At 43.3% G+C, this 72,089-nt stretch overlaps 1 protein-coding gene across 2 annotated transcripts; it reads left to right on the top strand.

The window, feature by feature from the left end:
- The first annotated feature begins 12,297 nt into the window (after positions 1 to 12,297).
- LOC132383171 (guanylate-binding protein 1-like) lies at positions 12,298 to 56,196 on the top strand. Of its 2 annotated transcripts, XM_059954042.1 has the most exons (10): positions 12,298 to 12,405; positions 27,899 to 28,128; positions 28,626 to 28,753; positions 29,315 to 29,424; positions 36,544 to 36,710; positions 37,216 to 37,461; positions 50,389 to 50,669; positions 51,254 to 51,466; positions 52,811 to 52,907; positions 55,395 to 56,196. In XM_059954042.1, the coding sequence occupies exons 2-10, from the start codon at positions 27,918 to 27,920 to the stop codon at positions 55,568 to 55,570; spliced, it is 1,629 nt and encodes a 542-aa protein (XP_059810025.1). In that variant the 5' UTR covers positions 12,298 to 12,405; positions 27,899 to 27,917; the 3' UTR covers positions 55,571 to 56,196. The 2 variants fall into 2 exon arrangements, with proteins under 2 accessions (XP_059810025.1, XP_059810026.1); XM_059954043.1 differs by lacking the exon at positions 27,899 to 28,128 and having other exon boundaries at positions 12,324 to 12,405.
- Positions 56,197 to 72,089: the final 15,893 nt, after the last annotated feature.

Raw genomic sequence — 72,089 nt, 5'->3', positions numbered from 1 at the left:
GTAAGAAATTTAAAAGCGTGATCTGAAATGATAGGAGAAGACAGGAGTGGGAGGGATGGAGCGAAGAGCTGGAAAGTTGATTGGCAAAAGGGATACAATGTTGAAGAAGGGAGAGAATCATGGAACAGCAAGTCTAGGGAGAAAGAAAGGGGAGGGGAGCCCAGAGGAAGATGGAGAGCCAGAAAGAAGTTATAGTGAGAGGGACACAGGGAGAAAAGAGAGAGAGAGAACAAAGGGGGAGAGGGGAGGGAGAGAGAGAGAGAGATAAATGAAAAAGGGATGGGTTAAGAAGGGGAGGAGGGGGCATTAACGGAAGTTAGAGAAATCAATGTTCATGCCATCAGGAGGAATACAACCAGAAGGAATACAAGGTGTTGTTCTTCCAACCTGAGTGTGGCTTCATCTTGACAGTAGAGGAGACCGTGGATAGACGTATCAGAATTGAAATTCTGAACTTTATTTGCAATAACAGGCAAGTGTACCTGATAAGTTGGCAGAAGATCAAGGAGCGGCCCTGCCCTCCCATCTTCTTACCATCAATACCAAGATCGTGGAACTTAACAACGACATCTGTCATACCCAGGCTGAAATTTTTGAAATTTTAAAGTCTCCAGTTATTTTCTCTGAACTTGAGTCTCTGAGGTCCTGGAAATGAAATCAATTCTCATGTGAGAGGCTGTTAAACCTGTCTGGTAAACTTTCAGTGCAGTCCACCTCTGGCAAGAATATATGGAAGGACATTAAAACTTTCACTGTAGCCCCATCAGTCCCTTTCCCTGTAGATCTCTCAGGCCCCTTTTCTTCATCTTATCATTGTAAGCACCCAGTCCAACCCCTCTCTCTGAAAGCATCACTAACTCTTGAACTACTTCTTTGCAACATAATGTCTGCAGGCGCTAAGACTCCTACATCTCTGTAAACTCCTCAAGCCCTGTCACCCCTCTCTGTAAATCTCTCTAGTGCCCTACCCCAATAGTCCTCAGGCTTTCTCTGTTCGTGTCTCGGTTGTGACTTCCATTTCTGTCTGTGCTCCTCCCAACCCGACAGTCTTCGTTAAGCACTAAAATTTTTTAAAGTCAACTGAACTAATTTTTCGCATGTCGTCATTTGACAGTGTAGGCATACAAATTAGCCACAGTGGTATCCTTTGTCCTGTGGGGATGGCATAAGACCATAGGCAAGATATTCAATGCAATATTGCTGACGATTTTTTGATGCAGTAGCCATCTGAAGTAAAAAAAAATTAAAATTAAAAAATACAAGTATGCGTGTGTGTGTGTGTGTGTGTGGTGAGAGAGAGAAACTTTATTAAGAACAATACTATTATGTGAGTAGGCCTTATACAAAATTAGTAAATGTTGAAGAATAATAATGTGTTATCTGAGATGAAAAGGTATCAGTATTGTTGGATCTCTGTAAATTTTAATCCCTGGTTCTTTTCGGAGTTCAGGAATGAGCAAGAAATTTTCATTCAGTAATTCTTCACTTTTATTCATCTTTATGTTTAAAAAAGATACAGATGAAGTTAGAAGGCCCATGAGAGACAAGAGAAATTAAACAGACTCAGTAGCTTCAATGACAAGATGACACCCTTGAATATTCTATCACCTTTATACTTGAGATAACAGAAATTCCTCAGATAACAGAATCCAATCAAAAGGAAATTAAACAATTATACTCTGTCGAATGTGTTAATACTTAGCTAACTAAAAATGAAAATGTAACTGATAAACTGCTTTCTGCCAGTAAGTAGGGACGAACCACCACATACTGTGAAAATACATGGGTTTATTAAAGATACAAATTGTAAAAGATGCAAATTATGGTTTCCTTTCACTGTCATAAATATTTTTAAATGCTACTTATATGCACATTTCTGGTGGGAATAAAGATTGTGTACTCACCAAGAACAGTGCAATGAACTTCCTTTCAAAATACCTTAAGTATCAGGGATTTAATGGAAGTTGTAGAGGATGGTAGTGATGCAATGATAGACTTCATGTATTCTCACCTCTCTACAGTTCAGCCAATTCTGGCAGAATACCCGAGTACTGTAACTGCAGCCTTCATGCCACATTATAATACACGCGGTTTGGAAGAAGGCAGCTATACTGGTGGCACATTCCCTTGTTGGGAAAGCCCCTACGCACTGGGTGAAGTGATCCATGATCATCAGACAGACGCTGCTCTCCCTGCTTTTTGACGAGGGCCCCATGAAGTCCATCTGGATATTTTGCCAGGGCCACCTCGGCAGTAGCTGGTTTGCCAGCCTCATCTTTATGCCCTCCGCAAGGTTATGCTGGGCACAAGTATACAACAGCAACAGAATTTCTCAACATCCCCATCCAGGGCTTTTGTGATAACCTTGCTCTTTTCCTCATCTGGACCCCATCTTACTTCCTCCAGAGGGGAATTCCCTCCCTTAATTAAGGCCTGGATCAGTGCCACTAGTGCTGGGAACTCTGGTAGAGCGGCATGCTATTATGTGTGTACATGTAGAGCTTCAGTTCCCAGTGCACAATGCAGGCGGTTCACCCAGAACCGGAGGTGATGTTAGTGAACTGGGGGCTTGGGCCAAAATGTGGAGCCAGATGCCATGATGGTCTCCTGTTAATAAATCTATTAGTGTTTAAAACCACGCAAGATTTGTCTTTGTTAAAGAACAAACATAACATGGTGTCAGAAGTCGGCGTGAGGTATGAATATGAAGCATAACTGAATATCATAAGGGACTAAGAAAGAAACATTAGATCATTAGAAAGTTTTTTTTATCAGGTCAGGTTATTGGACCCAAAGCTTGCCAAAGTTCTGTTCACATAGTGTGTTTAAATAACTATCATTTTAGATTTGAAAGTCTCTAAGCAATTACTCACTGTGTAAATAAATGTTTCCTGATGTTGTCTGAAATCTCCCTTTAAAAAGTTTCCACCTATGGCCCCGTGACCCTGATGATAGATTAATTTTGAAGAGTAGCTGGATCCACCTTACTTATACACATAATGATTTTGAACACTTCTATCATGTCTCCTCCAATTCTGCAACTACTCAGGCTGAAAAACTTTAATTCTTTCAGTTTTTCTTCATAGTTCATAACCTTCAGACTTGGAATGAGTCCAGTTGTCCTCTCTGGACTACTTCCAGTGTCTTCACATCCCTCACTCAATACGGAGACTAAAATTGTACACCATATTCCAGGAGTGGCCTCAAAAGCAGCTTAAGGAGAACGTCTCGAGACGTGAACTCCACTGAGTGCATTATATAGCCCAACCCAACATTCTATCAGCCTTCCTAATCACTTCTGTGCACTCTCTAGATGTTGGTAGTGAAGAGTCTAACAGCATGCCAAATCCTTCTCATACAGTGATAATTTTCTAACTCAAGACCCCCATTTTATATTTCTAATGAAATTTCTATGTAATATTTTTACATCCTATATGTCATACCTTAAATTTCATCTGCCATTTATCTGCCCACATCTGGATTTTGATTAGATATAACTGAATTGATTCTCCTGCCTGAATGTCATCAGCCCACCCCTCTTATTTGGGTCATCAGCAAACTTTACTAGTTTATTTGTTATTTTCTGCAAATCATTACTGTAAATTAAAAACAGCAGTGACCCCAAAATTGATCCCTGCAGGATCCTACTTTTAACACCTTTTCGTTGTGAAAATGAATCTCTCACTATATCATTTTCTGTTTTTGAGCCAATTCTGCAAGCATTTGCACACTTCACCCTGAATCCCTATCTCCTGTAATTTGATTATTAACCCCTCAAAAGCCTTCTGAAAGTCAAAGTAAGTATATCAACTGCTCTATTGTCATCATAAACTTTAGTTGCATCTTCACTGAAGCTCAGCGTATTTGTAAAACATGATTTTCCTTTTCTGCTAAATGACTTTCTCCTAACATGCCTTTTCTTACCGCCTGCTTCTCCAACTTATGCTTTGTTATTGTCTCCATTTATTGCATTTGGTGTTAATGGTGTTTCTGAACTGAGAGTTCAAATGCATAATCAAAGGAGTATTAGGAGGTTTATTGAGTAAACAGTTACCAAATATTAGTACTTGGATTGCACTGACCATTACACAGTTGCAAAAGGTTGTATGTATACTCAGCAATAACTTGGTGATAGATACAAGTTACCATAATACTACTTCAAGGAGAGACAAACCTAGGAAATCTGCACAGGAAGGTAAGTTAACCCCAAAAATGCTGGAGCTTAAGCATCAAGAGGCTTCTCAGAGGGAGCATAAATTCATCAAGCTATATGAAAGCTGGAAAGAACAAGTTAGAGCGACACATACCAAACTTAAGGATGAGTGCTCTGAGTAAGACTTAAGTGACATGATGCATGCTGTTGAAAGGCTGGAGACACAAGTGAAAGATGTGTATCAAATTATACGAGCCCAATCGGCACCTTCTACTGAGAATAGAAGAAAGATGGATTCCTGCACAACAGTAACAACAGATTTGATGGGGCTAATGAAAGTACTTATGAGTGAAGTGGGGCAAGAGGAGTTTGATGTTAAGGCAGAAAATGCAAGACTTCATATGTTGCCTGATAGAGAATATGTCCAGTCAATGTTTAGCACTACAATCTCCAAATCCACTGCTCGTAGCCACCATTCAAGCTGTTTATCAGAACAGCAAAGCATTACAGCAAAAAGAGCAGAGTGTGCTGCACAGTTGCTGCAAACAGGCAGAATTGAAGATGGAGGAGGCTATTGCTATACAGAGGCAAGAACTTAAAAGATTGGAAAGTCAGAGAGATCTTCAAGTAATAGCTGCAAAGCTTAAGACTTGCTCTGAAGCTGACTCAGGTGAGGCCATGGAGGAAAGTAGAACAGCAAGCAGTGAGCCGGCTAATTGTCCTCCAATACCTTATAAAAAATTTAAGAGGGGACAAAGATGTAAAGAAAAGCCATCTAGAGACACGAAGTGCACAAAGGCTAACGCGTTCATCACAAATGTGAAAGCATCGGATAAATCAAGCACAGTGATGGCAACATACAGTGCCATGGAGAACAACTCAAAGGATTCAAATGGATCGAAGAAGGGAAACACTTGGTTTTCATCTTCAAATCCAATCACATGCATGTGCTGTGGGGAAAGCCATTCCATCTACAAATGCCAGAACTTTGCCAATAAGCCTATGGAGGACAAGAGAAGGTTCATATTGGACAATAACCTGTGCCTTTGGAGAGGACACAATTCAAAGGACTGTAAGAGCAAAGCTACTTGTGGCATATGTAAGAGACATCATGCAACACCTCTTCATGAAGACCATCCTTTTGCTGCAGCAGACACACCTTCCTATGTTAAGCAAGCGGAAGAAAACACATCCTCCCTTTCTTGCTGCGTAGACAGAGGCGATGGTGGGAGCACATCTGTGATAGCGCCTGTATGGATTTCTTCAATCACCACCCCTAAAACAGAGACATTACTGTATGCCCTACTCAATACACAGAGTAGCAGCACTTTTGACGACCAAGAGCTATGTGAGAAAATGGGGGCAGAATTAGAGCCAGTCAAGCTAAAGCTTACCACTATGATGGGAAGAGATTCTATTGCTTAGATTGGAAGTAGTTAGTGGGCTTAGGGTTAGAGGGTTTTCCTTGCAAGGTTTCATCAATTTGCCACCTGCCTATACCAGATTTCATCCCACTCAAATGTTCCCACATTCCTAGCCCTGAAATGGCTAAAAGGTGGAAACATCAGAATAGAATAGCACAAGTTGATGGATTGCGAGGTCAGACTCCTGATAGGCTACGAATGTGCAAGAGATGTTTGCACCATGACATGTCATCACAGGAGGTGATGATGAGCTGTATGCCATCAAGACTGACCTGGGTTGGAGCATTGGTGGCAGCTCATCACGGGTCACAAAATCAACAGAAGTGACAGGTCTGTGGAATCGTGTATCTGTCAAGGAACATCCACCATTGACCACTGTCATTAGAGCCCTTAAATCAGACTTCAGAGACAGAAACCCAGGGTAAAAGAGCATATCACAAGTTGACCACACGTCCCAGGTTAATGAGTCACAGTCTTCGGAATTGCAATCCCTGGAGAGCACACTTACAGTTGAGAAAGGAGAGGTTTCTAACTTGGGGCAAGTAAGACACTCACTGCCTGAGAAGCTTCAACAGTTAGAGTTTTGTCTCAGAGTGGAGACTCATGAAAAAGGTGAAATAATTACACAGCTTGAGCAGGAAAGGAAAGCTTGCCAGCAGGAGACTATAAATTTGAACAAAAAAGTCAAAATTTTGGAGGATGACAAATCTCTCCTCCAGGAAGAACTTGAAAATGTTAGGAAATGTCAGACAAAGTCAAGAATGAGAAACAGTGCCTGGAGGCAGAATTACAAAAAATGTTGACAAGATTGATCAATTAACACTAAAACACTAAAGACACTTCATATGCAGAATACTTCACTTGTCAATGAATTAGATTGCTTCAGAGAAGAGAAACGTCATTTGATCAAAGAAAGAGAAAGCCCAGGAAGTAAAATTGGTGAAAGGTAACAATTTTTTGGAGAGACATAAATGGTTCTCAAAATGGCATACAGCATTGAATATGGTTGCCTGGATCCATCAACTAGCAAAGAGAGCCAAAACAGCAAAACCCATAAAGGTTGAAGACAGAAGAAAGGCCAGTCTTGTGCTTGTAGAATTGGCACAAAGGGATGCCTTCAAAGAGGAAATGCGAATACTGAGTCATGACAAACTGCCACACAGACATTCATTGTTCCAATTTGACCCGGTATTGCAAGATGGTGTTCTTAGGGTAGGAGGGTAATTAAAGAAGGCTTCTTTACCTCTCAACTTGAAGCATACCAAGAGATGGTATGATCACATGTCTGATCCCAGATTACTGCCATGGAAAAACTCAGCACCAAGGGAGAGGACCTAGCCTTAATGAACTGAGAGGAAATGGTTACTGGGTTATTGGTGGCATCAAAGTTGTGGCAAACTACATCAAACAATGTGTTACATGCAGGAAAGCTCGCAGGCCAACAGAAACTCAAAAGATAGTGGATCTTCCTGCTAACCATGTTGATCCCTCACCACCATTCTCATACAGTGGGATGGATTGTTTTGGATCATTTCACACTAAGCAACGTCATAAAGAGTACAAGAGATATGGTCTCATATTCATCTCTCTGTCCTTGAGGGAAATTCACATAAAAATGTTGGAAGATTTAACAACTGACGCCTCCATAAATGTTTTATACATATCCGGGGAGCTGTAAGACAAATAAAAATCGGATCAAGGGACAAACTTTGTTGGTTGAAAAATAAACTGACAAAAGCCTTGAAGGAAGTGGGCAAAGACAGACTGACAGCTAAGCTGGCCGAAAAACAATGTGACTTACCACAAACGTACCTGATGCCAGTCACATGGGAGGTGTTTGGGAACGGCAGATCAGGACAGTTAGGAATGCCCTAAGCTCAGTCCTCTCACTGAGCATTGGAAGATTAGATGAAGTTCCTTTGAGAACCTACTTCTATGAGGCCATGCCAATTATAAACAGCCACCTACTCACCACTGACAATATCAATGATCCAAAGGTTTAGAGCCACTTACCCCAAACCATTACTTACCATGAAAACCTCTGTCCCACTGTGTTTACCAGGAAAATTTATGGCAGAAAATCTGTATGCCAGGAAAAGGTGGCGCAGAGTGCAATATCTGACAAAGCAATTCTGGAGCAGATGGGAAAAGGAATATCTAGCACACATCACCCCCAGACAGCACTGGCACTCTTCAAGACAAAATGTGAAGACTGGAGATATTGTCATTGTAAAACAGGAAGACGTTCCTCGCAGTGAATGGAGAATTGGAAGAGTGCTTGATGTCGGTGAAGATGAAGATGGACTGGTGTGAAGAGCCACAGTACAATTAGGAAATAAAAGACTAGGAATAGAAGACCAATGACTCATTAATCCACCCATTCTTGAATGTCTTATCCATAAATTAGTTGTCCGTGTAGAAAACTACTAAAATGTGTTTCGATGGAAATAATTTCTGAACTCCTACAGGAGTGGAGAGTTTAAGGTATCAGTTTGATCTCAGAGTTTGTTTCAAATACCAATTACTTGGTTCAGGGAATTACTAGATTTATTCAAAATTTTGTATAGAAGTTATTATAAATCATAATAATTTGGTGGGAGACATGTTTCATTAAGATGTTTATTATACAATGTTTTTGTCACAAATTCATGATTATTTTATCATCTTAAAATATTTTATGTAAGGATTCATTTAAGAACCAGAGTTTAATGGGTCACATGACCACAGTTTAATAAAAGCATGACTGTGGTATTATGGGTGAAAACCAAAATGGAAGCAGAGAAAGACATGTGGCCCTGAAGTAACCTGGTTCTGCTTGTGGTCCAAGAGGTGGACATGGTAATTGTTTTATTTATTTATATATTGTGTACAATGTTGTTGATGTGCCTTTATATGGACAGTGTGATATGTTTTTAGTGTTATTTGATTTCAGCACACTTCTGATGTGCTAACGTGTTTGGCCCTGTTTATTGGTGGACACTAGCCTGAGAGACTTTAAAAGGCTGAGACTGCATGTTTCAAACATTTATGACTTTTATTTTCTTGTAGTTTTCACAGTGTCTACTGAAGAAAGAGAGAGAGAAATGAAAAAATAAATCTTCAAGAACCTCTGTATGTTTCATTGGACCAGCACAGTTACAGCCCTTCTCAAAGGTGTCGGGACAAACCAACACTAATGTATCAAAGACCTCCGCCACTCCCACATCGGCTGCCAAAAACTCCAGCTTCACTGACAAATAACCATCATATGGATAATCACCTGCACTAAGACTCCAGAACACTTGTGCTCTGAGTGGCGTCATTGGTAAATGCATCAGATACCGGTTGTAAAATTAACAGTACAGCAAAATGACCTGCGACCTTGTGTTGAGTATGTCTATAGCATAAATACCCTCCATCCATAGCGATACACTGGAGCTTGGCCCCACCAAGCCTTCAGGTAGAGTGCCATTTTTTGCTGGGAATGTGTTCCATACCCTCCACCCCTCCGAGACACCAGGCCGTTCCCTCACTGGGTCTCCTCTAAGTTTGCAGATGTCTTTCTCTGCTTAGGTACTCAGGGGCTCACTCTTTGAGGGGGTTCCTGTCATTAACACTCCCGCCTGAAGTGCCGCTCTTCACCACAGTTATAACAGACAACATCGGCTGCTCCACTTCTCACAGAACACTGGCCACCTTCAGCCCACTGCCTAGTCCGTCCCCATGGGGGGTCTGCCTCTCTATCAGTTCCATCATATGGGGAGGGGGTGGCATAAACTGCCGCTGAAAACAACCAGGACATCTCAGTTCTCAACTCTGCCATGATCTCTTTTACCACTCCCCGGGTTAGGCTCTCCATGGTCACTTCAACACAAGGGGCTACTGCCGAGCTCTGTACCCTGCTGATGGAGCCCTCCCGCACCTCCGACACGTTCTCCTCATTCACCTGATGCGTGTTCTGAAACCCCGTCATGAGTTCATTTGGGCTTCCAGTCATGCCAAACACATTTTCTAGTGCTTGCATGTAACCAGCTGCAGTAGTAACGGTGTACTGGGACTTTACAGCTCTCACAATGTCGGCAGCACACGCCTTCAAACTCTCAAACAATCTCTGTCTTTTTACATCATCAGAGCTCCGCCACTCATCTAACAACTGAGCGGTCTGCTCCACCCAAGTCTCATAGTCCTCTTTCCCCCTCACTCCTCAGAAATCAGAGAACCCTGTCTTTGAAGTCTCCGACCCCAGCTATGGGAGATTTGAATTGCGATTCAGCCCACTCCACTACACTCCCCTCCTCCTGGAGAGTATGGACAGCCCACAGCACCCTTCTTCTGAAGCCCCCATAGTACCTGGCAGTTCCACTGCAGTTATGTCAGCACGAGTCTGAACTAAAACTAAGTCTGGCCAGCCATTTTGTCAAATCTCGGGCCCAAAATCATTACTTTGCCTGCAGCTTTAACAGTACTTCAAAGTCAAGTTAACAATTCATCAGGAGTATGAATATCTACCCCAGTTGACACACATACTTTTGTTATCGGTAACCTCGTGGATGCACAACACCACTCAACCCTGGCAGCTGCCACACCCACAAATCGGTATTGCATAATGGGACAATAGTTTAGCACAGACTTAAACACACATCCCACGTTCAATGCTCAGGGCAATCACACAGCACCCAATACAATTAATCCCGGATGAGCCCCCACAATTGAAACCCCCAAGTTCAGCCGTGGCATTAGTTTAAGGAAGACAGAGTCTGGCCTTGCAAAACATCTGAAATCTGAGGTGCAAAATCTTTTGTTTGTGTGGATGCTGCGTGATGTGTTACCCTGTTACAAATCAGTACCACAAAATCACACACAGTACACTATATGCAATCAAACATTTTAGCTTTATAATTCTTAATTGGACTAAAGGGTTAGGAAGGTCAAACAAAACGAAAATTGCCCATTTTAATGAAACAGTTGGATTTCATGCTTCCCTTCCACTGGTCTTCCATCAAATTACCCAGGCTTCATCAACTCCTGGCCCCATTCCAATACCACTCCTTTCTAGCGCCTATAACCTCTCCTTTCTGGCATCATCTCTCTTTATCTTTCATTGAACAAAAGATCCAGATCACCTCGGTCGTAGGCATTCACCAGGGGAAAAAAACACTCCCTTCATTGGATGGCACAAATTCCAAAGCCCTCGTTACCTATAGCCATAACTGAAACATTGCTGCTATAGAAAAAAAAAATTACATTCACAGTGAAACCTTTCCCAGGAGGATGCACCTGTCCCACCCCATTTCCTAGTTTAAGCAGTCCTCAGTTCATAGGAGCATAAACTTACCCAGTACATTAGTGCCCCTCCGGTTCAAATACAACCCATCCTATCGGTACCGGTTCCATGCTTTAAATGGCACCCCAATATCCCATAAACCTATGCCCCCTAACATCACGATTTGAGTCACATGTTAAATCTTCCAATTTCCTCCATTTTATCTTGCATTAAACAGGAAGAACTTCTGAGAAGACCACCATGTCAGTTCTGTCCGTAAGCTTCTCACTTCACTCTTTAAATTTGCCTGCCCTTCCCTATATCATTTGCTGCAATGTGGACAATGACATGGGGAAGGATACAATCCAGCTCTGGCCAGGAGCTTATCTACTCATCCAGAGAGGTCTGTTACTTGTGTTCCAGGTAGGCAACACACCATACAAGAATCCTTGTCAGTACACATCTGATTCTTAACCCAGTTGACAATTTATTCCCATCCTGCCAACTCTTCGTTTTCACGAGGGTTTGGTTTGGGATTAGGGGCCTGTGGGGCTCCTCTGTCCTGTCTGCCATCTCAGGGGCTTCATGGTGGTTGTCTAGCATTGCTAGATGTTCAAAATGGTTGAGCACTTCCATCTGGAGATGATGCCCTCGGACAGTGTGCACCTCATACACTGCGCTTCCTTCTCACTGTCACGTACCTCTCTTTCAGGTCTGGAGTCTCAACCCGTGGTTCTCTTGGGGTGCACACTTATTCCCTGTAGGACATCTGCCAATTCTCTACAACATCACAGGTCAGCAACCCTCTTCTCACGTTCAACCAAACCTTCTTCCCGAGCTGTTGGATTAGCTGACATTTCTAGCATATGAATACTTGCAGAGGCGACATTATTATACTTTCGGTGGTGGGGCTAGGAAGAACTATTGAAGATTGGTGGTGTATTTGTTTAAATTCTTAAAAGTAAACTACTGTTTATCCTATTACTTTATTTCCTATGTAACAGATAATGCCGAACGACTAGCGTGTGCTTGGACTTTCTAGACATGCGTCCCCTGATCGATGAGCATCCTTCACCCGAAAACTATATCGCGAAGGGACTCTTGGTCCCAGAATGTTAGGCTTGCAACAACTTTACCAACTTTCTAATTATCGGCTCGCTTTTTCGTCGAAAACAAGCTAAGCGCCTGTATTACAGCTAGCGCGAGCCAAAAGCTCCTGCAATAGCGAAAAAAAAAACGGCCGTCAAAACCAAGGGATAGGCGGTTGGGTTGGGGGGGGGGGTGGATCCTTTGTGACCCTTGTTAGGCGACCAAACCCAAGATATAAAAGTAGCCGCCTCCAAAATGTAAAACTGAACAAACGAAAACACAACAAATGAACGCTACAGCCAAACTTTTTCTTATACTCTCACACTCAACCAATCAGCGCACAGAGTTTGTCTACACGAATAACAGCACAACACGGAAGTGTCGGGAGAGAGAATATCAGCAGTAAATCCCCCTTTCGGTTGACTCTCGACGCTCGGTTCCGACGGAGCGAAGCTGCCGGCAAGAGAGCGAGTTGTCTTAATGTTCTAAATATTCAGGTGAGAGAAGCACGAAAAATTCTCTTATGGATAATCTAAGTCAATGTTTCCTAACCTTCTTTAGCCTAACGCCCCCCTAAAGCTCTTTCATACTTACCAATGTTCCTCTTAGGTATAATATACTTTCCTGGTCCTATAGAGTAAAAACATGTTTACTATATGCCAGCATGAGAAAAAGTATTCTGCTTTAAAGTTTTTATCTTTAAACCGAGCTTACTCAGAAACTCTGAGTGGTACAGCAACTTCGATGTCAATGTGTTCGTTGAGCTTCATGGTTTTTAGAAAGATTTGAAATATCTGGCTCAAGTTGTAACAGCAAAAGCTTTAAATCCCCACGCCTAACAATGTCCAAGTGGTTTCTGTTTTTGTTTTCTGTGAGTATGCTGTTCACTGCACTGAAGTCTCTTTCAACAAGGTAGGAGAGTGGAAATACAATGAAGAGTAGTTTGGCTCTTTTCCAAAGACCAGGAAACTTCGTATCATGATATAACCACAGAACACAAGAGCTGACATTTTGAAAAGCATTTTTGCTTCCTCATCATCCTGCATTCCGATAATTTCTTCCTGCAAGCCCTCTTCCTGATATTCCATCTCGCAAAGAAATGGATTAATTACCCAGTCCAAAATTTTGAGATGGTTCAAATCCTTAAATCAATTCTGAAAATCCGTCTTCAGTGACTGCAAATCACCGTCTGTGTGAGTGAATGCCATACTTTCCATGCAGGGAAACTGATAACATCTTCTCCCAATATTTTGCTTATAAATTGCCTGTTTTTCAGTAAAAGTGGACACTGCATTTTTTGGCCAGTTTCAATGTTTTGTTTCTACATTTCCTGTTTGGAAAAAATAGCTGCCTAAGATTTTGGCCTGCGTGATGTTGACGATGAATTACACAATGGATTACAAACGGACTTAGAATTTATTTTTTTCCCATAAATGCCACTAAACCAGCATGGCGACCTGCCATATGTGGTGCCCCGTCTGTTGCACAAGAAATCGTGTTGCTAATCAGAATACTTTTATCCTGAATACTGTATACATTGATTGTCCGTTGGTATTTGTTTTCAAACTTTTATAAAAGAGAATCTCTTCATAAACTTTCCCATTCCTGATAAACCAGTGTATCCCAACTTCTGTTCTTGTAGCTCCATACATAGTTGATACTCAATGTCTTCACTCATTTCGTCGATACGGCGGGCTACAGTTATTACTCAAAGGAATTGATTTTAAAATACGGGTATCCATTTTGAGAACAGTGGTGAACACTTCTGATACTGCACGCGTTATTAATCTTTAACCAGTTGTATGAGATATTCCACACTTAGCAAATGTTAGAAGAAGCAATGAAACCAGGATCAATATTTTTTTTTTAGGTTTCTTGGCAAATGACTCGATTGTGCAACGCTTTTCAAATATTTTTTTCATCTTCTGTAACCGAGTAATACCATAAGTAGGCTTTTCATGGTGTCTTTTAGGGAAGTGTTCATGCAATCTTGATGGTCTTATGGCTTCATTAGTTCAGTATTACCTTTGAACCTATGTTTGATTTTGAGAAAAGGTGTTCATTTGCTCATTTAAGTTAATTGATAGATTTTCTCCGCGATCTCATTGTAAATTTTGGTATAATCTATTTTGCTGGCGGTTTGATGTTTATCTTTAGAAGCTTTATGTATGACGCAGGGCTCCGAGGTTGAAAACCTTATGGGTTCTTTCTTTCTCACTTTTTTCTTGCTTCAGTACTTTCTTTTCTTTTTTTTTTGTGTCACCGTATTTTTCAATCTTTTTTTTTTCTCTTTTGAGACATTGTATGTGTAACTTATTTCGATGTACTCCTGTTATTTTGGATAATAATAATTTTAAAAAATTGAAAAGAGAGAAAGAAAGAAAAGTACACTATTACAAATTACACACATGGGTATTGCTGATCTGATGGGAACGGACTACAACCATACTTCAGGTATATATATTGTTTGACGCACTTCCTGTAGTTTCTCTTTCTAAGCAGGATTAGAATTCAAGGCTTCACTGCCTTCAGACTTGTAGAGAACTTTATCTATCATTAATGGGGCTAAATTAAAATTTAAAAAAATAAACCCACACTGGGAAAGCCTATCGGATGTTGATGATGGCAGCGAGTCTACATGGACATCGATGGTAGCGGCAAGCATTGAAACGGGAGGCGAACATGACGGCGATCACATCAACGGAAATTACGCTGGCAATGATTCAGATTGAATCTGAATGTTCGTCAGGATGGACCTGATGTTCGGCAAACTAACTTTTTACTATTTCAGTTAGCGCGATTTATCAATCTCGTAATGTCTTGTAATCCCCAGTGATGGTTCTTGACCGCACATATGAAGCCGAGGTCGCTTTGCTGTGGTGGTCCAGAGACAATTCAGCATGTTTTGCTGAGTTGTAATCAACATAAAATTGAAAGAAGCATATTGTTCAAGAGACTGTTTGACTTAAAACCATCTGATTGAAGAGTTTATTATTCAGTTTCTACTTTATATTCGAGAATTTGAGTTTCTTTAAATTCTACAATTAATTATACATCCTGCGGAGGGTCGTAATACACCTAGATGTGTCTAAACTGCCGGAAATAGAAGAAGAGGAAGAGGTCGCTTTGAACGCCTCAATAGGAATCCTCGGGGTTGCCAGGTTCGCAGATTGGCTCTATTTTACCGTTTGGTTCCGGCCAGCGCTGCATCGTTGCGCAACCTATTTTCTAGCGATCTGAAGAGAAAGGTGAGTGGGTGTACTTACCAATGGTTGTATTGAATTGTGGTGAACTATGTGCCTGTCGGGACACGCCCCCTGCTGACTGCTCCTGTGGCTCCTCCCACAGGCCCTGTCTAAAGGAGGTCTGAGGCCTGACGCTCGGCCTCAGTCTCCAGGACATTGTATGATAGATACTCACTCCTGGTTCCTTCTTCCAGTCAATAAAAGCCGATATCTCGCCTTACGTCTCAGTGTGAGTTATTGATGGTGCATCATGAATGAACTTGTTCCGTGCCTTGAGTCAAGGGGAAATGTTGGGCAGCATGGCTGAAAATTTATGCATCCCCAATAACGTTTGTTTGGTTGGTAAGATCAGATGAGATTACTGAGTTTCAGACACGTTCTGACGATGAGTGCTCACCGACTACAAAGCTGTGGATCTTCCTGTTTTCCAGTGCCATGTACTTTTTGGTTAGTGCCCGCTATACTAATGGTCGGCCAGGTGTCGTACTTCAACTTTGGCTGCTGCTTACCACTTCCCCACACCACCCCAAGAATCTTGACAATTTCTATTTCCACGGAAATAGTATACTTAACCGCTTCCGCTGGAAATCACTGATCTCAGTCCATCCGCGCATATATAGTTCACCGGCTATTTAACAGTTAGCCGGGTCTGGAGGACCTGAGTTATAAGGAAAGATTATGTAATACCCTATGTTAGCCAACTCTGCTAACAGCCGCCTGACTCAGCAGCGGGATGACCGCCTTTCATAAGCAATATACATCTTGGGTCGGTATGATTTGAGGTTCAACCAAACAGGAAAGTTGGGATGTTCTGGGGAAGAACATTTATTGTAGCAGAAGGTGTATATATACTGCTCCACGTAAAGTCTTTGCTCGCCAGATCCTATTCCAGCATAACAATACAAAAGAAATATATTTACCAAAATTTCAACAGTAACAGTTGAAAAGGAAAAGAAAATTAAAAGGATCCATTACAGTTAAACATTGAAGCTGATTTCTGGAGAAAGCAGAGTTATCGCTTTACTCACTCACTGAACCCACATTCTTCGTGAAGGACACCAGCCACAGTTCGGTCTTCCCTCGAAGACCACTGGAAAAGAATTGGGTCTCCCAGGAGCATTAGCACTTTCTCCCTGGAGCCATTCATCCGCACAACACACTTCTTACAATCTAGTCTCTCCTTCGAAGGGTATTCTGCGGCATCTTTCCTTTTGTCCTGCTCAAAATACCCCAAACCAGACTACTGTCCTTTGATCTCACCCAGCTCTCCTGAATCTTCCACTGGTCAGAAGGTTACAACACGTACCAAAACACACCTGAGTGGCTGACACAACATGCCCAATGTGGACAGGAAGGCTCATTATCTTTAGCTAAAGCCAAAACACTAGCACTAACAGGACACACTGCATTTGCAGAAATCTGCTAAACTAAAAACTTGAGAACCTGTGTCAAGTATGGCTCCAGCATCGACACCTTCAATCACTTCATCAGAGGTTTGTTCCAGAATCCTTCAGGAATAGCGTTTTGCCTTTAATACACTGATTGGAACATGTTCTGTCCGAAATGTCAAGCCAATCTTTTACTGGGTCCCACCGTAGTTTTGCTTCATTTCTTCTCTGTTTGACTAACGGCTGACTTGCTTTCCGATGATTTTCCTGTCCCTCACAGTCTCGCTTGAAATATCTATCTTCTTCACTGTTGTAAGAGAAAATACTGGTTGTTCTTTTGCCAAAACACCATTTTCCGCAAGTCCAACAGGTGGGTTGAGTTTCTCAATAGACGTGTCATGCTTAGCTGAAATATTATCGAGTCAGATTAGTTTGGTTTCAGCTTATTCTGCTACAGCTCCATCTCTGTGGCATCAGAGGTCACTTTAGAAGCAGAGAAAACACTAAAGACATGACTCAGCTTTTGTAAATGTTCCACTTCTCAGTCATGTTTTCCCCCTCTCTAACTCCTCAAAATAAATCAGTAAAAGATGGAGGAGGGTGCATTTTGTGGGTCACTCGAATATGGAGAGCAATCATGTCACGTGAAAGCACTTCCTTCACAACTTCATCCACCCACTAACAATTTCTCTCAGATAGTTCAATGCCCCCTTTGTGACACAAGCTGTGCAGTCAAAGCCTCATATTTGCCTTCCCTATCGGGTGTAGGCTCAGCTCCAGAGAACATTTTCATCCTATGATAACTTTCCACATTAGACATCTCCTTCCCTCACTTCCCAGAAATGAGAACAACAACTTGTCTTTGAAGTCTTCACCCTCAGTCACATTCACCCCTTCTCTAGAGATATGAACTGTCCATGGCCATGCCTCTACAGGAGCCCCTATTCCATTGGGCAGTGCAATTCTAGTCATGTCACTGGTAGTCTGGACTAACACAACACCTGTACCAGCAGATTGCTCGAAATACCGTTCAATCAATGTAACTTTCCCCAACACATTTGCAGAACTCAGCACTCTATGTAGCAGTCCATTGGGAATTTGAATATCAACTCTGCACAGAACAAAAGCATTGCTTGTGGATATCTTCTTTGAATTGCACCAAACCTTAAGCCCCACAGCATCCATAATAAAGTTCCTAAATTAGGACGCACCTCACTTTCCACAAACTCCAGTTTAAACACTAGCTTAGCACACAAATAAACTACTTAATGAATCCCTATACAGTATTCAAGCATTCATGCAGCATCTGAATCCTGGAAGATACCCCACAAATGTATCCCTCTCACTTGATCTTGTATACAATCTTACAGAAAAGGAAAAAAAAATTACAGCCCATTACAGTTCATTCAGTGCATTGTGCACATAAATAATGGAGCTCATTTCTGGAAAAGTCAGGGGTTTTGATTTAGTCACATGCCAAAACCAAATCACTATTATGAGCAGGACACAGTACTTTCGCAGAAAATTGCTTAAGTAAAAATACCTCACAGAATAGAATTACTGCTAAATACTAGCAGTAGGTTTACAATATCTGCAACACTTTCTCCACTGAGTATGGTGGAATAACCAGAGGACATAGCTTAAGGGTGAAAGGCGAGGGTTCAGGGAAACACAAGGGGAAGCTGCTACATTCGGTGTGTCGTGAGAGTGTGGAATGAGCTACCAACATAAGCGGTGCATGTGAGCTTGATTTCAACATTTAAGAGTAGCTTGGATTGATACATTGATAGTAGGGCTATAGTTCTAGTGTAGGTAGATAGGAGTAGGCATTTTAATTTTTTTCTCTATGAACTCGAAGGGCCTGATTCTGTGCAGTACTTCTCTACGACTCTATTGCTGGAAATGCTTCAAACAGCAATTCAGTATATATTTAGCAGTGAGAAAAGCCAGTGGGGTGGAGGAAATATTGAAGCATCTTTCTTTCTACACATAATTGGTGAATATGTTTTGGACATCTACAGCAGCTTTCAAATTGATGAGACAAACTTTAAATTGGACAACCTGATGACAAAATTTGAGTAGTATTTTGCCCCAAGTAAAAAAATCATGTTTGTGAGATGCATGTTCTTCTCCTGTGAAAAGAAACAAGGTGACCAATACTTAGCTGAGCTTCACACACTCAGGTTTTCTTGTGAGTTTGGAGACTTCAGAGACTCACTAGTCAGAGACAAAACAGTTTGTGGAACCCTGGATAATGGGCTCAGAGAAAGCAATTGCTATTCATGCCATCAGAATGTAGGGTACCCAGATGGAATATAAAGATTCATCCCTCCACCCTGAGGCACAAGAGCAGGTCATGAATGGATTTGTCAGAACAGGGATGAAAATTGGAAGTTAATTGTTTGGCCACCAGAAAGTACCACATCTGGTAGTACTTGAGGAGGTGTCTACTGAAGCCATCACCAAATTTAGGCTGGGTTCCACCAACTGAGAGGAGTCCATATTGGGAGTAGTGGACAAAATAGTAAAACCCAGCAGATTTGCAGATGAAGTGTTGCCTCACCTGGAAGGACTGTTTGCGGACCTGAATGGAAGTGAGGTGCATGTGTAGCACTTAGGCCACTTGCGGGGAAAAACTCAAGAAGGAGATAGCTGGGGAGGTGCAAATAGACATTTTTCATTTTTAGAATCTTTTTATTGGTACATTATCTTAATTTTTGTACATAATCTTTGTTACATAATGTAACAAATGCAATTACATGTATTTGAAATACATGTAAGATGAAATATCCTGAATATGATGCAGAACTATTCCAAATAGAACAATCAATCAGTTAGGTTGCAAGTTAATTTTCAGAGCTGTGGAAATTGTAGAAAATAAAGATTTCCAAAATGGTTTTAATATAGAACATGAGCAGAACATATTTGTCAAAGTAGCTACTTCAGTTTTACACTTATCGTGGTGGTTATGTATAGTAGGGAATATTTTAGATAGTTTTTCCTTTGTTAAATAATAACAGTGAACAATTTTAAACTGAATTAAACAGTGAGCCAATATAGCCAAAGAAATAATTGTTTGATATTAACAGCCAAATAATAGTCTTAAAGTAGGAAATGGAATTCCACCATCTTTTTTAGATTTTTGTAAATGATACTTATTAATTCTTGGTCTTTTATTGTTCCAAATAAAGGAAGAAATAAGAGAGTCAGTTTAATCAAAAAGTTTTTAGTATAAAAGATAGGTATATTTTGGAAAATATACAAAAATCTAGGTAAAATCATCATTTTCTCAGCATGGATATGGCCTATTAAAGAGAGAGTAAGTGGATTCCATCTAGAAAATAATTGTTTCATGGAGTCCACTAAAGGAACTATATTAGCCTTATAAAGATCTTTATATTTTTTAATAATTATAATGACTAAATATTTAAAAGTATTAACAATTCTAAAAGGAATATCATTATATATTTAAAAGGGGGCATTTAATGGGAACTTTTATTCAAGTTAAGTTTATATCCTGAAAATTTACCAAAGTTTTTTTGTGTTTCCAAAAGATTAGGAATTGATTCCTCAGGGTTCAAAATAAACACCAAAAGATCATCTGCATAAAGAGAAGTCTTATGCATGGTTCCATTCGTACAGATACCATGAATATTTTTAGCTTCACGTAGTGTTATAGCCAAAGGCTCCAATACAAGATTAAATAATAAAGGGCTTAATGGACATCCCTGTCTAGTACCACGAGAACGTGAAAAAAGAGGACCTGAAATTATTAGTAATAACTGTGGCAATAGGATTCTTATAAATCATTCGAATCCACCTATTAAAATTACTACCAAAACCAAATTTTTCTAATACTTTTAACAAATATGGCCACTCAACTCTATCAAATGCCTTTTCTGCGTCGAGAGAGATAACACATTGAGATTGCTTAGATCTTGGTGAATGTATAATATTCATCAATCTCTGAACATCAGAGAAAGAGTAACAGCCTTTAATAAAGCCCCTTTGATCCATAGAGATGATTTTAGTTAAAATATTTTTGAAACAGTTAGCCATTACCTTAGAAAGAACTTTTGCATCCACATTTAATAGTGAAATAGGTCTATATGATGAATATTCAGTAGGACCTTGATCTTTCTTAAGGATTAAGGAAAGAAATGCTTCTTAAAAAGAAGGATGTAAACTATCCTTCTCAAAGGATTCATGAAATATTTCCAAAAGATACGGGGAAAGTAATCTTTCAATTTTTTTGTAAAATCCTACTGAATAACCATCAAATCCAGGAGCTTTACCTGATTGCATTAACAAAATAGCTTTCTGAATTTCATGCTCAGTAATTGGAGCATCAAGCATCTGTTGATCTTCAGCAGAAATTTGAGGAAATTTAATCTTATGTAAAAAAATTCTTCATTTTGGAGGAATCTGCAGGAAATTGAGATCTATAAAGATCAGAATAAAAATCTTGAAAAATATTATTGATGTCTTGATGGTTACTTGCTATATCTCCATTACTTTTATGAATCTTTAAAATTTTTCCTTCTAGCTCTAGCTGCTCTTAATTGGAAGGCTAAGAGCTTATTATTTTTATCCCCAAAAATATAAAATTGGCTTTTCAATTTAAGTAAATATCCTTCAATAGGATATGTTAATAATAAATTATATTGTGATTGTAATTCTACTCTTTTAAATGAAACAACATTTGGAAAGATTATCTAAATATCTGTTATCTAATTCTTTAATTTGTCTAGAGATTTTATCTAATTTTATTCTTGTTTGTTTCTTCAGTTTAGCAATATACGAAATAATCTGACCACGTAAATAGGCTTTTAAATTACTAACTTTGAGACTTTTCCTGCATTATTAAAGAGAAAAAAACTCTTTTATCTGAGTTTCAATAAACTCAACAAATTCTGAGCGTTGTAACAAGTGTTCTGGAAAACGCCAAAATGGTCTGGTAGAAGCAACATCATTCAGTTCAAATATTAGATTTAAAGGAGCATGATCACAGATAGCAATTGCAAAATACTTACATTTCTGAACATTAAATAGAAGTCGAGGGTCAACTATAGAATAGTCGATTCTTGAATATACATTATGAACATGTGAGTAAAAAGAGTATTCTCTATCACTAGGAGGCATATGCCTCCATATTTCAATTAGACCATAATCAATTAAAAAGTAATTAATAAATGATGCAGAATGATTAGGCCATTGATCTCTGGTTGATGACTTATCCATTAAAGGATTTAAACAAGTATTAAAATCACCACTCATTAATAACATATATTCATTTAAATCAGGTAACAGAGCAATGACAGCTTTTAAAAAAGAGGGATCATCTACATTTGGTCCATAAATATTAACCAAAACCGTTTTCCTATTATCAATTAATACTTTAGCAATCAAAGATCTACCATTAATATCGGCTATAATGTCCTCCTGATTAAAAGGAATATTAAAATCAAACAAAATAGAAACACCTCTAATTTTACTCTGAGAGTTTTCATGAAACTGAGCATCCTTCCAAGATTTAAAAAATCGATTCTTATCACATAACCTGATATGTGTCTCTTGAGGAAAGATTATATCAGGTTGGAATCGGTTGGTAATTTTAAATGTTTTCTTACACTTAATAGGATGATTCCAACCACAGACATTCCAGCTTAAAACATTTACCTGTTTAAATATCATCATGAGACTTTGTATCTTAAAAGAGTAGTTAGACGCATGTCAGGATAAGATAATAATCTAGAGATGAGCATCAATTATAATAATTTGCATATGCTCCGGGATTCCATAATTGGGATAAAAAAAGAAGAAAAAATCCACCCAAACTAAAAAGCCCAGAAGTAAGTCGATATCAATCAATGCAAGCCCCAAAAAAATCAAAGAAGCAGTAATAAACTCCACCTACGTAAATAATAATAAAAAAAGAAAAAGTATTCTCTGTCTCCCTCTACCAAACATAAAACTCATTACAGTTGACATGAATCTCAATATAATTAAATTGAAAGGATGAGTTTTTTTTTGTAGAACAAAACAACCTTCAGTTTTGAAAGTAATCTTCATAATATTAGATAAGGGAAGAAAAAGATATCCAAAACAATTCTTGAAATATTTGCACAAAAGAAAAACAATTGCCATCTTTAAATTATCCAATCTATCTTTAAAACGTAAAAAAATCCAAGTAATTACTTTAAAAAAATCTTTACAAAAGCATATGGAACAAAAAAACACAGTTTGTTCATTTAAATGCTGCAGAGAAAAAAATCCTTCAATTTTGAAAGTAACCTTAATAATATTAGATAAGGGAAGAAAAACACATCCAAAACAATTCTTGAAATATTTACACAAAAGAAAAACAAATCACCATCTTCAAGTTATCCAGTATATCTTTCAAACATTAAAAAAATCCAAGTAATTACTTTAAAAATCTTTACAAAAGCACATGGAACAAAAAAATATAGCTAGCTCATTTAAATGCTGCAGAAAAAAAATTCTAGTTGGTTCAAAATTATCTACAGTCTTTCAACAGTTCTCCCGTTATGTCTTCTGAGGTTAAAACCATCCAAACCAGTCTTTTTCAGAGATAAGAATACATCTTAAGGTAAAGACTTTCTATAACCATCAAATCTTCCAATTTTGTCACTGTTTATGCCATGAGACAATCAAACTATTGTAGATCATTTAAACTTCAGGCTTCTGACTCATCATCAGACAAAGAGTTAATAAAACACAATGCTTTGGCTGGATCATCAAAATATGAGCTCCAGAATTTTTGACAAAAAGCTTTAATTTGGCTGGGTATTGTAACGATGGAAAGAGCTTTTTTTGATACAATAGTCTCATAGCAGAAGCGAATGCAGCACGCTTCTTAACAAATTCATGTGCAAACTCTTCAAAAAAGCGAACCTCCAAACCTTGAAATTGAAACAACCTTTGTTTTCTTGCAAGCTTAATAATGCGGTCTTTGTCTGTAAAATGGAGAAAATGCACAACAATATGCCGGTTCTTACCTTCATCCAAAAGTTTTAAAACACCGGTTCTGTGAGCCAAATCAGTCTCCGGGAGTTGCAAACAAACCTCTGGAAATGAAGACTGAAACGTTTTAGCAAAGTAATCCAATGTTTTGGCAAATTCTGATTTCTCTTTTAATCCAACAAATTGAATATTATTCCAATGCGATCGAGCTTCCAGATCCACGATTTGTTATTGAGCCTTATCCAAACGAGAAGAAAGGTCAGCCGCATTTCGACCAACTTCTTTAAGATTGAGGCTCAGAGAGTCAATTTTTTCTTCAAATTTCTCTTTTAGTTGAGTTACTTCAGTGCCGATACTGCTGATTCGAGACTCTAATCTCTTCACCCAAGAGGGTTCTTCCGAGAACATCAGCTTTTTTAGACTTTCCATTAGTTGGGTCCAGATGTCTCCTGGTGCTCTTTAAATTAGCCATAATTATAACTATTGCTCTACAGATTCAACTGAATAAAGTAGAAATTTCAAAGTTGAAGTCAGAAAAGGGAGAGATTAAAGGTGGACAAGAAGTGACTGTGTCTTACATGTCCGTGATCAGGAGGCAGAGAGTGCAATCCCTCCAATCCCTTCTCCCTGGGGAGAAAGTAAAGATATGTTTAGTGATAGGAGTCCTTTGAAGAGAGCAGAGGCTGTGATGGGTAATATGTTGGACACTCAGGCTGATGGGCGGTACGCAGCGACAAGAGTAACTTTATCACTATTAAGGTGTTGGGAAGATGGGGTGAGCATGGATAAATGAGAAATGGAGAACTGTGTGAGGGTAGCATCAATAATAAAGGCAGGGAAACTCCAACCTTAAAAGAAGGAAGACATCTCTGATGTCCTGTGATGGAAAGCTGGGAACAAATGAGGCAGAGGCAAAGAAACAGAGAAAAGGGAATGGTATTTTTGCAGGAGGTATTTTTAAGAAGTATGAAACATGGAATACTACTGCACAGAAACAGGCTCTTTAGCTGACAAACTTGTGCTGAACCAGCTAAAAGCAAATCAAAAACACACAAACACTAATCCCTCCTACCTACACCATGTCCATAACCCTTCATCTTCCTTCCATTCATGTGCTTATCTAAATATCTCTTAAAAACTTCTAATGTATCTGTCTCTACCACCTTATGTCATCCACCATATCCAGCAACACAGTAATAAATTAACTCCTAGATATCCTTTGAACCTACCCCCTCTTCCCATCAATGCATGCCCTCTTTTTCAACCCTGTGAAACAGATACTCCCTGTCTATTTTACATTTGCTTCTCATACTTTTATAAACCTCTATCAGACTTCCTTTCAAACTCTGCTGCCTCAGAGAAAGCAACCGAAGATAAACCAGTCTCTCCTGATAGTGCATACCCTCCAAACAGGCAGCATCCTCTTCTGCACCCTCTCCAAATTATCAACATCTTTACTGTAGTGGGGCGAACAAAACTTAATGCAACACTCCAGAAACGGCCTCACCAGAGACTTATAAAGTTGCAACATAACCTCTTGACATTTGAACTCAGTGCCTCGAGTAATAAAAGCAAGCATTCAATAAGCTTTTTTAACCACCGTATTGATCTGTGTAGCTACTTTGAAGGAATTATGAACTTGGATCCCAAGATCACTCTACTCAGCAGCACTTTTAAGGATCTTGCCCTTAACACTAAACAGTCTCCTTGCATTTGCCCTACCAAGGTCCAACACCTCACATTTATCTGAGTGAAACTCCATCTGCCATTTCCCTGCCTGTATCCGCAACTGATCCATGCTGTACTCTATTCTTTGCCAGTCTGCTACACTGCCCGCAACTCCAGCAATCTTGGTATCATCTGCAAATTTACTAACCCACCCAACTACACTTTAATACATCACAAACAGCCCAGGTACCAGCACAGATCCCTGTGGAACACCACTAATTACAGTCCTCCAGCTTGAATAAGTCCCTTCAACCACTACCCTCTGTCTCTAATATGCAAGCCAGTTCTGAATCCAAACAGCCAATTCGCTGTGGACCCATGCATCTTAATCTTCTGGATTAGCCTCATATGAGGGACTTTGTCAAGCATCTTATTAAAATCTATGAAGACATCATCTACTTCCCTACCATCATCAATCTCTCTTATCATCTTGGAAAAAAAATCAGTCCGTTTGGAAAACACAATGGGCTCACTCTGACAATAGAAAATCTGCAGATGCTGGAAATCCAGGCAACGCACATACTTATAAAATGCTGGAGGAACTCAGCAGGCCAGGCAGCATCTATGAAAAAAAGTACAGTCAATGTCTCAAGCCGAGACCTATCGGCATAACTGGAGAAAAAGAGCTGAGGAGATTTAAAAGCTGGGGGAGGGGAGAGAGAAACACATGTGATAGGTAAAACCAGGAAGGGGAAGGAAGAAAAGGTGGGGTGGGAGGAGCACCAGATGGAGGTGATGGGTGGGCAAGGAGTTGAGGTGAGGGAAGGAAAAGGGGATGGGAAATGGTAAAGTGGGGGTGGGGTGCATTACTAGAAGTTTAAGAAATCGATGTTCATGCCATCAGGTTTGAGGCTACCCAAACGGAATAAAAGGTGTTGTTCCTCCAACCTAATTGTACCCTCATCATGACAGTGGAGGAGGCCATGGATGGACATAACGGAATGGGAATGTGAAGTAGAATTAAAATGGGTGGCTACTGGGACATACCACTTTTTCTGGCAGACAGAGCGTAGGTGGTCAGTGAAATGGTCACCACATCTACATCAGGCCACCCATTTTATAAAGCCGGCCTTACACAGACCTGCTCCTTCTATACTCTCCAGACAGTACCACTAACTGCATATGAGCCTCTGAAAAAGTATAGTTGGACATCAGAGGTTTGTAATAGATGTCAGTTGATAGTTTGTCTCCAGCGATGGACAGAGAGATCAAGAAAGTGAAGGGAGGTGTCAGAGATGGACCAAGTTAAATTAAGAGCAGGGTGGAAGTTTGAGGCAATATTGATAAAATTGCTGAGCTCAGCGTGGGTACACAAAGCTGCACCACCACAATCATTTGTGTAGTAGAGGAAGAGTTGGGGAGTAAATCTGGACAAGTTTTTGAACATAAACTGTTCTACATGGACAACAAAAAGGCAGGCATAGATTGGGCCCATGCGAGTGTCCGTAGCTATCCCTTGGATTTAGAGATAGTGGGCATTCGAAGTTCATAGTAAATATATTATCAGAGTACATACATGTCACCACATACAACCCTGTCATTTTTTCCCTGTGGGCATACTTAGCAAACCTATAGGACAATAATTATAAAGCTCAGGAACTGTGAACTGGAAGAGCTAAAAGGAAAACAATTTTCAGGGTGAGGACGAGTTCTGTCAGACAGAGGAGGGAGATGGTGGAGGAGAATTGGTTGGTTCTTTTGTCAAGAAGCAAGGGGCTTTGAAGCCTGCCTGACGGGGGACAGATACAGATGATTATTGACTGAGTCTCCAGCTTGAACATGCCTGGAACTAGCAGCCACTCCAGCCAAATTTGGATCCTACCTACTAGTGTATGAGAGTTTCTGGAGAATGGTGAGGATTTCCCAAACCATGTTGTCAGGTCTGCTTACAGTTGCTCCCTGTAAGGCCAATGTGGTTTGCAGACATTCATACTCTGCTGAGTTCATGGTGACTCATTTGTGCTGGAATGAGAGACCTATGGATGGTGGTTAATCCAAGAGCAGAGTAAGGTCCAGAATTAATTCAGATTCAAAATAAACAACATGATACAAATGAAATCCAAAGGCAAAATCACAAACAGTAGTACGAGAAATGGATCTCCTAGGATTGAGTACTGGGGGCTCAGCACAAAGCTGTTCAGTCAGGACTATGACAATATCACAACAGATCCCTTGAAGTAAGTAACAGAAGGGTTCTTTATGGTGTTATGTAAGACACAATAGACTCCTGAGAGTGAGTTACAGGCTGAGAACTAATCCACTGCTTTGGAGGTTTTTGTAGAAAATAAACAGATCTGTGGAAGTGCTTGAGACACTTGGACCTAATGCAAGGATTTGGGGAGATGAGATGTTGAATAACAACTTCCCAGGAGTGATTTATAAGCTGTAGCCTATTCCAGGTGTTCAGAGAGTATATATGAAATAAAAGATCTACAGTAGTGATTTAGAGGCCAGTTTACAATCTATAACATGTGGCATTGGTATATACAGTAGATTAACAGTTTCCAGTGAGTAAATTAAAGTTTGGGCTGTACTCCAGGGGCTCAGGATTGAGATACAGATGTTTTGCTGATGTTCTCTGTGTCTTGTCTGTCCCAATTACTCTGATTCAATCAGTGTGAGACTCTCTTGCTCTGATTTTGTAGGTATTTTGGGAAATTTTTGATGTCAGTAACCGGAGACACTGTTGCCACCAATCACAAGATGGGAAAACCCTTGGAGCTGGTCTATAACAAGGATGGAAAGTTACAGCTTAACCCAGAGGCTCTGAAGGTCCTCCAGTCCATCGATGATCCAATGGTTGTTGTGGCTGTGGTTGGTGCTGCTCGTACAGGGAAGTCCTATCTCATGAACTGTCTCGCGGGAGACAAGAATGGTAAAGGCAATGGGGAGTAACTATCCATTTCTAACCTTTCACTTCTGTTTACCATCTGTCTTGCAGAAATTATCCTGAGACCTGGGACACACAGAGCACACTTGCATTGTCAAGCTGTCAGTAGTGGGAGATGTACTGGAGTCATCCGTTGGTGTCATGTTGCTGTTTCTATCATTGTTTTGGACTATGGAGCTAGAAACATCTGGGGAATTTAAAATGCATGTTTGATTCACATCTTGGGTACAGGAAGCACGCTGGTCTGTTTAATGCCAACCGGAGTCACTTGCTGTAAAACCAACTCTGTGCTGATCATCAATCATCTTTTTCAAGAATTCTACAACAATCCCACTTTATTCTGCCAATGTTCCCATCAATTCTGCTCAAACCCTATCCCTTACTCACAACGTGCATGTCTTTGGGCTATGGAAGATTATAGATCCACGTATGGTCTTGCAAAGTTTACCTCTCTACCTCTCTCTGTCTCTCTCCCTCTGCAGGATTCTCAGTGCATTCAACCACACAGTCTCTCACCAAAGGAATCTGGATGTGGTGCCAATCCATCCCTGAGAGACCCAATGAGGTCCTCCTGTTGTTGGACACTGACGGTCTAGGAGATCCTGAGAAGGTCAGTCCCTCCCTCACAACTATGCCCCTCCTTATAACAGTGGTTTCATTATTAAATGGGTAACCCACAGACAGAGGAATGATCTGCTGACCAGAGTTCAAATCTCACCACAGGCAGTGTGGAGTTTAAATGCTGTCTACAATCTAGATTTAAAGTAAACTTAATTAATTTGTTAATTATTTAACTATCATTTTCATCGCAGGTTCATGCTGAGCTTTAGGGAGAAATTCTTCCATCTTTTCCGTTGGAACTGTATGTGGTCCAAGTTTCCTATCCCACCACCCCAATTCCCATCACTATCCTCCCAAAAGTAAAGGATATTAACAGGTCATGACAGTGTGCTCTCTCCCAGCTCTGTATTGGTGAGCACTGGCTGAGACTACCCTCGGCCGTACACAGGCCACTGGTGGCATTGACAGGAAGGATGCTGTCGAGTGAAGCCTCACCCACCAACCTCTGTAAACACTGAGCAAGAAATGTCCAGAAGTTGGCCATTGTTTATGTAGTAAACAGACCTCAGAGCAAGAGCTCTCACTAACTGGTTTTCTGTCCTACCTGCAGGGAGACATCGACAATGATCATTCCATCTATGCACTGGCTATCCTTCTGAGCAGCATCTTCATTTACAATGGTCAAAACAACATAGACCAGAAATCTCTGCAAGACCTACAGTATCCTTCACTGGTGTCTCTCAGTCCTTCACTGGTGTCTCAGGGTGATATCTCTATAGTGACCAGTGACTCTCTGTACCTCTCTCTCAGGAATACCTGCACAGTGACCAATGTCTCACAAGCCGACTCTCTTGGACAGAGATTGTACACTAAGTAGTTAACCTCAGTACCCATCTCTCGAGTGGAATATCTGTGCACATACTTACATTTCTCTGTCCTTTCTTTTGGTATATATCTGTACACTGACCAATTGTCTCTCAATCACAGAGTCATTGAATTATGCAGCAGGGCAAGCATCCCATCAGCCATGCTTGTCTATGCCAAATAAAATGTATTCTCAAGCTGATCCAATGTTCCAGCACGTTCCCATATCCCTCTGAATTCTCATCATTGTCATATCTGTCCATGTATTTCGTAAATGTGTCAAATAGATGTGTCAGGATGTGTTCAGCAGTCTTATCACAGTTGGAAAGAAGATGTTCCCAAATCTGGCTGTACGTATCTTCATGCCCCTGAACCTTCTCCCGGAGGGAAGTGGGACAAAAAGTGTGTTAGCTGGGTGGGACTTATCCTTGATTATCCTGGCAGCACTGGTCTGACAGCGTGTGGTGTAAAGTGAGCCCAAGGATGGAAGACTGGTTTGTGTGATGTGCTGGGCTAGATTCACAATCTTCTGCAGCTTCTTCCAGTCTTGGACAGGACAACTTCCATCCTAGATTGTGATGCACCCTAGAAGAATGCTTTCTACGGTGCACCTATAAAAATTAGTGAGGGTTTTAGGACACAGGCCAAATTTCTTCAGCTTTCTCAGGAAGTAAAAGTGTTGGTGGGCCTTCTTGGCAGTGGACTCTGCTTGGTTAGACCAAGTCAGGTCATTTGTGATATTAACCCCAAGGACCATAAAGCTTTTGACCTGTTCCACCTGCACATCACCAATGTAGATGGGGTTGTGCAGTGCGCTACTCCTTCTGAAGTCAACAATCAATTCCTTTGTCTTGCTGATGTTAAGGGATAGGTTATTGTCTTCGCACCATGCCACCAGGTTCTTAATTTCCTCTCTGTACTCAGACTCATCATTACCCAAGATGTGACCTGCAATTGTGGTGTCATCAGCAAACTTATATATGGAGTTCGATGGAAACTTGGCTACACAATTATGGGTGTACAGTGAGTACAGCAGAGGGCTGAGTACACAGCCTTGTGGGGCACTGGTGCTCAGAGTGATTGTAGAGGAGAGCTTGTCCCCTATCTTTACAGCCTGGGTCCTGTCTGTGAGGAAGTTGAAGATCCAGCTGCAGATCTGAGTGCTAAGATCCAGGTTCCGGAGCATAGGAATCAGTTTATTTGGAATGATGGTATTAAAGGCAGCGTTGTAGTTGATGAAAAGGAGCCTTACATATGCATCTTTATTCTCCAGGTGTTCTAAGGAGTAATGTAGTGCCAGAGAGGTGGCATCTGCCATTGATCTGTTGCTCCGGTGGGCGAATTGGAAAGCGTCGAGGTTGACCGGTAGGTTATGGTTGATGTGCGCCATAACCAATCACTCGAAGCGCTTCATAGCAATTGATGTCAGAGCCACAGGTCGGTAGTCATTCAGACATGCCACCTTGCTTTTCTTCGGCACCGGGATTATCATTGCCTTCTTAAAACATGAGTGGATCTTAGACTGAAGCAGGGAGCAGTTGAAGATGTCAGCAAACCCTCCAGCTAGCTTGCTTGCACTGGCCCGAAGAACCCGTCCCGGGATGCCATCTGGGCCCATCACCTTCCTTGAGTTTATCTTCAGGAAGGCTCTTCTAACGTCTTTCTCGGTGATGATGAATCTTAATGCCACCAGGTTCAGTTCATCCAGAGGGGGCGGGATGCTCCTCTTCTGTTCAAACCTTGTGTAGAATACATTAAGTTCATCAGGAAGAGAAGCGCTACAGTTATTGATATTCCCAGCCTTTTCTTTGTGCCCAGTGATCTCATTTAGACCCTGGTGTCTCCGGACCTAAAAGCCACAGCTCTAGCCTTCAAAAGGAACTGGACCTCATAATTCATCCAAGGCTTCCGATTAGGGAATACCCAGATTGTATTGCGAGACATACAGTCCTCTGCATTTCCAGATGAAGTCCATGACAGCTGAGGCATACTCAGAGAGGTTAGCTGCTGAGTCCTTGAATACTAACCTGTCCACCGATTCAAAGTAGTCACGGAGGACCTCATCCATTTCCTCTGTCCAACAGGACATCACTTTTGACACCGTGACATCCCGCTTCAGTTTCTGTTTGTAATCCGGAAGGAGGAGTACGGCCTGATGGTCCAATTTTCCAAAGTGTGGTCGTTGGACGGAACGGTAGGCATCCTTGACTGCTGTGCAGCAGTGGTCAAGTATATTCGGACCTCTAATGGAGCAGGAGACATGTTGGTATAACTCTGGCAGCTCTTTTCTGAGGTTGGCCTGGTTAAAGTCCCCAGCTGTAATGAGCAAAGCCTCCGGATCCCTGGTCTCAAGTTCACTGATGTTAGCATACAGTGTATACACAGCACACTCCACGTCCGCCTGGGGGGGAATGTAGACCGCTGTCAGTATGACCAAGGTGAACTACCATGGCAGATAATAAGGACAACACTTCACCAACAGATGCTCCAGGTCCGGACTGCAGGAGCTTGTCAGTGCCACTGTGTCCAAGCACCATGCAGTGTTGATCAGTAGGCAGACTCCACCTCCATTCGTCTTACCCGAAGACACCATGCGATCCATCCAATGGATTGAAAATCCCTCTGGTCAGTTGGCACAGTCGAGGGTGGCAGGGGAGAGCCAGGTCTCTGTGAAACAGAATACACAGCAGTTCTGCTTCCTGCCTCCAGCGTGTCCAATCCCTTAATAATCTTATATGTTTTATTCAGATCCCCTCTCATCCTTCTAAATTCCAGTGTATACAAGCCCAGTCGCTCCAATCTTTCAACATATGACAGTCCCGCCATTCCGGGAATTAACCTTGTGAACCTACGCTGCACTCCCTCAATAGCAAGAATGTCCTTCCTCAAATTTGGAGACCAAAACTGCACACAACACTCCAGGTGGGGTCTCACCAGGGCCCTGTACAGCTGCAGAAGGACTTCTTTACTCCTATACTCAGTTCCTCTTGTTATAAAGGCCAGCATGCCATTAGCTTTCTTCACTGCCTGCTGTACCTGCATACTTGCTTTCATTGACTGATGTACAAGAACACCTAGATCTCGTTGCACTTCCCCTTTTCCTAATGACTCCATTTAGATAGTAATCTGCCTTCCTGTTCTTGCCACCAAAGTGGATAACCTCACATTTATCCACATTAAACTGCATCTGCCATACATTTGCCCACTCACCCAACCTGTCCAAGTCACCCTGCATTCTCATAACATCCTCCTGACACTGCCACCCAGCTTTGTGTCGCAGGCAAATTTGCTAATGTTACTTTTAATCCCTTCATCTAAATCATTAATGTAAATTGTAAACAGCTGCAGTCCCAGCACCAAACCTTGTGGTACCCCACTGGTCACAGCCTGCCATTCCGAAAGGGACCCGTTAATCGCTACTCTTTTATTCCTGTCAGCCAGCCAATTTTCAATTCATGTCAGTACTCTGCCCCCAGTGCCTTATGCCCTAATTTTGCCCACTAATCTTCTATGTGAGACTTTATCAAAAGCTTTCTGGAAGTCCAGGTACACTACATCCACTGGCTCTCCCTTGTCCATTTTCATAGGTACATCCTCAAAAAACTCCAGAAGATTAGTCAAGCATGATTTTCCCTTCATAAATCCATGCTGACTTGGACTGATCCTTCTACTGCTATCCAAATGTGTTGTAATTTTCTCTTTTATAATTGACTTCAGCATCTTTCCCACTACTGACGTCAGGCTAACCGGTCTATAATTCCCTGTTTTCTCTCTCTCTCTTTTCTTGAGAAGTGGGACAACATTAGCCACCCTCCAATCCACAGGAACTGATCCTGCATCTATAGAACATTGGAAAATGATTACCAATGCGTCCACGATTTCTAGAGCCACCTCATTAAGTACCCTGGGATGCAGACCATCAGGTCCTGGGGACTTATCAGCTTTCAGACCCAACAATCTATCCAACACCGTTTCTAGCCTAATATAAATTTCATTCAGTTCATCCATTACCCTAGTTCCTTCGGCCACTATTACATCTGGGATATTGTTTGTGTCTTCGCTAGTGAAGACAGATCCAAAGTACCTGTTCAACTCATCTGCCATTTCCTTGTTCCCCATAATAAATTCACCCGTTTCTGACTTCAATGGCCCAATTTTGGTCTTAACTATTTTTTTGCTTTTCACTTACCTAAAGAAGCTTTTACTATCCTCCTTTATATTCTTGGCTAGTTTGCCTTCATACTTCATTTTTTCTCCACGTATTGCCTTTTTTATCTTCTTTTGCTCTTTAAAAGCTTCTCAGTCCTCCGGCTTCCCTCTCATCTTTGCTATGTTATACTTCTTCTCTTTTATTTTTATACTGTCCTTTACTTCCCTCATCAGCCACAGCCGCCTCTTACTCCCCTTAGGATCTTTCTTCCTCTTTGGAATGAACCGATCCTGCACCTTTTGCATTATTCCCAGAAATACCTACCATCGTTGTTCCACTGTCTTCCCTGCTAGGGTATTGTTCCATTGAACTTTGGCCAGCTCCTCCCTCATAGTTCCATAGTTCCCTTTGTTCAACTGTAATACTGACACATCCGATTTCCCCTTCTCCTTCTCAAATTGTAGGTTAAAACATATCATATTATGGTCACTACCACCTAATGGCTCCTTTACCTCGAGGTCCCTGATCAAATCCAGTTCATTGCACAACACTAAATCTAGAATTGCCTTCTCCCTGGTAGGCTCCAGTACAAGCTGTTCTAAGAATCCATCACAGAGGCACTCCACAAACTCCTTTTCTTGGGGTCCAGTACCATTCTGATTCTCCCAGTCTACCTGCATGTTGAAATTCCCCATGACAACTGTATCATTACTTTTGTGACATGCCAATTTTAACTCTTCATCCAACTTACACCCTACATCCAGACTGCTGTTTGGGGACCTGTAGATAACTCCCAATAGGGTCTTTCTACCCTTAGAAATTCTCAGTTATATCCATACTGACCCTACTTCCCCTGATTCTATGTACCCCCTCTCAAGGGACTGAATATCATTCCTCACCAACAGAGCCACCCCACCCCCTCTGCCAGTCAGTCTGTCCTTTCGATAAGATGTATATCCCTGAAAATTCATTTCCCAGGCTCTGTCCACTTGAAGCCATGTCTCTGTTATTCCCATAACATTGTACTTGCCAATTTCCATCTGAGCCTCAAGCTCATCTACTTTATTCCTTATACTTCGTGCATTCATATATAATACTTTTAATTCGGTACTCCCCTCTCCTTTCATATCAATTCCTCTTTCACTTGGCCATACTGTATGATCTCTTCTTGAGCTTTCTACTCCATTGATTCTGTTGTCCTTTTTAACTTTTCTTATTTTCACTTTCCCCTTAACTCCATCTGTATATTTCCAGTTCATCCCCTCCCCCCACTACTTAGTTTAAACACATCTGTGTTAAACACAAACCTGTCTGCCAGAATGCTGGTCCCCCGCCTATTAAGGTGCAACCCGTCCCTTTTGTACAATTCATCCCTACCCCAAAACAGATCCCAGTGGTCCAAGAATGTAAATCCTTGCTTCCTGCACCAGTTCCTCAGCCACACATTCAGATCCATTATCTCCCTGTTCCTGCCCTCTCCAGCACGAGGAACTGGAAGCAAACCAGAGATAACCACCCTAGAAGTTCTGCTTTTCAGCCTTCTTCCCAGTTCTCTGAAGTCCCGCTGCAGAATGTCCTTCCTCTTCTTTCCGATGTCATTTGTGCCGACATGCACTACCACTTCCAGCTGTTCACCTTCACCCTTGAGGATTCCCTGCAATCGGTCCATGTTGACCTGGATCTTAGCACCAGGGAAGCAACACACCATCCTTAAATCTCGCCTGTTGCCGCAGAAACCCCTTTCCGTACCTCTTACTATGGAGTCCCCTACTACCACGGCTCTTCCTGATGTTTGACTCCTCGGCTCTGCTTCTGCACCAATTTTTGTCTCGCAGACCTGTCCGCCTCTCAGACTGGCAGTACCTTCTGTTCTGACAGCTTCCAGGAGGGGGAATCTGTTTACGAGGTGTACATCCCCCGGGGTCTCCAGTACTTCAAGCATCCTTTCCTTCCTCATCGTTGCCCCCTTTCTCTCTTCTGGTATCCTCGGTGTAACGGCCTCACTGTAGGTCCTGTCCAGAAAACTCACTTTTTCGCGGACGAACCTGAGGTCATCTAGTTCTTTCTTCAGTGCTGCAACATGCTCCTTCAGAAGCTGAATCTGGACACACTTTCCACAGCTGTAGCAGCCGGGGGCACCGTCAGTGTCCTTGACACTGATTGGTCCCACATCATGCATGCAGCACATTGTATCAGCTTAGAGGTCATGTCTTCACCCTCTCCAATTGTGCCTGGCGTAGTCTCCTTGCTGAAGACTCTCGAGCCAAAGATTAGCACTTTTCACACCAGGCACTTTCCTCGACCAGGCCATTTCCCGACAGACCTGTCACCTCAAGCTCACTTCTTCCCTCTAAGTTTCCATCCTAAGTCTAATCTGGCATCCTCTATATGTATTCAATGATTCACTTGATCCCAGCTGTCTGTACCTGAATAAAGACACGTCCACATTTTATGACCCAAGTTAAAATAATCCTTAACACCCAGGGCTCTCAACTGCCAATAGCTTTGTCTATTATTTATTGGACTCTCTCTGTCAGGGAGAAATCTCCATCATGACTGGTGTCTCTTCCACTAAGAGGGATCTCCAGTCCCTCTCACTCAGCAGAAGATCTGTCCATTGATCAGTGTCTCTTAGTCTATCTTTCATTAAGGGGCAGATCTGTACTCCAACCGTTGCCACTTAGTCTTTCTCTTGTGACAGGAGATCTGTACACTGCCCAGTTCTGTCAGTAAATCTGTCTCAGGGGAAGATCTGGACAGTGGCTGACATTCCTCACCATTTTCCTGCCAACCATTCATTCCATTATCCTTGATGTTGCTCCCAGTTCTGTGACCAAACTGTCTACGTGGATCCAGATGAATTCCCAGCACGATGACTGTGATTTCCCTGAAATTGTCTGGGTGATCCGTGATTTGACACTGGATATGACAATTGATGGAAAAGATGTGACTCCAAATGAGTACCTAGAGTACAGTCTGAAACTGAAGGACAGTGAGTATGTGGCATTGCCAGTCTCTGAGGAGATGGGATGAACTTGGATAGGAGCCAGAGAAGGGAGGGAGCAGAGTTGAAGTCAATGTGTCAGGGTGTGGTGGAGAAAGAGGCAACACACAATCCTGGGTCTCCCAGTCCATTCACATCTCTCATTCCCCACTTACTCTGCATTCCCCTTTCCTATTCACATTATTTCACACTTCCCTGCAATAACCTGAATCCAATGGACACCGTCCTCTGGTTTGATGGTATAAATGCACCACTCCCACCCCATTGACACCACCTTCATCATCAAAGTTTCATCATGACCAAAATGCAATGTACTTGATGCCCCTCCCACACGTCCCTCACCATCACATCTCGCAAACTGCCTCCCCTCTGTTTCCTTCCTGTCCTTCCCCATTCCTCCCCACAGTCCTGTGGGTAACAGTCACCATGCTGGGAATGGGAGAACAGACTCAGTAAGTGTGATTCCTGCCTGATTCCTGGTTCTGTTTTACAGGTGAGATCAGTGAGAAGGACAAGGAATATAATGAACTCCGCAGGTGTATCCGTGATAACTTTCCCTCACGTTGCTGCTTTGCATTTCCCATTCCCACATCCGGGAAGAAACTCAAGAAGCTCCAGGAACTGGAGGACAAGGATCTGGATGAGGATTTTGTTACGGAGCGGCAGAAGCTCATTGATTACATTCACAACCATAAGAAAGTCAAGAGAGTTCTTGGGGGTCAGCCGGTCACGGGCAGGAGTGAGTAACTGTGCAAAACCTTTCCAACTCTCTTCAGTATAAAGAAGAGAGAGTTCAGGGATTTGGGTAGGAAACTGAAAAGCAAGATCTTCATGGTAGTAATCTCAGGATTGCTACCTGTGCCACGTGCTAACGAGTGCAAGAATAGCCTGATCAGGCATGTTAATGCGTGGCTGAGAGACTGGAGTAGGGGACAGGGCTTCAGATTCCTGGATCATTGGGGCATCTTCTGTGGGAGACCTTGCAAAAAGAACAGGTTACACCTCAACCAAAAGGGGTCCAATATCGGATCAGACAGATTTAATAGAGCTGTTATAGAGGTTTTAAACTAATTTGGTAGGGGGATCGGAACTCGAGTGATAGGGCTGAGGAAGGAGAAATCAGAAATAAATCAAAGATAGCGTGCAACAAAGGTGATAGAAAGGACAGGGAGGAGATGAGGCATAATCTCAGCCAGTAGGATGAGTTACAGGGCAATAGAGGCATGGTGCAGTTAAAACAGAAAACAACAAATACTGGACTGAAAGTCTTATATTTGAATGCATGTAACATAAGAAATAAAATGGATGATCTTGAAATTCAGCTACAGATTAGCAAGTATGATGGTGTGAGGCCCTCTGAAACTTGGCTAAAGGTTGGCTGCCATTGGAAGCTGAAAGTTGAAGGATATACAGTGTATCGGAAGGACAGACCTGTAGGCAGAGGGGATGGTGTGGCCCTGTGTATAAGAAATAATAGTAAGTCATTAGAAAGGGATGGTATAGGATCGGAAGGTTGAATTAAGAAATGGTAAGGGTAAAAGGACCGTAATGGCAGTTGTATACAGGCCTCCAAACAGCAGCCAGATGTGGATTACAAATTACAGCAAGAGATAGAAAAGGCATGTCAGAAAGGGAATGTCATGATAATCGTTCAGGATTTTAACATGAAAGTGGATTGGGAAAACCAGGTCAGTACTGGACCTCAAAGGAGAAAATTTGTAGAATGTCTAAGGGATGCTACTTAGAACAAATTATTTTTGAGCCCAACAACACACACAAGATGCTGGTGGAACACAACAGGCCAGGCAGCATCTATAAGGAGATGTTCGGGCTGAGACCCTTCATCAGGACTAACTGAAAGGAAAGATAGTAAGAAATTTGAAAGTAGTGGGGGGGAGGGGGAAATGCAAAATGATAGGAGAAGACCAGAGGGGGTGGGATGAAGCTAAGAGCTGGAAAGCTGATTGGTGAAAGTGATACAGAGCTGGAGAAGGGAAAGGATCATGGGATGGGAGGCCTCGGGAGAAAGACAGGTGGGGGGGGGGGGAAGCACCAGAGGGAGATGGAGAACAGGCAAGCAACTAAATATGTCAGGGATGGGGTAAGAAGGGGAGGAGGGGCATTAATGGAAGTTAGAGAAGTCAATGTTCATGCCATCAGGTTGGAGGCTACCCAGCCGCTATATAAAGTGTTGTTCCTCCAGCCTGAGTTTGGATTCATTTTGACAGTAGAGGAGGCCACGGATAGACATATCAGAATGGGAATAGGACGTGGAATTAAAATGTGTGGCTACTGGGAGATCCTGCTTTCTCTGGCGGACCGAGCGTTGGCGTTCAACGAAATGGTCTCCCAGTCTGCATCGGGTCTAACCAATCTATAAAAGGCCACACCAGGAACACTGGACGCAGTATATCACACCAGCCGACTCACAGGTGAAGTGTCGCCTCACCTGGAAGAATTGTCTGGGGCCCTGAATGGTGGTGAGGGAGGAAGTGTAAGGGCAGGTGTAGCACTTGTTCTGCTTACAAGGATAAGTGCCAGGAGGGAGATCGATTAGTGGGAAGGGATGGGGGGGGATGAGTGGACAAGGGCGTCGCGTTGGGAGTGATCCCTGCGGAAAGCAGAAGGTGGGGGAGGGAAAGATGTGCTTGGTAGTGGGATCCCGTTGGAGGAGGTGGAAGTTACAGAGAATTATATGTTGGACCTGGAGGCTGGTGGGGTGGTAGGTGAGGACAAGGGGAACCCTATCCCGAGTGAGGTGGCGGGTGGATGGGATGAGGGCAGATGTGCAGGAAATGGGAGAGATGCTCTTGAGAGCAGAGTTGATGGTGGACGAAGGGAAGCCCCTTTGTTTAAAAATGGAAGACCTCTCCTTTGTCCTGGAATGAAAAGCCTCATTCTGAGAGCAGATGCGGTGGAGACGGAGGAATTGTGAGAAGGGGATAGCATTTTTGCAAGAGACAGCTTGGGAAGAGGAATAGTCTAGGTAGCTGTGAGAGTCTGTAGGCTTAAAGTAGATATCAGTAGATAAGCCATCTCCAGAGGTGGAGACAGAAAGATCAAGAAAGGGGAGGGAGGTGTCGGAAATGGACCAGGTAAATTTGAGGGCAGGGTGAAAGTTGGAGACAAAGTTAATGAAATTAACGAGCTCAACATGCATGCAGGAGGCACTGCCAATGCAGTCATTGATGAAGCGAAGGAAAAGAGGGGGATGGATACCTGTATAGACTTGGAACATGGACTGTTCCACAAAGTCAACAAAAAGGCAGGCATAACTGGGACCCATATGGGTACCCATGGCTACACCCTTGTTTTGGAGGATGTGGGAGGAGCCAAAGGAGAAATTATTGAGAGTAAGAACTATTTCTGCCAGACGGAGGAGAGTGGTGGTGGTAGAGAGGAATTGGTTAAGTCTGGAATCCGAGAAGAAGCGAAGATCTTGGTGGGGGATGGAGGTATATAGGGACTGGATGTCCATGGTGAAAATAAGGCGGTGGGGGCCTGGGAACTTAAAATCATTGAAAAAATTCAAAGCATGAGAAGTGTCATGAACATAGGTGGGAAGAGATTGAACAAGGGGGAATAAGACAGTCAAGGTATGCAGAAATGAGATCAGTGGGGCAGGAGCAAGCTGAGACAATAGGTCTACCTGGACAGGCAGGTTTGTGGATCTTGGGTAGGGGGTAGAAACAGGAAGTGCGGGTTGTGGGAACTATGAGGTAGGTGGCAGTGGATGGGAGATCCACAGAGCTGATAAGGTTGGTGATGGTATGGGAGACGATGGCCTGGTGCTCCTTAGTGGGGTCATGATCAAGGGGTAAATAAGAGGAGGTATCAGAGAGCTGTCGCAGTGCCTCGGCCAGGTAGAGGTCAGTACGCCAGACAACAACACACTAGGGGATTGGCTGTGCTGGGTTGGGTGTTGTGCAATGCTCTGGAGGTGATAAGAGAGACATCCACATCTGCACCAGGTGTGCTGAGCTGCAGATCCAAAGGGACTGTGTTAGGGAACTGGAGCTGCAGCTCGATGACCTTCGTCTGGTCAGAGAGAGTGAGGAGTTAATAGAGAGCAGTTACAGGCAGGTGGTCACACCGGGGCCATGGGAGGCAGATAGGTGGGTCACAGTTAAGAGGGGGAAGGGGAAGAGTCAGGTACTAGAGAGTACCCCAGTGGCTGTACCCCTTGACAATAAGTACTCCTGTTTGAGTACTGTTGGGGGGGAAAGCCTACCTGGGGGAAGCAACAGTGGCCATGCCTCTGGCACAGATTCCAGCCCTGTAGCTCAGAAGGGTAGGGAAAGGAAGAGGAAGGCAGTAGTAATAGGGGACTCTCTAGTCAGGGGGTCAGATTCTGTGGATGCAATCAGGTGGTCCGGATGTTAGTTTGCCTCCCTGGTGCCAGGTTCCAGGATGTTTCTGATCACATCCAAGATATCCTGAAGTGGGAGGATGAGGAGTCAGAGGTCATGGTGCATATAAGTACCAATGACAAGGGTAAGAAAGGGGAAGTGGTCCTGAAAGGAGAATATAGGGAGTTAAGAAGGAAGTTGAGAAGACGGACCACAAAGGTAGTAATCTTGGGATTACTGCCTGTGCCACGCAACAGAAAGAGTAGGAATGGAATGAGGTGGAGGATAAATGCATGGCTGAGGGATTGCAGCAGGGGACAGGGCTTCAAGTTTCTGGATCAGTGGGACCTCTTTTGGGGCAGGTGTGACCTGTACAAAAAGGACGGGTTATACTTGAATTCCGGGGGACCAATATCCTGGCAGGGAGATTTGCTAAGGCTACTGGGGAGTCTTTAATCGAGAAAGGTGGGGGGTGGGAATTAATTTGAAGAAACTAGGGGAGAGGAGGTTAGTTCACAAATAGAGAAAGCTAGTAGACAGTATGTGAAGGAGGATAGGCAGGTGATAGAGAAGGGGAGCACTCAGACTGAAGATGTAGGGGAGAAGGAAGAAAAAGATAATGAAGTTGTTTGCACTGTTAGGGATAAGCAGAGAGGAAGAGGTGGAGAGTTCCTTAAATGCATTTATTCTTATGCTAGGAACATTATAAGAAAGGTGGATGAGCTTAGAGCATGGATTGATACCTGGAATTATGTATGATGTTGTAGCTATTAGTGAAACATGGTAGCAGGAGGGGTGTGATTGGCAGCTAAATATTCCTGGATTTCGTTGCTTCAGGTGTGATAGAATTGGAGGGACAAGGTGGAGAGGTGTTGCATTGCTTGTCTGAGAAAATGTTACAGTGGTGCTTTGGCAGGATAGATTAGAGGGCTCATCTAGGGAGAGTTTGGGTGGAATTGAGGAATGGGGAAGGTGTAATAACACATATAGGGGTGTATTATAGAGCACCTAATGGGGAGAGAGAATTGGAGAAGTTTGTAAGGAGATAGCAGATATTTGTAGTAAGCACAAGGTTGTGATTGTGAGAGATTTTAATTTTCTACACATAGACTGGAAAGCCCATTCTGTTAAATGGCTGGATGATTTGGAGTATGTAAAATGTGTGCAGGATAGTTTTTTGCAGCAATACATAGAGGTAGCAACTAGAGAAGGGGCAGTGTTGGATCTCCTGTTAGTGAATGAGTTAGGTCAGGTGAAGGAGGTATGTGTTGGGGAGCACTTTGGGTCCAGTGATCACAATGCCATTAGTTTCCATATAATTATGGAGAAGGATAGGACTTGACCCAGGGTTGAGATTTTTGATTGGAGAAAGGCTAACTTTGAGGACATGCGAAAGGATTTAGAAGGAGTGGATTGGGACAATTTGTTTTATGGGAAGGATGTAATGGAGAAATGGCAGTCATTTAAAGGTGAAATTTTGAGGGTACAGAATCTTTATGTTCCTGTTAGGTAGAAAGGAAAGGTTAAAAGTTTGAGAGAGCCATGATTTTCAAGGGATATCAGAAACTTGGTTCAGAAAAAGAGAGAGATCTACTATAAATATAGGCAGCATGGAATAAATAAGGTGCTCAAGGAATATAAAGAATGTAAAAAGAATCTTAAGAAATAAATCAGAAAAGCTAAAAGAAGATATGAGGTTGCTTTAGCAAGTAAGGTGAAAATAAATCCAAAGGGTTTCTACAGCTATATTAAGAGCAAAAGGATAGTGAGGGATAAAATTGGTCCCTTAGCGAAGCAGAGTGGACAGCTATGTGTGGAGCCAAAAGAGATGGGGGAGATTTTGAACGATTTCTTTTCTTTGGTATTCACTAAGGAGAAGGATATTGAATTGTGTAAGGTAAGGGAAAAAAGTATGGTAGTTCTGGAAACTATGATGATTAAAGAAGAGGAAATACTGGAGCTTTTAAAGAATATAAAAGTGGATAAGTCTCCGGATCCTGGCAGGATATATCCTGGCAGGATTGCCTTGAGGGAAGTTAGTGTAGAACTAGCAGGTGCTCTGACAGAAATGGGTATGGTGCTGGAGGATTCACGTATTTCTCATGTGGTTCCATTGTTTAAAATGAGTTCTAAGAGTAAACCTAACAATTATCAGCCTGCAAGTTTGACGTCAGTGGTGGGTAAATTAATGGAAAGTATTCTTAGAGATGCTATATATAATTATCTGGATAGACAGGATCTGATTAGAAGCAGTCAACATGGATTTGTGTGTGGAAGTTCATGTTTGACAAATCTTATTGAATTTTTTGAAGAGGTTACTACGAAAGTTGATGAGGGTAAAGCAGTGGATGGTGTCTACATGGACTTCAGTAAGGCCTTTGACAAGGTTCCACACAGAAAGTTAGTTAGGAAGGTTCAATTGTTAGGTTTTAATATTGAAGTAGTAAAATGGATTCAACAGTGGCTGGATGGGAGATGCCAGAAAGTAGTGGTGGATAACTGTTTGTCAGGTTGGAGGCTGGTGACTAATGGTGTGCCTCAGGGATCTATACTAGGTCCAATCTTGTTTGTCATATACATTAATGATATGGATGATGTGGTCGAAAATTGGAATAGTAAGTATGAAGATTATACTAAGATAGGTGGCATTGTGGATAATGAAGTAGGTTTTCAAAGCTTGCAGAGAGATTTAGGCCAGTTAAAAGAGTGGGCTGAAGGATGGCAGATGGAGTTTAATGCTGATAAATGTGAGGTGCTACATTTTGGTAGGAATAATCAAAATAGGACATACATGGTAAATGGTAGGACATTGAGGAGTGCAGTAGAGTGATCTAGGAATAATGGTGCATAGTTCCCTAAAGGTGGAATTTCGTGTGGATAGGGTTGTGAAGAAAGCTTTTGGTATGCTGGCCTTTATAAATCAGAGTATTGAGTATAGGAGATGGAATGTGATGTTAAAATTGTACAAGGCATTAGTGAGGCCAAGTTTGGAGTATTGTGTACAGTTCTGGTCACCGAATCATAGGAAAGATATCAACAAAATAGAAAGAGTACAGAGGAGATTTACTAGAATGTTACCTGGGCTACAGCACCTAAGTTACAGTGAAAGATTGAACAAGTTGGGTCTTTGTTCTTTGGAGCGTAGAAGGTTGAGGGGGGACTTGATAGAGGTATTTAAAATTATGAGGGGGATAGATAGAGTTGACATGGATTGGCTTTTTCCATTGAGAGTAGGGGAGATTTAAACAAGAGGACAGGAGTTGAGAGTTAAGGGGCAAAAGGTTTGGGGTAACATGAGGGGGAACTTCTTTACTCAGAGAGTTGTAGCTGTGTGGAACAAGCTTCCAGTAGAAGTGGTAGAGGCAGGTTCAGTATTGTAACTAAAGTAAAATTGGATGGGTAAATGGACAGGAAAAGAATAGAGGGTTATGGTCTGAGTGCTGGTCAGTGGGACTAGGTGAGAGTAAGTGTTCGGAATGGACTAGAAGGACTGAGCTGGCCTGTTTCCATGCTGTAATTGGTTATATGGTTAATGTTAAGGAACCGTTAGGGAACACTGATCACAATATGATCAAGATCACATTGAAATTTGAGAAGGAGAAACTAAAATCCAATGTGTCGCTATTTCAGTGGAATAAAGGAAATTACAATTGCATGAGAGGGGAACTGGCCAAAGTTGCTGAAAGGGACTCTAGCAGGAAGGACAGCAGAGCAACAATGGCTGGAGTTTCTGTGAAAAATAAGGGAAGTGCAAGACAGATATATTCCAAATAAGAAGGAGGACACTAGCATGGCTTACAAGTGAGAGCTAAAGTGAAAGTAATAGAGAGAGCATACAAGAAAGCCAAAGCTAGTAGGAAGATAGATGACTGGGAAGCTTTTTAGAAACTTGCAGGAGGAAACTAAGAAGGTCATTCCAAAAGAAAAGATGAATTATGAAAAGAAGATGGTGACTAATACAGAAGAAGGTATGAAAAGCATTTTTGAGTATATAAGGGGTAAATGAGAGTCGAGAGTAGTTATAGGACCGATAGAAAATGATGCTGCAGATATTGTAATGAGAGATGCAGCGGAACTGAATGCATATTTTGCATCCGCCTTCACAGTGGAAATCACCTGAAGTATACTGAATATTCAAGAGTGTCAGGGAAGTGAATTATGGGCAGTGAAAACTATGACTGAGAAGGTGTTCAGGAAGCTTAATGATCTGAGGGCGGATAAATCTCCTGGGCCTGATGGAATGCACCCTCAGCTTCTCAAAGAATTAGCTGGAGAGATTGCGGAGGTATTAATGATGATCTTTCAAGAATCGATAGATTCTGTCATTGTGTCGGATGACTGGAAAATTGCAAATGTTACTCCACTATTTAAGAAGGGTGGGAGGCAGCAGAAAGGAAACTATAGACATGTAATCCTGACATCACTGGTTGGGAACTTGTTGGAATCAACTGTTAGGGATGAGATTACGGAGTACCTGGAGGCACATGACAAGATAGGCCAAAACCAGCATGGTTTGTATAGGAGCATAGAACATTACAGCATAGAAACAGGCCTTTTGGCCCTTCTTGGCTGTGCCGAAGCATTTTTCTGCCTAGTCCCATTGACCTGCATCTGGCCCATATCCCTCCATACACCTCTCATCCAAGTATCAGTCCAAGTTTTTCTTAAATTTTAAAAATGAGTCCACAATTAACACTTCATCTAGCAGCTCATTCCACACTCTCACCACTCCATGTGTGAAGAAGCACCCCCCCAATGTTCCCTTTAAACTTCTTCCCCTTCACCCTTAACCCATGTCTTCTTTTTTTTCTCACCTAGCCTCAGTGGAAAAAGCCTGCTTACATTCACTCTATGTATATCCATCATAATTTTATACACCTCTATCAAATCACCCCTCATTCTCCTATGCTCCAGGGAATAAAGTCCTAACCTATTCAACCTTTCTCTGTAACTCAGTTTCTCAAGTCCTGGCAACATCCTTGTAAACCTTCTCTGCACTCTTTCAACCTTATTAATATCCTTCCTGTAATTAGGTGACCAAAACTGCACACAATACTCCAAATTCGGTCTCACTAATGCCTTATACAACCTCAGCATAACATTCCAACTCTTATACTCAATACCTTGATTTATAAAGGCCAATGTACCTGTGACACCATCTTTAGGGAACCTTGTATCTGTATTGCCAGATCCCACTGTTCAACAGTTTCCTGCAAGGAGAATCCTGCCTGACAAACCTACTGCAATTTTTTGAGGAAATTACAAGCAGGATAGACAAACGAGATGCAGTTGACAGAGATGCAGTACTTGGATTTTCAGAAGGCCTTTGACAAGGTGCTGCACATGAGGCTGCTTAGCAAGTTAAGAGCCCATGGAATTACAGGGAAGTTACTAGCATGGGTGGAGCATTGGCTGATCGGCAGAAAACAGTGAGTGAGAATAAAGGGATCCTATTCTGGCTGGCTACTCATTACCAGTGGAGTTCTACAGGGGTCGGTGTTGGGAAAGCTGCTTTTTATGATGTATGTCAATGATTTGGACTATGGTTTTGTGGCTAAATTTGCCGATGATACAAAGATACAATGATACAAGGAGCAGGTAGTGTTGAGGAAACAGAGAGACTTAGTTTAGGGCAATGGGAAAAGAAGTGGCAAATAAAATACAATGTTGGAACGTGTATGGTCATGCACGTTGGTGGAAGAAATAAATGGGCAGACAATTTAGATGAGGAGAGAATTCAAAATGCAGAGATGTAAAGGGATTTGAAGGTGCTTGTGCAGGATACCCTAAAGGTTAACCTCTAGGTTGGGTCAGTGGTGAAGAAAGCGAATGCAATGTTGGCATTCATTTCTAGAGGTATAGAATATAAGACCAGGAATGTGATGTTGAGGTTCCGTAAGGCACTCCAAAACTTGGAGTCTTGTGTGCAGTTTTTGGCTCCTTATTTTAGAAAGGTTATACTGACATTGGAGAGGGTTCAGAGAAGATTCACGAGAATGATTCCAGGACTGAAAGAGTTACCATATGAGGAACGACTGGTAGCTCTAGGGCTGTATTCCCTAGAGTTTAGGAGAATCAAGTCAAGTCAAGTCAACTTTTATTGTCATTTCGACCATAACTGCTGGTACAGTGCATAGTAAAAATGAGACAACATTTTTCAGGACCATGGTTTATATGACACAGTACAAAAAACTAGACTGAACTACGTAATTAAAAAAAACATAGAGAAAGCTATACTAGACTACAGACCTACACTGGACTGCATCAAGTGCACAAAACAATATTGGCACTACAATAAATAATAAACAGGACAGTAGGGCAATGTGTCAGGGCAGGCTTCAGGTATTGAGGAGTCTGATAGCTTGGGGGAAGAAACTGTTACATAGTCTGGTCGTGAGAGCCCGAATGCCTCGGAGCCTTTTCCCAGATGGCAGGAGGGAGAGGAGATTGTATGAGGGGTGCATGGGGTCCTTCATAATGCTGTTTCCTTTTCGGATGCAGCGTGTAGTGTAAGTGTCCGTGATGGCGGGAAGAGAGACCCCGATGATAAAGGGGGATCTCATAGAAACATTCTGATTGTTAAAAAGCCTAAACAAATTAGATGTGGTAAAGCTATTTCCAACGGTAGGGGAGTCTAGGACAAGAAGGCACAACTTCAGGATTGAAGGACGTCCATTTACTACAGAGAGGCAGAGAAATTATTTTAGGCAGGCAGTGGTAAATCTGTAGATATTGTTGCCACCAGTAGCTCTAGAGGCCAAGCCACTGTGTGCACTAAAGGCAGAGATTCTTGATTAGCCAGGGCATCAAAGGGTATGGGTAGAAGGCAGGGGAATGGGGATGACTGGAAGAATTGGATCAGCCCATGATTTAATGGTGGAGCAGACTCGATAGGCCAAATTGCTGACTTCTGCCCCTATGTCTTATGCTCTTATGGTATAACAAATTAACCTGGCATGAGAATATCTGCAGATGCTGGAAATCCAAAGCAACTAATACAAAATAATGGAGGAGCTCAGCAGTCCAGGCAACATCTATGGAAAGGAGTAGACAGTCAAGGTTTTGTGCCAAGATTCTTCATCAGGAATGGAAAGGAAGGGGAGATATCAGAATAGGAAGGTGGAGGGAGTGGAGAAAGAAGTACAGCATGGCAGGTGATAGGTGATACTGGGGGGGGGGAGAGAAAAGACCTGAGAAGTTGATTGATGACAGATAAAAAAATTGGAGAAGGGGGAATATGAGAGGAGAGGTTGGAAGATGTAAGAAAGGGAAGGGTTTGGAGCAGGTAAGAAGAGCGGATGTAAGCAGGAAACAAGAATGGGGAATGATTAAGGAGATGAGGTGCATGGCAGTTGCTGGAAGTTTGAGATATCAATGTTCATGCAATCATACTGATGACCATCACTCTGTCTGCCACAAAAAGTGGGATTTCTCGGTGGCAACCCAATTAAATTGTACTTCCCTTGCCCATTCTTACATGTCACTCCATGGCCTTCTGTATTGCCACAATGAGGCCATACTGAAGTTGGCGGAACAACACCTTATAGTCCATCAGGGTAGCTCCAATCTGATAGCATGGACATAAATTTCTCCAACTCCTTACCTGCCCATCAGCTCCCTTTGGTGCTCCTCCCCTTTCCCTTTCTTCCATGGCCTTTAGTCCTCTCATATCAGCTCCGCCCTTCTCCAACCCTTTATCCCTTTTGCCAATCAACAGCCCAGCTCTTTACTTCACTACCTCCCCCAATCCTGGTTCCACCAATCATCTGCCAGTTTGGACTACTTCTTCCTCCACCCACCCCCACATTTTTATTCTGACTCCTTTCCAGTCCTGATGAAGTGTCTCAGCCCAAAACTCTCAACTGGAATGTGCATATACTATTGGAGTACATGGGATTACAGAGCGTGCGATTGAATGGGAAAGGGTTGGAATCCCATTGGAAGTCAGCACAATGGAAGTGAATTGGAAGCGGTTGGGATCCCATTGGGAATATAGATGGGAATGTGTGTCAACACACTCAAGATTGTTGGGGAACTCAGCAGGCCAGGCAGCATCTATGGACAAGAGTACAGTCAGAAATTTGGGCCAAAAACAGTCAGCAGGACAGGAGGGGGAGAAAAAAAGATGCGTAGTCAGAGTTGGAAGATGGTTGGAGGGGAGGGAGAAACTCAAGGTGAAAGGTGAAACCAGAAAGGGGGAGGGGTGAAGCAAAGAGCTGGGAAGTTGATTGGTGAAAGAAATACAGGACTGGGAAAAGGGGAATCTAATAGTAAAAGACAGAAAACTGTGGAAGAAAGAAAGAGCACCAGAGTAAGGTGATGGCCATGCAAGGAGATAAGGTAAGCAAGGGAAAGGGGAATGTAGAATGGTCGGGGATAGGAAATACTGGAAGTTCGATGAAATCAATGACATCTCCTCTGTACCTACTTCCCGGCACCTTAAACCCGTGTCCTCTTGTGGCAACCATTTCAGCCCTGGGAAACAGCTTCTGACTATCTACATGATCAATGCCTCTCATCATCTTATATACCTCTATCGCGTCACCTCTCATCCTCTGTCACTCCAAGGAGAAAAGGCCAAGTTCGCTCAACCTATTCTCATAAGTTGTGCTCCCCAATCCAGGCAACATCCTTGTAAACCTCCTCTGCACCCTTCCTATGGTTTCCATATCCTTCCTGTAGTGAGGCGAACAGAACTGAGCACAGTTCTCCAAGTGGGGTCTGACTAGGGTCCTATATAGCTACAACATTACCTTTCAGCTCCTAAATTCAATTCCACGATTGATGAAGACCTTCTTACACCATACACCTTCTTAACCACAGAGTCAACCTGCACAGCTGCTTTGAGCGTCCTATGGACACGGACACCAAGATCCCTCTGATTGTCCACACTGCCAAGTGTCTTACTATTAATACTATATTCTGCCATCATACTTGACCTACCAAAATGAGCCACTTCACACATATCTGTGTTAAACTCCATCTGCCACTTCTCAGCCCAGTTTTGCACCCTATCAATGTCCCGCTGTAACCTCTGACAGCTGTCCACACTATCCACAATACCTCCAACATTTGTGTCATCAGCAAACTTACTAACCCATCCCTCCACTTTGAATGGGAAGGAATGGGGTTCTATTGGGAGCGTGGACTGTGGGGTTGGGGTCCCTTTGGGAGTATGAATGATTGGAGAGAATTGGAGGGGGTAGGGTCCCATTGGAAATGAATGAGAAGGGGTTGAATACATTGTGATATGGAGAGTGGGGATTGAGGTTGTGATCAGATCCCCAGGCACTGATCTCCAGAAACATACCACACAGGATTTGTTGAATTGACTGAGGCGTACGTGCGGATGATGGCGGATGGGGTCCTACCGCATGTGGAGAGCAATGTCGCCAAATTGGCGGAGTTGGCAAACGAATCAGTGGTAGTTGAAGCCCTGAAATTCTATGAAGATGAAATGAATAAATTCTTAGAACCTGTCACCCATACTCTGAGTGAACTCAATGAGTATAACAATACGAAGAGCAAAGAAGCAGTCGATATCTTCCACAAAAGATCTATGAAGAACAACAGCGGCAAATACATCCAACAGCTGGAGGTGAGCTTCTAATGTTCAGTGATTACCAACTATCTCATCTCCGAACACCAGTCCCTGGACCCAACCCATACAGACATAGACTGAGAGACAGAGTGCATAGTCATCATCCTGAAAGTGAGGGATTGAGAGACACCAGATTGCGCAGGTCATCCTGAGTGTGATTAGAATACAGATCTCTCCCTGAGAGACAGAGTGACTCAGAAACACAGTCAGTGTACAGACTCTCCATGAAAGAGAATGACTCAGAGATATAGTCAGTGCACAGATTTCTCACTGAGAGAGACTGGCTGAGAGACAGTGGTCAGTGTTCAGATCTCCCCTTGAGAGAGAGGGTCTGAAAGACACTGAACAATATAGTTCACTCCGAGTGAATGTGGCAAAGAGACACCTGCTTGTATGCAGATCACTACTAATTAGTGTACAGATGGGGGGTGAGGGGAGAGGAAGAGGGAGAGGGAGAGGGAGAGGGAGAGGGAGAGAGATCAGTGTACAGATTTCCACCTGAGAGAAAGGAACTGAGAGACACTGGTTGGTGTACACTATTTAGTATCCCAATTTACTGTACGTCTTCCTTTCACTCCCAGGAGAAGATGATTTCTATTTACAAGTCTGTCAAGGCCAAAATCAAGGATAAGTTACAAAAGGAATGTGAGACACATCTAAAAGATAAACTGTTAGCAATTGCAACAAAACTGACATCCGGATATTACCGGGAACCTGGTGGTTTCCAGAAGCTGAGGAAGGATACTGATAACAGCCTCAATGAGTATAGAGAAATGACTAAGAATTGTATGCAGGTGTGTTGAATATTTTACAGCAAAGCATTTACTTTTCAATTCTCATAGCTTTTCTTTCCTCTGCCTTACATGGATTCAGAAAACTCTCCCCTCTGCCTTTTTCCATTCACCCAACAAATGTGAATTTGTTTTCCATACTCTGTAAAATCTGGAATGGGATATTCTGGGTGGAGTGAGATTGGATTGGAAAACCAGTTATGGTGCGTTATGGATGGAGCTTCATTGGGAGGGGTTTGTCAGTGATGGAGTTAGTTCCAGTGGTGGGGTTTTTCAGTGATTGGGGTAGTGTCTATAGGGCTGTGGTATAAATTTCAGTGGGTGGGGTTTGTTAGTGATGGGGTGAGTGTCTGTGGAACAATAGGAGGTGATTCTGTGGGAGGGAAGAGTTTGTGATGAGGAGATGTATGTGGGATGTGGGAAGGAATTCAATGGTTGGAGAATCAGTAATGGAGAGAGTATCCATGGGCTGTGGGAATTATCTCTCTACACTGGTTTTCAAGAGCCTTTCAATATCTCCCTTAAGAAATCTGCTTCCACTGAGCATCAATGGAGAGAGTTCCAAAAACTAAACATCCATTGAGAGAAAAAATGTTGTCTCATATCTCTGTTGATCAAGCTACCTGTTTATCTAACTCAGCTTTGTGATTCATGACCTTCCCCCATACACTAACTATCCAGTCTGGGAATCCTAGTTCTGGGTGTTCCCACTGAAGTTTCTAGTCCCAGCATGTGCTATCTTCTCTAGTAAAATAATCAGTCCTTCCAGGTATCAGTACAGGAACCCACCTCTGAACTGCTTCAAATGTGTTAATGTTAAAAGAGACCTATACAGTCCATATTCCAGATGCAATCTCACCAAAACCTGGTATTCTTCAATCACCCTTCTAGTTTTGTTACACACTCTATCTCTCCCATTTACTTACACACAAACATTTTGCAAACCTTGCACTAGGGCACCCAGATACCTTCACATCTCAGAACTTCACAAACTCTCCCATTTCGATAATATGCATCTATTTATCATGTTTCCATATTATGCTCAATCTGCTTGATGTGAGTCCATTCACAAAACATATGTCTCTATCACCTCTGTGTGTCATTTTTACAACTTATGCTTGTCATTTAAAACCTTTTCTGCCTTCATCCAAGGCCACGATAAAATTGTACATCATTTCCATTTGTAGTTTTAACCAATTCCCTGTCGATTGATAAGAGGAGTTCCCTACATGTGTATCAATCCCCAGCACTACACATTTGATAGTGAGAGCCTGTCTCTGGTCTCTTGTGGACTGGTGTGTTGGGAGAGAATTGGACATGAATTATTGTATTTTCTCTTCTCTGTAGGATTGTGCCTTCCTCACTCAGTTCCTAGGAGATGAAGCAGCTCATCTAGAACAGAAACAAAAGATGGAGGAGGTCAATCTAGCACAGCATTCCTCTGGTGAGAAGATAAACACAATGTTCAAAATTTTCAAGTCAGGGTGCAACCCGAGATTTAAAATTAACTCTTCAAGTCTGAAAACTAAAAATGTGAAACATTCCTGCTGGATACTTCACCTCAGTGTTCATCAGAAGGACCAAAGTCATAGTGAGATCAAGGAGGGGTGTACTAATATTCTTGGACATGATCACATGAAGAAAAAGTTGGTGTTGTGTCTCTCGAAGAACATAAATAGAAATCCAGGGTGGGGTGCCCAAGAGCAGGAGGTAGAATTGAGGCTGGAGTAGGGGTAATCAGTGAGGAGCGGGTACTCCTTGTTGAAGAGATATAGGTGCAGAGAAAACAGAAGGACTTGGCATATGATGTCATTGGAACTCGAGCAAAATATCTACATTTATATAAATGGAGAGTCAATAGTTTGATCTAAAACCTGGTGTATTGTGCCAAAACAAGGAAGAAAAACAAGGGATGAGAGAGGAATTTGATAGTTTAGATTGGAAGCACAGGTTACATTGTGGGATCAAACACGAGGAAATCTGCAGATGCTGGAAATTCAAACAACACACACAAAATGCTGCTGGAATACAGCAGGCCAGGCAGCAACTATAAAGAGAAGCCCTGTCGACGTTTCAGGCCGAAAAGCACTGCGTCAGGACACAGTGTCCTGACGAAGGGTCTCAGCCTGAAACATTGACAGTGCTTCTCCTTATAGATGCTGCCTGGCCTGCTGTGTTCCACCAGCATTTTGTATGTGTTGTTTACATTGTGGGATGATGACTGCAGGAGTGGAACCCCAGCATTTACCCCGATCTTGGTTGTGGGTAATGGAAATGGAAAAATGCCGTGGGATATGACCCCTCTCATGGGGTAGGTTAAGAGTGCTCCTGTGGTTGGGGGACCTCCCAGTGTTGCTGCTGGGGTAGCGAATGTGGTAACAAGGAGCACACAGACCATAAAGGTTGTGATTAGTTCAGACTCCAGAGTAAGCCGAGAGCTGCCCATTTCTGAACAAGGAATATTTTCCCTGGACTTGTTTACCAGGGTTCAGAGACTGTGCGAAGGGTTGCGATGAGGAGAGTTGCTCCTCTCTACCTCAGGATGTGGCTCTGTATGGACTGCCAGAGCCAGGAACAATGAATCCATCCTTCAATTTGATGCCTGATGTGGCGAGAGTCCCTCCCCTGTGGTCCCCAACAGGCTCAGATTTCCCTGAGTTATCTGAGGATTCCTCCACCACTGATCTTGGGGTCAGGATTGTGTTGGAGAAGGAACAAGCTGCTGGGTTTGGGACACCCACTGCAGAGAGAAGAATGCATGTGTCATCTATGAGTGGTTTCCGTCTGCAGGGGGACAGGTACTTGAGGTAGTTGGGGAGCTGGGGTCCACACTTACCCCATCTTCCCGCAGGATTAACAGTGATAGAGTTCTTCTTGTCCTTACCTATCACCCCAGGATGCTCTGCATCCAATACATCATCTTCTGCAACTTCCACCATCTCCAATGGGATCCTATCACTAAACATATCTTTACCACCCTCTCCCTCCACTCTTTGCAGGGATTGCTCCATCCACAATTCCCTTATCGATTAGTCTCCCCACTCCACCCCCAAACATTTCCCTCTGGGCACATAACCGTGCAAGCAGTCTAACGACTACACCTGCCCATTCACCTCCACCATCATCTCCATTCAGTGCTGTCCTTCCAGGTGAGACAATACTTCACCTGCAGATCTGCCGGGGTCATCTATTGTGTCTGGTGCTCCCGATGCAGCCTCTAGATTGGTGAGACCCATTGTAAATTGGGGCACTGCTTTGTTGAGCACCTCTGCACTATCCACCACAAGTAGGAATTACCAATGGCCAAACACTTTAATTCCAATTCCAATTACTGTTCTGATATATCAGTCCATAGTATCCTCTTGAGCCAAGAAGAGGCGATGCTCAGAGTAGAGGAACAACACATTTATATTCCATTTGGGAAGACTCCAACCTGATGGCATGAATATTGATTTTTCCTTCTGGTAAACCAATTTCCCACCAATCCCTCCTCTATTCCCCACCCTGACCTTTTACTACTTCTCACCTGCCTATTACTACCCTGAGTTCCCTCCTTCTTCCCTTTCTCAGATAGTTCACTCTCCTCTACTATCAGATTGCTTCCTCTTCAGCCCTTGACCTTTCCCACCCACCTGGATTCACCTGTCAACTTCCAGCTAGTTTCTTTCCCCTCACCTTACTTTTTTATTCTGGCATCTTCCTCCTTCCCTCTCAGTCCTGAAACCAGGACGCAGCTGAAACGTTGACTGTCTATTCATTTCCATAGATGCTGCTTGACCTGCTGAGTTCCTCCAGCATTTTCTGTGTGTTGTCTTAGGCTGAACAGTGAGTGAATCTCCCTCTCAGTGTCCTGTCACACACACATCAAGAAATTACCCCTTCACCACTCTCTGCATAGACTAACCAATTCATCCTCTGCCCCTTTTGTCAGCTTTGGAAGAGGAGCTCTCAAGGGTGAAACGTGAGAAGGAGAAGATGGAGCAGAAGAGGAAGGAATTTGATAATGATAATGATAATTGCAGAGATAATGAGATCACGGAGCAGCTCAGGAGGTTTGAGGAGGGTAAAACGTGCACCGTGGAGGAGCCGAAGGAAACCATGGAGTAGATCAAAGATGAAGGCAGGATGGAGGATGCACAAAGGGCTCAGCAGAGGTACGACAACCCAAAGGGAAAATATGAAGAGGCAACAGAATTGAGTTCCATGAGGAAAGGAAATGTTTGGCCCAACTAATGTCCTGTATTGTGATGTAGGTATTATATGTTTCTATGAAGTACTGAGATTATTTCAGAGCAGGTAACTGTGGTAGGTGCTGTGGCAAAATTGTATCCATCGCAGGAAAGCAGTCAAAAAATGTGTACATTTGGAAATGTGTTCACAGCACCAATCCTGTGACATCCCGAACAGCTTCCAGCCACTCACTCCTCAGTCTGATCAGTGAACTGGACCCCAAATATTGTCCACCACACACATTCCACATCCAATCTCCAGCCGGATATCTGGGGCACACCCTGGAACATTTAAAGTGGGGTCAGATTCCAGATGGTGAATCTCAGAACCCCAGGGATGTGACTGAGCCGGTGTAATATGTCCCACTCACTAAATCCCCTCACACAGCCGACGGACACTGTCCCCCATGACTGACTCTCCCCACTGACTTAATCCCCTACAGTAAATGCACACTCACCCCCATCACTAAATCCCCTCCCACACCCCACAGACACGTTCCTCCATCATTGACTCCTCCCCCATCAAATCCCCTCCCACAGCCCATGGACATTCTCCCCTATCACCGACTGTTCTCACCTACCGAACTCCCTCCCACAGCCTATGGACGCTTTGCCCAGTCACTCTCCCACCATCCACTGAACTGACTCCAGCAGTTCATAAACAATTTCACCAATTACCAGCTCCCCACACACCACCAAATCACTTTGCACATTCCATGTATGCTCCCTCATCACCAACTCTTCCCCAACTCATTGAATCCTCTCCCATAGCTGATGGACACACTGTCCAATAACCAGTTCTCCCCACCCACTGAGCCCACTCCATAATCTCACAGACTGTCTCACTCATCACCAACTCCCCCACCTACTGAATCCCCTCACACAGCCCACAGACTCTTCTCAATTACCAACTCTCCCCACATGCTGAATCCCCTCCTGCAGCCCACAGACACTCCCCCATCACCAGCATTTCCGCACCTACTGAATACTCTCCTGTAGCCCACGGCCTCTCTTCCCCCCCCCCCGATTGAATTCCCTCCCAGAGTCTATCTACATTCTCCCACACCACCTACTTCCTCCACCCCAACCACTCAATACCCTCCCACAGCCCATGCACACAAAGCTGGCTCGTATCCATTTCTTATCCATGTGTTTTCAATCCTCTCATACACTTGTCCACACTGTACCACAATTACCTGAACTATCAATTATAAGGAGCTGTGTTTATCCTTGGGCAATTCATCAAACTCTCCCCGGCACAGAATGTCAGCTCCACACCCTCCTTATCTGCTGGTTCAGTGTTCTGGGTCAACTGTCAGCTCTATTCAATACTGACCCTGTGTTGATAATGTGGCCTTCCTCCACTCTGCTCTGTGTTCTTTGGATCCCTCTCTCACCAGCAGAGTTTCCTCCCAGAGCCTGATGGGAACCTTGTCAACTCACTCTGGCTGCTACATTCCGACCTGGAAGCTGAAACGCGAGAATGGATGAACATTCAGCAGAGATACACGAGACTGCAGGTGCTGGAATCTGGAACAAGCAGGAAGATGCAGGAATTTTTAGTGGGTTGAGTAGCATCTGTTCATGGGGATGGGGGAGAAGGGATTGTTGGTACTGGGTCAAGATCATGTATTAGAACTGATGGAGGTGTCCTCAGCACAGAGTCTCAACCCAAAATGTTGACAACTCCTTTCCTACCACAGATGCTGCTTGATCCACAGAGTTCCTCCAGCAGGTTATAGCTTTATATAAGTTGAGTGAATAGTTTTAGCTAATAGATTTGTTAAGTAACGTAGATGCTGCATTTAACCACAACATAAATGTATCAATAAATCAGTAATCTTTCCAATTAGCCAAATCAATGTATCTGCAATAATAAGAATAAAAATTATATATGTGTGGATGAACGTAGATATTGAATCCTCATCCCACCACTTGCAAGTGTGGATATTTAAATACTAGCAGTTTGTATATACTGGTAAATCTATGGAACTTTAATAAAGGTTTGCTATGAAGCAGAAAGTTGCTCTCTATTGCATTTAGGACATTCCGGGAGTAGAAGAATATGATGGCCATATCTTTGTAGGCAAGGTTAGAGATTATTGGTTCAAGGCTTCAACTCTGAGATTCTTATTCTCAAGATAACCATGAAACAAACCGAAATGCATGACCATACACTTCCCAGCACTATATTCCATCTGCTAATACTTTGCCCATTTCTCTCATCTAAGTCTTTCTGTAAACTCCCTTCTTTCCTCATTTCAACCAGCCCTCCACTTAACTTTGTATTTTCTGCCAACTTGGCCAGAAAACCAGCAATTCCATCAACCAAATCATTGACATATAACTTGAAAGGAAGCAGTCCCAACATCAACCTGTGCAGAACACCACTAGTCATCGGATCATTACAAATATCTCCACAATCTCTTCAGCTACCTCTTTCAGAACACTGAGCTGTTGTCCATCTGGTAGAGGTGACTGATGCACCTACAGACCTTGCAGCTTCTTAAGCAACTTCTCCTAATTAATAGCAACTACACACATTTCTGCCACCGAAACTCTCCAACTTCTAGCACAGTGAAGACAGACACAAAGTATTTGGTAAATCTGTCCATTGTTTCTTTGATCCCATTACTGCATCCTCAGTGTCGTTTTCCAGCGGTCCAATATCCACTCTCTGCTCTCTTTTACTCTTTATACTGTATATGTGGAAAAAAATGATATCCTCTTTTGTATTATTGGCTAGCTTACCATATTTTATCTTTTCACTCCTTACGGCTTCTTCAGTTCCCTTCTATTGGCTTTTAAAAGCTTCCCAGTAGAATCACACTAATTTTTATTATATGCCATCTCATTTACTTTTATTCTGTCTTTGACTTCCCTTGTCAGCCTCAGATGTGTCATCCTTCCATTAGTATATTTCATCTTTGGTTTGCATCTGTCTGCACTATTACAAGGATCATCCCTTGTAATAATGATCAGTGAGGCACGGAGAGAATCTGTGAATACCAATAAGTAACTTCATTGTCTAAACTAACAAGTACCTGCTTGCACACACACTCAGTTTCCTGACTCTCCTGAATAGCCAAACAGTAGAAAGGGTCTACGCTGGACAGGTGTTCCTTGTAATCCCAATCCACTCTCCATGTGTTCCATGTAGGGTCTCTCACCCTTGTTCTGTGATGGTTAATCTTTGAAGTTATCACTATTTTGCCTTTGAAAGCCTCTGCTTTTATATTCAATCCTTATCAGATGTTGCTTTTAAGTGTCATTGGCGATGGATCATCTGACTGACCGATAACACCTTCTTATTGGCTCTGGTCCAGGCCAGTATCCATTTCAAAGATTCAAAGAGCATTTATTGTCAAAGAATGTATAAATTATACACCTTGAGATTTGGTTGCTTACATGCAGGCAGAAAGCAAGAAAACTGAAGAACACAATTTAAAAAAAGATCATAACCACACACACACACACACACACACACACACACACACACACACACACACACACACACACACACACACACACACACACACACACACACACACACACACACACACACACACACCAGAGCAAATGCTCCCTAGAGCAGCCAGAGTAGGCCCATGCCTCAACTTCAGTTCTTCATCTCTCACAAACTCTCAGAAACGAGCAGTTCATAGCCTTGGTGCTGGAGAGAGAGGAATGAACACCACAGGGGAGCAAGCAAAATCAGCTGAACCCTCACCTCTGGTCCTGACACTCGAACTTCCCAGTCTATCTGGACCATCGTTTAAAACTCTGAGCACTGGGTAGTATCTCGCTCTAGGACCCAGTTCCCAGCACAGCAACAACCTTGGGCTGCACGGGCCAAAGCTGTACTCGAGATCACCATATTGGCTCAGCATTTGGATCAATCCAAACTCACACCCCGGTTAGGCATTGAAACACTTCCACATTGATTCCTCTCCAAATTGCTCACTCCAATTCCAACAGCGATACCAAACTCCAGCTGCAACTTTGCCTTGAACAAGTTACACCTTGGCTATGAAATGCACGTGCACACCCTTCCTTTCAATCAGCATCACCTCTTCACCATTTCATGTTTCCTAATTAAATCCAGTTTATTACATAGCACCCAATCCAGAACAGCTGATCCTCTAATGGGATCGATCATGAGCTGCTCCAGAAAGCCGTCTCATAGACATACTACAATTTCCCTCGCTTGTGATCCAGGATCAACCTGATATTCCCAATCTACCTGCAAATTAACCCCCCCCCCCACCCCAAGACTAACCCAACATTGCCCTTTTGATGTCGCTGTTCTATCTCCCATTGTTATTTTTAGCGTATATCCTGGCTACTGTTCTTAAGCCTATATACAACGCTTATCAGGTTCTTTCTACACTTACACTTTCTTAACTCTGGACACAAGGATTTTGCATGTTTAAGTAATGAAATTAAATCATTAGAAAGAGGTGACATAGGATCAGAAGTCAGAGCCACACTACCCAACTTCCTTACTGCCTGTGATTCTGATTCAATATGTATTCTCTGCTGTGGTAAGTGAATATCATGAAAAGGCCATGGATTGGTCACTGCACCTTTCATAATATGTGATATGAATGCACCTATACCATAAGGTGAGGCATCACAGGAAAACTTCTCTGGACAGTGTGGATCATTATGCGTCAGTACAATGTCTCATGTCACCATTTATTTTAACTTTTTGAAAGGGGAGAGAAAGGTGAGAAGAGAGTGGAGGGGGAAAAGAAGGGGTTGGGGAGAAGAGGGGGTAGAGGGGAGAAGAGGGGAAGGAGAGGGGAGAAGAGAGGGTAGAAGACTAGGGAGGGGGAGGGGAAAAGAGAGGGGGGGAGAAGACGGGAGGTGAGAGGGAGAGAAGAGTGGGAGGGGAGAGGGGGAGAAGAGTGGGAGGGGAGATGGGGAGAAGAGTGGGAGGGAAGGAAGAGGAGGGCATGTAGGGAGAGAAGAGGAGGGAGAGGGGGAGAAGAGGTGGGAGGAGGGGGAGAAGAGGGAGTAGTAGGGGAGAAGGGTGGGGGATAAAGTACATTATGTAAAAGGATTAACATATTAGTTAAGCAAAAGCAGCCTGTGCTTTCTAAAGGAAATCGCTGATGGTCAACAAATGTGCTAGGCCATACTGAGCTATCTTTCTTCTCAGAGTCAGACAGCATTTCAAGGTCCTTGTTTCTTTGTGCAGTCATACGTAGAGATAGGACAACTCCAGCCTGTCTGTGGATAAAGGCATTATACCTATGTAGGGCTTTACGTAGTACCGCTAACTGTGGTGTTAACTGTTCAGACTATCAAAATGGCTTCTCTGTAATGTTACTTAATGCTGTGATCGGTTTCTTTATCTTGAGTGTTTGGGTTATAACTAGATAACGGGGGAACTAGCTAGTGGAGAGTTGTTATGCAATCTTGTACGTGTGAGCTGAGCGGGAATTCGCTGTCTTTTTCGGGAGGTGAGCGAGGAGGACGGACGTGTGAGGAGCGGACAGCAGTTCCAGGGCAGCGGATACTGGACGTCGGCGGTTCAGACGGTGGCTGAAGTCTCGGAAGGTCGTTGTGAATGGAGGTGTGAGCTCCAACGTATTAAAATTTCATGGGCACAAACTGATAAACTTACTGATTTGGCACCTTTAGGTTATCTGTTTCTACCAACCCATCACTAAGAAATAACTATAAAGCTGCAATTATTTTCTCGCCTTTGGTGTACTGTCTGGGTTTTGTGTTGTGGGGTGACAACGGTTCACCCTAGGCGAACGGGGGTAAATCGGGGGCACAGATGCCACACCTATTCTGCAATTTGTCTCTCGGTAATGTCAAACACTAGTTAAGTCTGGCTTCAACTTGGATGTGTGGGGGTATCTGAAAACTATATCTCTTCTGGAAGGGGAATTGTGAGTTAGTTGGTGGATCGAGCAGGAACAGACACAGACTATTCCTGTTTAATCGACCAAAGCCCTGGGTGCTTTGAATAAAGAGGTTGTACTTATACGGTCTCTGAGTGAATTTATCCGGATTTGACTTCCACATTTGGCGCTGCGAGCAAGATTCCAACATAGGGACTGTGACACGGGGGCGGGCTGAGTAAGCGACAGACTGAACAGGTCTATGTCTATGATCGGTCTATGGAGACCGATCGGGCCCACAAAGATGAATTGTCTTTGTCGCTCCCTACGATACCAGTGTAAGTCTCTGCCCCGCATCTGGACCTCAACACAGGACTTTGACACGATCCGGATCAAATCTGCCGAGAGGCTCGTATAAGGTAGGACGATTATTTGATCATTGTACAGCTGACAAGTGCCGGGTAAAAGTTAAAATCAGGTTAGAGTTAAAGTTCAGTCAAGAAAAACCGGGAGAACTGAACAGTAAACACCGTGTCTGGTTAAAAAAAAGGATAAACTTGGACAGGTGGCAGAAGTCGGGTGAAATTTGAAGTCGTCTAAGAATTAAAGTTAGGTAAACAAATCAGGAGAATTGAACAGTAGATACCGTGCGCAGGTATGGATTTAAAAGGTTAAAGTCAGGTCAGAATCAAGGTCTGGTAAAGACACCAGAGAATTGAGCAGTAGACACCGTGCCTGGTTAAAAGCCAAAAACATGGGCGTAATAAGAAGGTACAGGAACTTCACCAGGCAAAAAGTATGAGTAGTTTCATGATAAAGAGAGAGATCTACGTGTTTTAAGTGGTATGTTAGGTAAGAAATTGGGGACAAAGTGTGGCAATGCGGAGGGACTTGGGATGTGACAAGCTGTGACTCAGCCATAAAAATGGTCGGGAGAAAGATCAGTCATAATAAATGCAGAACCTTGACCAAGGAATGAAACCGAAGGCCAAAAGCGACAAATGCATTGACAAATGGGGAATGAAATATAGAATCTCAGGATCATGTCTGACTTGCTGACCCTGTTTGATGAAAGTGGTCACGATAAAGACTGGCGAGTAATAAGACCCCGGAGCCTGAAATTTCTCCGGGGTTTTTTGATACCGTGGGACGAAGGGTGAAACAAAGGGGGAGGGGAAGGACAGAGCCCCTATATCCAACCATCCCGCGAGGTGATACTGAAGAACGGATGAGCTCAGTCCCCGAGAAAAGTCCCCCGCCCGAACCTCAGATACAGTAACCTACCTGATTGATGCCAAATCCCAGGGCGCGGGAGCCAGATCAGCCGGCGGTTATCCCTGTCTATACCCCATGGAAGCCACAAGACATGATCATGATAAAGAATCAGGCCCCTGACAGAAAGGAGAAACCGGCGCTTTTCGTACAATATGTGCGGAGCACAATTCAAATGTAAAACGCTACCCCGCAGGATCTTTTCGGAATTTGTTGCATGATATTACCTGCGGATGAGGGACGGAAATGGAGAGCAGAACTGGGATACCACACCTGGCAAGAACTAAGAGGGGGGGGGGGGTTGCCAAACGATGAGGATCAGACCAACCAGCTAATCCAGGGCATGGAAAGGCCACCCCAACGACCTTATCCCCCTGAGCGAAAAAATACCCCCCCACCCCCAAGGAGCGCCCATGCCCGGGGGAAGCTCAGCCTGGACTGCGTTTTAAATGTGGCTGACCAGGACACTGGAAGACGAGATGGTCCTGCGGACAGCAGAGACTCCCAGTTTCAAACCGGACAGTCACCCCGTTTTCGTTATCTGACTCTGGAAAATGTTGCCCGTTGTAAGTAGCGACCCGCAAGTCCCAGCATAATCCTTCAGCTACCTAGAATTCAGCTTCCATTTATGATTGATACGGGGGCATCCACTTCCACCCGCGATCATGAGGTAGTGTCGGAACATGAATTCCTGCTTTCCTTGGCCGCCATTGCCCTCTTGGGGTTCGAGGGTTCTGAACGAACATACCAACGGACGCGACACCTATGGGTGAAATTTCAGGGTAGGCAGGTAACTGCGGCTTCTAATGTTACCTTACATCAGCCTGTAAATCTGCTCTCTTTCCACTCGGTGGAGCTTTTGTCCTCTTGACTGACACAACACCTCACTCAGGCGCGACAAAATCACTATGAGACAGCCTGACTGAGCAACCCGCTACTGACATTTTCTCACTGTTCCACTTCAAACCCGGCCACTTTCTTAACGTCGCCACCCCAGGTTACAAACGATTCTGAACACGATTTGGTGCTGCGAAATCAACTCCTCACCACAGCCCGCGCGGACTCCACCGACCAACCCCTACAGAACCCCGACATAACCTTGTGAGCAGATGGTAGTTTTTCCGTTGGCCCTCAAGGCCAGAGATGTTCCGGCTATGCTGTGGTCACAGATCACACGGTTCTCGAGCAGGCAGCCGTTGAACCGGCCGTGTCAGCACAAAAAGCAGAATGAGTTATTTGCCCTCCCTCGTGCCTGCATCCTCGCCGCCAACAAACGTGCAAGCATCCACGCTGATTCTCCATACGCCTTCGGGGTAGCTCATGACTACGGAGCGCTTTGGGAATGCCGGGGTACCTCGCCTCCTCAGGGCACCCTATTAGCAATGCTACGTTTGTACAGAATCTCCTCACTGCCTTGCAACTTCCAAAATCATTGTCAAATGATCTGCTCATACCCGTTAGACTGATAAACCACCGGTAACGCCATGGCTGATGAGGCTGCCAAAGCCGCAGCTCAGACGCTCGAAATGATAGTCCCATCGGGGCCACACTGAAACACGCTGCGCCTCTCAGACAGCACGGGTATGCCAGACATGCAAGCCGTACGTACCTTCCAGGGGGACGCCTCTGAGGAGCACGCAGACTATGGTCACAGATGGGCTGTAAGGAGGGTCCCGTGACGGGCATCTAGTACACCACTGCGGGACAGGTCTGCGTCCCGACCCAATTTCTACCAATCCTCCTTGATTATATACATACTTGTACTCACCTCGGAAAGGACGGAAGGGTAAGCAGTTTGCTGCAAACATGGTGGCATCCGAAATTGCAGCAAGTGGCAGCAAAGAGGGCAAAAGCACGTTTAATATGCCGTAAGAACAATTTGGGAAAGGGGACATCCTGTGTGTCGGTCGCCACTCCCCTACCTAGAGGCCACTTTTCATGTTTAAAAATTGATTTTATTGAGCTACCGAGAGTGCATTGTCACAAATATTGCTTAGTGATCATAGATGCGTTTAGTAGATGGATCGAGGCAATCCTTGCCATGAATAATACAGCCCGGATAGCAGTTAAAATACTGTTGCGAGAAGTGATCCCCCGCTATGGGTTACCAGAAATACTGAGCTCAGATAACGGTACCCACTTTGTCGCAAAATTAACTGAGGAAATCTGCAATGCCTTATCCATTAAACAACAGTTCCATCGCTCTCACCATCTCCAGGCCGCAGGTATACTGGAAAGGGCAGATGGTAAGTTAAAACAACAAATTGGCAAAACTTACGGAGGAAACGAGGCTTAATTGCTTAAAGGTATTGCCCTTAGCATTATTCCATATGAGGGTCAACCCCTGGGTAAAAAAAACGGACTGTCACCAGCTGAAATCATCTTCGGAAAGCCCCTAAGGACTCCATGGGGTTCCGCGCGGCTTCCCATTCTTGATATAAACGGACTACCTAACGAAGATTCTCCAAGCCTTACATTCACAGGTGTGTCAGGCATACAAGGACGAAGACCATACGACAAGCGAAGGCGACTACCCCAACATCGAACCCGAGGACTGCGTACTAATTAAGAACTGGAGCCGTGGTAAATTAGAACAACGAAGGAAGGGACCATTCCAAGTACTGCTCACCAGGCCCACGGCAGTCAAGTTGGAAGGACAACTGTGGTGGTCCTGACTGTAAAACATTATGGAGTAGGGGGGCTGTTAGGAACTCCACCATGTACTGGGCCGTTGTCTTTTTGCTTTCTTTTTGCATGGCTTCCAGTCAACTAGAGTCAGGTATAAGGGCGGGAGCAGTGGCCACCGAAGAATTGGCAGCTCCCCATCGGTTAAAACCATCTTTTTCCCAAGGCCCACGCAGGGAGCAATTCCCCAAGTGCATTGGCCAAAACATTCCCTACTCTCTGATTTTGCCCATAATACTCTTCTGTCCCTTTGCCACACTATGCCGAACACTAAGAAGCAGGGGGATGTCGGGTATGTGCGCAACTACCCTCGCATGGAAAGACTATGGTATAGTTGTCAGTGACCCCCTCAATTCTAGCGAGGAACTCTCACTTTGGGGATTCTTTAATGACATCCGGGGTAGTGCGGTCCAGAATTGCAAGGGGACTTCGAGCGATGCCAAATGTCAGCGTTTTGAAGGCTGGTACCTCAGGTCCCCATTGAATATAACCTCCTTCCCTGAAGCCTTTTGACAACACCGACGTGGTGGCAAATACAACTTGTTACTGTAATCGCCAGGGGAAAGTTTTCCTGGGGAACAGCATTTCCAGCATCTATAATTATAATGTTAATGGCGGACTTCTCCCTCGGCCTTTGAATAGCACCGATTGGGTTTGTGAGGATAAAGCCTACTTGTGGCTACCCGGGGAAGCGACCAATAGGTGGGACCGGCAGCTGTCCCAGAAGAAGTGGAGCCGGTGCTGTTATCTAGCTTACCGAGTCTCCAGCCTAAGGGTAGTGCCCGAGCTGCGGGACCACCCCCACTGACAGAGGCAGAAACGGAGAATCACGGATTCAGAGAGGTTCTGGATGATTGCCTTCCCACCTGGGCTAGGAACTCCCAACAAAGCATTAAGTTGGCAGCTGCCCTGGAGGAACTGGCAAATGAAACTGCCAGTGTTCTATTAGGCACTCAGACTCGGGTGGCTGAGGTGGTCACGGAAATGTTAGCCATCCAACAAACAGACCTACAGAATCGTATGGCTTTCGACTTTATCCTACCTGAGAAAGGGGGAACTTGTGCTATCATTGACACAGAATGGTGCACCTAAACCCCTGATGAGTCTACCAACATTACCTACCTCTCCGAGCAGGAGAGAAAGCATCAAGAAAGCAGGACAGGATTTACACGGGTTCACCAAGTGGTCTAAATGGTAGTCCTTTGAAGGCCTATTTGGTAATATGTGGGGCATGATATTTCATTATGGCCTAATAGTTGTACTTATCATTGTTATAATTACTGTTGTAACGCTGTTTTTAGCCACTGATGCTGCACTCGGTCGCTTTCTCTGTAAAAAAAAAGTACTGCTTCATTGATCATGTAATGATAAGAAGGAGGGAATGATAAAGTATGTAAAAGGGTTAACACGTTAGTTAAACAATAGCAGCCTGTTCTTTCTGAAAGAAACCGCTGATGATCAACAAATGTGCTAACCCATGCTGAGCCATATTTCTTCTCGGAGTTAGACAGCGTTTCAAGGTCTTTGTTTCTTTGTGCAGTCAAGCACAGAGAGAGGACAATTCCAGCCCGTTTGTGTATGAGGCCATTATGCCTATTCTGCAATTTGTCTCTCGGTACTGTCAAGCAATAGATAAATATGACTCCAGCTTGGTATTTGTTTGTGTGGAGGGGGGGGGGTGGTATCTGAATGACTATATCCATTCTGTAAGGGGAATTTGTAGTTGGTGGATCGGGCAGGAACAGTCACAGACTATTCCTGTTTGAGTGACTAACTGAGTAAGCCCCGGGTACTTTGAATAAAGAAGTTGTACTTATACAGTCTCTGAGAGAGTTTATCCAGATTGGACTTCCACAGGAGGGGTGTAGGAGGTGGGGAGAAAAGGGGTGAGGAGGGGGAGAAGAGGAGGGGAGGAGGGGTTTGAAGGGGGAAGGGGAGACGCGAGAGGTGGGGAGGAGGGGAGAAAAGAAAGGAGTGCTGAAGGGGAAGAGGAGAAGAGACAGGAAGGGGATGATTGGGATGGGGAGAAGGAGGGAGGATGAGGGGGAGAGGGGAGAAGGGAAAGGAGGTGGAGGAGGAGGAGGGGGAAGGAGGGGAGAAGGGAAGAGGAGGCGTAGGGGGAGGGGGGTCCATATGCATCAGTCAGGGTGAACCATGGATGTTGTCTCCTTGCTGTCTGGATATATAAGACTGGGCAGTATAACATAGACAGCAGATTATTGCCCATGTAGCAAGCACCCCCTCTCCATGCATACATGATATGTCAAGGCCAGGAGTTGGACTTGGTTGTCAGAGGCTGTTTGTGGTGCAAGCTATTGGAAGCATTTAATAGGTAGTGTGAGCGTATCCACACTACCACCCCCAGCTATAACAACTGGGGGGTATTTATGTTATAAATGTTACTTATGGTATACCATTACTCACTGAGATCTGATCCAGGGGCTTGGGGAGTTTATATTAGAAATACAGATTCTCAGGAGTGGGTTACAGTCTGCGATATACAGTAATCCAGGAGCGTGAACCAGGAACTCTGGTCTCCAGAACCAGCTTGCAGGGAACAGGAACAGTATGTGTGACACCCTTCTGCCCTTAACCTTTCACCTTCAAGCATGCAGATCACAAAGAACAGAACTGGACTACAAAGCGGTGAGAGAAATGAGAAAAACATTTAATTGCTGAGACATTTTGACAGTTTAGTTAATGGATAGAAAAAGTAATCAGGAAAGTACAAAGTAGAACTTATGATCTGAGCACTTACATGTCATCACATACAATCTGGAGATTCTCTTCCTGGCGGGTACAGTATAGTTAGCAAATCTATAGAATGGTAACTGTAAACATCAGGGACTATAAACTGTAAACGAACTGTGCAAATGAAGATATAAATAAATAGTAATAAATAACAAGCGTGAAATAACAATAAAACGGATTCCTTAAATGAGTGTAGCTATCCCCTTTTTTTCAAGAGACACGAGACCAAGGGATCATTGGGAGACATGGGGATGTGCAATGGTTTCTCCCTGTTCTGGTTGTCAACGCAAACATTGAAGGCATTGAGCTCATCTGGAAGTGAAGCTCTAATGTCCACTATGTCACTCAATCGTTCTTTGTTGGAGGTTCTGGTATTCAAACCATGCCATAGCTGCCAAGTGTCCCTCATTAACTCCAGTCTCGTCCAGAATCTCCACTTCACCAGATAGAAGACTTTCCGCAGATCATACCTGCACCTCTTGTAGCATTCTTGATCTCCAGATTTGTTTGCCTCTGATCTGGCTCTCAGTAGGTTCTGGATTTCATTGTTCATCTAGGGCTTCTAATTGGAGAAAACACTGAGGATTTTGCAAGGCCACACTCATCCACAACTGTTTTAATGAAGTCTGTAAAGACCCTGGTGTAGTCGTTCAGGATCTCGGATGAGTTCTTGAACACGGCCCAGTCCACTGGCCCAAGGCAATCTGCAACCGTTCCTCAAACTCCCAAGACCACCTCTTAGTTGTTTTGATCTCTGGAGCCTTGCTCTTTAGGCCATCTGTATGCTGGTATCAGCAGTACAGCCAAATGATCTGACTTGCCAAAATGCGGTCTCGGGAAGGAACGACTGCATTCCGTATTGTAGTGTAACAGTGAACTAATGTGTTAGGACCTCTAGTGCAACAGGTTACTTGCTGGTGATAACTGTGCAGAGTTTTCTTCAAACAGGCCTGGTGAAAGTTGCTGACCAGAGTTTGAAATGCGTCGGGATGGACTGTTTCCTGTTTACAGACCGCATTGAGCAGTTTCATAAGTGCCTGCTTATACAGTAGTCAGCCGCTGGTGGGATGAAAACTGCGGTCAGGATCCAGAATCAGGATTCCCGAGGCAAGTAGAATGGTCTGCATTTAATCATTAGTTGTTTTAAGTCAGGAGAGCAAGAAGGTGACATAAACCAACGTCCATGCACCGTCTAGAATTGACTATAAAGCATTCCCACCATCTATTTCCTTACCAGATCTCGAGGTTCGATCCATTCTGAAAATGGTAAAACCTTCTGGACGGTTGCTGTGTCCGGCGTGTTTGCCATCAACCAAGTCTCAATACAACAAAGAACTGAGATCTGTCAACAGTGTCAACAGTGGTTGACAAAGGAAGTCAGAGATTGTATAGCATTAAAGAAAAAGAAGTATGACAGGGCTAAGATGAGTGGGAATACAGATGATTGGGAAAGTTTTAAGGAACAGCAGATCTTAACTAAAAAAGCAATATGGAGAGAAAAAATCAGGTATGAGCTCAGTCTAGCCAGGAATATAAAAGGGGATAGCAAAAGCTTTTTTAGCTATGTGAAGAGAAAGAAGATAGTTAAGAACAATGTTGGCCCCTTGAAGAATGAATTGGGAGAAATTGTTATGGGAAACAGGGAAATGGCAACAGAATTGCCATACTTTAGATCTGTCTTCACCAGGGAGGACACAAGCAATCTCCCAGATGTATGGATGGGCCAGGGTCATAAGATATCAGAGGAATTGAGACAGATTGTCATTAGGAAAGAAACTGTGATGAGTAGGCTGGTAGGACTGAAGGCTAATAAATCCCCGGGTCCAGATGGTCTGCATCCGAGGGTTCTAAAAGAGGTGGCTCAGGAAATTGCGGATGCATTGGTAATCATTTTCCAATGTTCCTTAGATTCAGGATCAGTTCCTGAAGATTGGAGAGTGGCTAATGTTGTCCCACTTTTCAAGAAGGGAGGGAAGGAGAAAACGGAGAACTATCGCCCTGTTAGCCTAACGTCAGTCGTGGGGAAGATGCTTGAGTCCATTATTAAGGACGAAATAGTGGCACATCTAGATGGCAGAAGTAGGATTAGGCCGAGCCAGCATGGATTTACCAAGGGCAAATCATGCTTGACTAATCTGTTGGAGTTTTTTGAGGGTGTAACAAGGATGTTAGATGAGGGTAAGCCAGTAGATGTTGTGTACCTAGATTTTCAGAAGGCATTCGATAAGGTGCCACATAGGAGATTGGTGAGTAAAATCAGAGCTCATGGCATTGGGGGCAGGGTTTCAACATGGATAGAAAACTGGTTGGCAGATAGAAAGCAAAGGGTAGCAGTGAATGGGTGTTTCTCAGACTGGCTGGAGGTGACTAGTGGGGTACCACAGGGCTCTGTATTGGGACCACAGCTCTTTACGATTTATGTCAATGATTTAGATGAGGGCATTGAAAACTATATCAGCAAGTTTGCTGACGATACTAAACTGGGTGGCAGTGTAACATGCGAAGAGGACGTTAGGAGAATACAGGGAGACTTGGATAGGCTGAGTGAGTGGGCAGATACTTGGCAGATGTCATTCAATGTGAAGTTATCCACTTTGGAAGCTGGAACAAGAGGGCAGAGTATTGTCTGAACGGTGTCGAGTTAGGTAAGGGAGAAATGCAAAGAGACCTAGGAGTCCTAGTTCACCAGTCAATGAAGGTGAATGAGCAAGTGCAACAGGCAGTGAAGAGGGCAAATGGAATGTTGGCCTCTGTTACAAGGGGAATTGAATACAAGAGCAAGGATGTTCTTTTGCATTTGTACAGGGCCCTGGTGAGACCACACCTGGAAAATTGTGTACAGTTTTGGTCTCCAGGTTTAAGGAAGGACATTCTGGCAATTGAGGAAGTGCAGCGTAGATACACTAGGTTGATTCCTGGGATGGCAGGGCTGTCTTACGCAGAGAGATTGGAGAGATTGGGCTTGTACACGCTGGAATTGAGGAGATTGAGAGGGGATCTGATTAAAGGATTTGATAGGATTGAGGCAGGAAATATGTTCCAGATGTTGGGAGAGTCCAGTACCAGGGCATGGATTGAGAATAAGAGGTCAGTTATTTAAAACAGAGTTGAGGAAGAGCTTCTTCTCCCAGAGAGTTGTGGAGGTGTGGAATGCACTGCCTCGGAAGACGGTGGAGGCCAATTCTCTGGATGCTTTCAAGAAGGAGCTGGATAGATATCTGATGGATAGGGGAATCAAGGGATATGGGGACAAGGCAGGGACTGGGTATTGATAGTGAATGATCAGCCATGATCTCAGAATGGCAGTGCAGACTCGAGGGGCCAAATGGTCTACTTCTGCACCTATTGTCTATTGTCTATTGTCTATCTGAGTCTGATACAGCAGTCTTGCCATAAGATCATCAGTCTTATTTTCAAGTGACTCTACATTCGCCAACTAGATGCTCGGAAGAGGAGGCCTCATCTCCCTGTGCTTCAGCCTGGTTTGAATCCCGACTTTCTTGCCGCCTTCTCGGCGGTGGAAAGGACGTTGGCCCTTAAATGCGCCGCAGTTAACTGCTCCACATTTAACAGTCGAACGTGAGATCGGAAGATCATTTATATAGTTCCGTAGCCCGTCATAGTCCAGGAATTCTCATTAGAAGAGACAATGGGAAATAAAAGCAGGTGGAGGATATCATGGCTTCTCCATCATTCTACCATGGCTGATTCTTTTCTCATCATCATTCTTCTGCTACTCCCTGCAACGCTTAACCAATCAACAACCTGTAAATTTATGTATTAATACACCCAATAACTTGGCCATCTGTGATATCAGATTCCTCCTCATCT

This window comes from Hypanus sabinus, chromosome 29 (genome assembly GCF_030144855.1).
Source record: "Hypanus sabinus isolate sHypSab1 chromosome 29, sHypSab1.hap1, whole genome shotgun sequence".
Lineage (NCBI taxonomy): Eukaryota > Metazoa > Chordata > Chondrichthyes > Myliobatiformes > Dasyatidae > Hypanus > Hypanus sabinus.
This window is presented reverse-complemented; position numbering and strand designations above follow the sequence as displayed.

Coding starts and splice junctions, on each gene's coding strand:
- LOC132383171 (XM_059954042.1), top strand. CDS start 27,918: ATGTCAGTAACCGGAGACACTGTTGCCACCAATCACAAGATGGGAAAA. Junction 28,754..29,314: donor GTCTAGGAGATCCTGAGAAG/GTCAGTCCCTCC, acceptor TCCTACCTGCAG/GGAGACATCGACAATGATCA. Junction 52,908..55,394: donor TCTAGCACAGCATTCCTCTG/GTGAGAAGATAA, acceptor CCCTTTTGTCAG/CTTTGGAAGAGGAGCTCTCA.